General features: G+C 44.8%; 4 protein-coding genes and 1 non-coding gene across 7 annotated transcripts in view; 2 read left to right on the top strand and 3 right to left on the bottom strand.

The window, feature by feature from the left end:
- Positions 1-12,302: 12,302 nt before the first annotated feature.
- On the bottom strand, positions 12,303-30,438 carry LOC139559114 (syntaxin-12-like). The gene is made up of 10 exons (XM_071374837.1): positions 30,312-30,438; positions 26,700-26,876; positions 26,301-26,370; positions 24,880-24,979; positions 23,052-23,189; positions 22,897-22,940; positions 22,650-22,755; positions 20,672-20,744; positions 19,079-19,161; positions 12,303-13,612 (listed from the first exon to the last, which is right to left on the bottom strand). The coding sequence occupies exons 2-10, from the start codon at positions 26,797-26,799 to the stop codon at positions 13,520-13,522; spliced, it is 807 nt and encodes a 268-aa protein (XP_071230938.1). The 5' UTR covers positions 26,800-26,876; positions 30,312-30,438; the 3' UTR covers positions 12,303-13,519.
- A 795-nt stretch (positions 30,439-31,233) lies between these two features.
- On the bottom strand, positions 31,234-39,735 carry LOC139559113 (tRNA selenocysteine 1-associated protein 1-like). Of its 2 annotated transcripts, none has more exons than XM_071374835.1 (9): positions 39,533-39,735; positions 39,124-39,221; positions 35,004-35,106; positions 34,672-34,724; positions 34,442-34,573; positions 34,072-34,188; positions 33,560-33,746; positions 31,882-31,915; positions 31,234-31,599 (listed from the first exon to the last, which is right to left on the bottom strand). In XM_071374835.1, exons 1-9 carry the CDS (start codon positions 39,554-39,556, stop codon positions 31,439-31,441), a joined length of 909 nt encoding a protein of 302 aa, XP_071230936.1. In that variant the 5' UTR covers positions 39,557-39,735; the 3' UTR covers positions 31,234-31,438. The 2 variants fall into 2 exon arrangements, with proteins under 2 accessions (XP_071230936.1, XP_071230937.1); XM_071374836.1 differs by having other exon boundaries at positions 35,004-35,103; positions 39,533-39,710.
- Positions 39,736-39,782: 47 nt separating this feature from the next.
- LOC139559112 (phosphatidylinositol-3-phosphatase SAC1-A-like) lies at positions 39,783-59,499 on the bottom strand. Its single transcript, XM_071374834.1, has 20 exons — positions 59,382-59,499; positions 57,397-57,494; positions 56,509-56,583; positions 55,998-56,125; positions 52,707-52,856; positions 50,204-50,263; positions 49,910-49,943; positions 49,345-49,446; positions 49,060-49,145; positions 48,790-48,876; positions 48,606-48,674; positions 46,930-47,009; positions 46,685-46,783; positions 46,004-46,142; positions 44,853-44,922; positions 44,194-44,266; positions 43,724-43,817; positions 43,432-43,524; positions 43,154-43,211; positions 39,783-42,949 (listed from the first exon to the last, which is right to left on the bottom strand). Exons 1-20 carry the CDS (start codon positions 59,408-59,410, stop codon positions 42,813-42,815), a joined length of 1,761 nt encoding a protein of 586 aa, XP_071230935.1. The 5' UTR covers positions 59,411-59,499; the 3' UTR covers positions 39,783-42,812.
- Positions 59,500-64,165: 4,666 nt separating this feature from the next.
- LOC139559470 (small nucleolar RNA Z195/SNORD33/SNORD32 family) lies at positions 64,166-64,248 on the top strand. Its single transcript, XR_011671774.1, has one exon. It is a non-coding gene; the product is annotated as a small nucleolar RNA Z195/SNORD33/SNORD32 family (small nucleolar RNA).
- Positions 64,249-65,733: 1,485 nt separating this feature from the next.
- LOC139559110 (uncharacterized) overlaps positions 65,734-70,964 on the top strand; it is a 5,741-nt gene continuing 510 nt past the window's right edge. Inside the window, exons 1-3 of one of the 2 annotated variants that reach the window (XM_071374831.1) lie at positions 65,734-66,351; positions 66,814-68,462; positions 69,423-70,964. The exon at positions 69,423-70,964 is cut by the window's right edge and continues 510 nt beyond it. In XM_071374831.1, the coding sequence (XP_071230932.1) occupies positions 67,503-68,420 (918 nt within the window). In that variant the 5' untranslated portion in view covers positions 65,734-66,351; positions 66,814-67,502 and the 3' untranslated portion in view covers positions 68,421-68,462; positions 69,423-70,964. Of the gene's footprint in view, positions 66,612-66,813; positions 68,463-69,422 lie in introns of both variants that reach the window. The other variant, XM_071374830.1, reaches the window with a different exon arrangement.

Here is a 70,964-nt window from a genome sequence, read left to right as displayed (position 1 = left end):
AGTGTCGTGTTTTGGTGATTGTGTGTGTGGTTGCGGAAAGGGGAATACCTAGTCAGTTGTACAACTGAATGCATTCAACTGAAATGTGTCTTCTGCATTTAACCCAACCCCTCTGAATCAGAGAGGTGGGGGGGGGGGGGGGCTGCCATAATCGACATCCACATCTTCGGCGTCCGGGGAACGGTGGGTTAACTGCCTTGCTCAGGGGCAGAACGACATATTTTTATCTTGTCAGCTCGGGGATTCGATCCAGCAACCTTTCGGTTACTGCCCCAACGCTCTAACCACTAGGCTACCTTCCGCCACGGTTGCCCTTGTGATGCTTGTACCGGCTGGCAATGGCTTGTCATGCAAAAGACACATAAGAAGCATTTTCCACTCTGACTTGTGGCTGATTGTTCATGGTACATTGACTACGAAAGAATAAGGCAAACACAACATTAGACCAAGGCTGCAGTACTGGGTTGTGTCCCAAACGGCACCCTATTCCCTATCCCCTTGTCAAATAGCACCCTATTCCCTACGGCCTTGTCTGAAGTAGTGCACTATTAAAGGGGAATAGGGTGCCATTTGGAAGCATGCCTGGTTATGTTGGCTACGTGCCTTCCCATCGCAAAAAAAGCTACTGATTTCCAAATCACTGCCAGAATCTTCCCAGCATCCAAAACAAGCAATTCTAGAGGAATGTGCACGGCACAACAATTCCAAATGCTGAAACAATTATGGTGAGTCAACAGGGATGTTGAAGCCGTCATCAGAGCCTGCCTGTATACCCAGGCCTGTGATAAAACCTGCTCATGCATTCAGACAGACAGGGAGGAGAGTGTACAGTACAGTGGTGGGCCTCTGTTACACATGCCAGGCACACCAAACACAACATGTGCACAGAGACTGGTTAAAGACTGGAGTACAGAAGGTGAACAACTCCTAGTAAGGGCTTCCCACGATCATGGTGTAGGTCTGATGTGTGTTAGAGCAGTAGCCCAACCAGGTAGAGGCCTGATTAGAGCAGTAGCCCAACCAGGTAGAGGCCTGTGTAAGAGCAGAAACCCAACCAGGTAGGGGCCTGTGTAAGAGCAGAAGCCCAACCAGGTAGAGGCCTGATTAGAGCAGTAGCCCAACCAGGTAGAGGCCTGATTAGAGCAGTAGCCCAACCAGGTAGAGGCCTGTGTAAGAGCAGAAACCCAACCAGGTAGGGGCCTGTGTAAGAGCAGAAACCCAACCAGGTAGGGGCCTGTGTAAGAGCAGAAGCCCAACCAGGTAGGGGCCTGTGTAAGAGCAGAAACCCAACCAGGTAGAGGCCTGTGTAAGAGCAGAAACCCAACCAGGTAGAGGCCTGTGTTAGAGCAGAAACCCAACCAGGTAGAGGCCTGTGTAAGAGCAGAAACCCAACCAGGTAGAGGCCTGTGTAAGAGCAGTAGCCCAACCAGGTAGAGGCCTGTGTAAGAGCAGAAACCCAACCAGGTAGAGGCCTGTGTAAGAGCAGTAGCCCAACCAGGTAGGGGCCTGATTAGAGCAGTAGCCCAACCAGGTAGAGGCCTGTGTAAGAGCAGAAACCCAACCAGGTAGAGGCCTGTGTAAGAGCAGAAACCCAACCAGGTAGAGGCCTGTGTAAGAGCAGAAACCCAACCAGGTAGAGGCCTGATTAGAGCAGTAGCCCAACCAGGTAGAGGCCTGTGTAAGAGCAGAAACCCAACCAGGTAGAGGCCTGTGTTAGAGCAGAAACCCAACCAGGTAGAGGCCTGATTAGAGCAGTAGCCCAACCAGGTAGAGGCCTGTGTAAGAGCAGTAGCCCAACCAGGTAGAGGCCTGTGTAAGAGCTGTAGCCCAACCAGGTAGAGCCCTGTGTAAGAGCAGAAACCCAACCAGGTAGAGGCCTGTGTTAGAGCAGTAGCCCAACCAGGTAGAGGCCTGTGTAAGAGCAGAAACCCAACCAGGTAGAGCCCTGTGTAAGAGCAGTAGCCCAACCAGGTAGAGGCCTGTGTAAGAGCAGTAGCCCAACCAGGTAGAGGCCTGTGTAAGAGCAGTAGCCCAACCAGGTAGAGGCCTGATTAGAGCAGTAGCCCAACCAGGTAGAGGCCTGATTAGAGCAGTAGCCCAACCAGGTAAAGGCCTGTGTAAGAGAGGAAGCCCAACCAGGTAGAGGCCTGTGTAAGAGAGGAAACCCAACCAGGTAGAGGCCTGTGTAAGAGCAGTAGCCCAACCAGGTAGAGGCCTGATTAGAGCAGTAGCCCAACCAGGTAGAGGCCTGTGTAAGAGCAGTAGCCCAACCAGGTAGAGGCCTGTGTAAGAGCAGTAGCCCAACCAGGTAGAGGCCTGTGTAAGAGCAGTAGCCCAACCAGGTAGAGGCCTGTGTAAGAGCAGTAGCCCAACCAGGTAGAGGCCTGTGTAAGAGCAGTAGCCCAACCAGGTAGAGGCCTGTCTAAGAGCAGAAGCCCAACCAGGTAGGGGCCTGTGTAAGAGCAGTAGCCCAACCAGGTAGAGGCCTGTGTAAGAGCAGTAGCCCAACCAGGTAGAGGCCTGTGTAAGAGCAGTAGCCCAACCAGGTAGGGGCCTGTGTAAGAGCAGTAGCCCAACCAGGTAGAGGCCTGTGTAAGAGCAGTAGCCCAACCAGGTAGAGGCCTGTCTAAGAGCAGAAGCCCAACCAGGTAGAGGCCTGTGTAAGAGCAGTAGCCCAACCAGGTAGCAACTTGTACATTTATTTACAAAAAGGCTTGCTTGGTAGTGCGAGACAAATGTTGCTTTGTCTTGATGCAATCTTCTGGGAACCGGTTTTAATTGAATTGAGGCCTGTGTTTCCACTTATCTTGGTTTGCATTAAACTGAATAAGGATAATTTACATTACCATTTTGGGCCAGTTTTAATTACTCAAACTAAGTTAATGGAATCCCTGGCGTCTGATTGCAAAGCTAAACTAAAACACAGAAATAACCCCTGGCTCCTGACTGCAGGGCAAAATGAAAACACAGAAATAACCCCTGGCTCCTGACTGCAGGGCAAAATGAAAACACAGAAATAACCCCTGGCTCCTGACTGCAGGGCAAAATGAAAACACAGAAATAACCCCTGACTGCAGGGCAAAATGAAAACACAGAAATAACCCCTGGCTCCTGACTGCAGGGCAAAATGAAAACACAGAAATAACCCCTGACTGCAGGGCAAAATGAAAACACAGAAATAACCCCTGACTGCAGGGCAAAATGAAAACACAGAAATAACCCCTGACTGCAGGGCAAAATGAAAACACAGAAATAACCCCTGACTGCAGGGCAAAATGAAAACACAGAAATAACCCCTGGCTCCTGACTGCAGGATGACAGCTTTGTGCCTTATGTTTTACATTTCTGTGTATATAATCTTTTAGTTCCAGATTTTTGACGGGTGAGGAGGGAGTGGTGCTGCAGCTGGATCTAATTCAAGCCTGGATGTTTGAAGAGAGAGAGGGGGGAGGGAGGGCTTTTAGACAGCATCCCAAATGGCACCATATTCCCTATTTAGTGCACTACTTTAAACCAGAGCCAATAGCGAGCTAATTGGGACATAACCTATTGTGTTCCTCCACATTGGGGGAAACCTGCTTGGTCCTAGCTGTCTTTAGCCAGTTTCCACTCTGTTCTGAATCCACTAGCTAGCCTGGTAAATTAACAAGACATCTACTGACAATGTAGGCAGCGAAATATAACATGTGCAGGACACTGAGTCACAGCCAAGACATGTGAGCTCCCTCCCAAGACATGAAGGACTGGAGTGTTTCTTGATTTCCACTCTGCCTCTCACCTTCTTTCTCATGCATCCTGTTGGTGCAGGAAAAATACATGGATGATTAAAGCTGGCAGCAATAAGAGGCTGCCATTGGCTGTCCTGTGAGTTAGCCAAGAAGAGGGAAGATGGAAGTCAGACTTGAAAATAAAGAAATTAAACATCAGATAAATCCATTGGCTCAGCTCTTATATAACTGGTGGTGAGCTTGTAGGAAAACAGAGCACGTGTGTACGGTCTACTGTTGACTGTGAAAACAGAGCACGTGAGTACGGTCTACTGTTGACTGTAAAAACAGAGCACGTGAGTACGGTCTACTGTTGACTGTGAAAACAGAGCACGTGAGTACGGTCTACTGTTGACTGTGAAAACAGAGCATGTGTGTATGGTCTACTGTTGACATTGTTGTTCTGTTGTTGAGACTGGGAATGAATCCAGTTTGTTCTGTTGTTGAGACTGGGAATGAATCCAGCTTGTTCTGTTGTTGAGACTGGGAATGAAGCCATCTTGTTCTGTTGTTGAGACTGGGAATGAATCCAGCTTGTTCTGTTGTTGAGACTGGGAATGAATCCAGCTTGTTCTGTTGTTGAGACTGGGAATGAAGCCAGCTTGTTCTGTTGTTGAGACTGGGAATGAATCCAGTTTGTTCTGTTGTTGAGACTGGGAATGAATCCAGCTTGTTCTGTTGTTGAGACTGGGAATGAAGCCATCTTGTTCTGTTGTTGAGACTGGGAATGAATCCAGTTTGTTCTGTTGTTGAGGCTGGGAATGAAACCAGCTTGTTCTGTTGTTGAGACTGGGAATGAAGCCATCTTGTTCTGTTGTTGAGACTGGGAATGAATCCAGTTTGTTCTGTTGTTGAGGCTGGGAATGAAACCAGCTTGTTCTGTTGTTGAGACTGGGAATGAAGCCATCTTGTTCTGTTGTTGAGACTGGGAATGAAGCCATCTTGTTCTGTTGTTGAGACTGGGAATGAAGCCATCTTGTTCTGTTGTTGAGACTGGGAATGAATCCAGTTTGTTCTGTTGTTGAGACTGGGAATGAAACCATCTTGTTCTGTTGTTGAGACTGGGAATGAAGCCAGCTTGTTCTGTTGTTGAGACTGGGAATGAAGCCATCTTGTTCTGTTGTTGAGACTGGGAATGAAACCAGCTTGTTCTGTTGTTGAGACTGGGAATGAAACCATCTTGTTCTGTTGTTGAGACTGGGAATGAAGCCAGCTTGTTCTGTTGTTGAGACTGGGAATGAAGCCAGCTTGTTCTGTTGTTGAGACTGGGAATGAAGCCATCTTGTTCTGTTGTTGAGACTGGGAATGAAACCAGCTTGTTCTGTTGTTGAGACTGGGAATGAAGCCAGCTTGTTCTGTTGTTGAGACTGGGAATGAAACCATCTTGTTCTGTTGTTGAGACTGGGAATGAAGCCATCTTGTTCTGTTGTTGAGACTGGGAATGAATCCAGTTTGTTCTGTTGTTGAGACTGGGAATGAATCCAGCTTGTTCTGTTGTTGAGACTGGGAATGAAGCCAGCTTGTTCTGTTGTTGAGACTGGGAATGAATCCAGTTTGTTCTGTTGTTGAGACTGGGAATGAAGCCATCTTGTTCTGTTGTTGAGACTGGGAATGAAGCCAGCTTGTTCTGTTGTTGAGACTGGGAATGAAGCCAGCTTGTTCTGTTGTTGAGACTGGGAATGAAGCCAGCTTGTTCTGTTGTTGAGACTGGGAATGAAGCCAGTTTGTTCTGTTGTTGAGACTGGGAATGAATCCAGCTTGTTCTGTTGTTGAGACTGGGCATCTGTGGGTGATCAGGGGCCCGTCACATAGGAAGAAAACATGACAGATTTACAAGACGGTGATCTTATGGTATCCATAGTTACCGCAGTAAAAAACATCTAAATCTAGACATTTTCACATTTCTTCAATGTTTTGTTTTCATACATTTATGGAGAATTAAGAAAAGTAAAGTTAAAGATATATGGTTCTTTATTATCAGCACTCAATGTAAGCACAGAAAGTTCTGTGTCGTAACGCAACCTGTCACACAAATCAGCAAGGACGAGTCAGAGTGACACCTCTGAAGAGAAGGGGTTGGCTGAGAGTAAAGAAACATGACGTGTCAGAGTGACACCTCTGAAGAAAAGGGGTTGGCTGGGTGTAAAGAAACATGACGTGTCAAAGTGACACCTCTGAAGAGAAGGGGTTGGCTGGGTGTAAAGAAACATGACGTGTCAGAGTGACACCTCTGAAGAAAAGGGGTTGGCTGGGTGTAAAGAAACATGACGTGTCAAAGTGACACCTCTGAAGAGAAGGGGTTGGCTGAGAGTAAAGAAACATGACGTGTCAGAGTGACACCTCTGAAGAGAAGGGCTAGGCTGAGAGTAAAGAAACATGACGTGTCAAAGTGACACCTCTGAAGAAAAGGGGTTGGCTGAGAGTAAAGAAACATGACGTGTCAAAGTGACACCTCTGAAGAAAAGGGGTTGGCTGAGAGTAAAGAAACATGACGTGTCAGAGTGACACCTCTGAAGAAAAGGGGTTGGCTGAGAGTAAAGAAACATGACGTGTCAGAGTGACACCTCTGAAGAAAAGGGGTTGGCTGAGAGTAAAGAAACATGACGTGTCAAAGTGACACCTCTGAAGAAAAGGGGTTGGCTGAGAGTAAAGAAACATGACGTGTCAGAGTGACACCTCTGAAGAGAAGGGCTAGGCTGAGAGTAAAGAAACATGACGTGTCAAAGTGACACCTCTGAAGAGAAGGGCTAGGCTGAGAGTAAAGAAACATGACGTGAGACACCTCCACAGACAGGCTGAATGGTTACCAGACCATGGTAGCATCCCAAATAGCCCCTTATTCCCTTTATAGTGCACTACTTTTGACATTGGCCTGCCATTTGGGACGCAGCCCAGGATGTGACATAATGCCTTAGTACCATTGAGCGCCGTGGCAACGCCCCGGCTGTTTCCCCTTGGCCAAAAGTGTCTCAAATGGCACCCTATTCCCTATGTAGTTCACTACTTTGGTGGTCAAAAGAAGGGCTCCATAGGGAACAAGGTACCATTTGGGAAGCAGGCTTACACTCCCCCCCCCAGCCCCAGAAATAAAGGGGTGTAATGTGATATCCGTCCTAATTAGGGGAAACCAAGCGGCATTCGTTCACGTTGCTGGGCACGGGACGGTTGCGGTAGTGGGTCTCGCGTTCGCACCACAACTGAGGAAAGGTCCCCGTGAACCAGAAATGCCACTTTGCCACTTTCTTTAATAAAAGGTAGGCATACCCCCTATGGCATACCCTCTCATAACCCCTCAATTTGAGTCTTGGTTTTAACTTGACAGACTTTCACTGTCAAAGAGGTAAACTATTTAAAGAGTGCATGGTGGTGGAGTAATTGACCAACAAATCTATGGCTGTAGCAGCCTATAGTAGGCCTACCTGTTATTTCTTCAATAGGAAGAAACAGGCTCCAACACAAAGCCCTCGTTGTTAGTAAAGTCTAATTAAAATGAAGACGGTTGAAAGGAATTATTCTTACTCAAATTTGCCTCCTTTCAGCACCTTGAGCTGTCCCCTTCTGATTGATTGTGCCGAGGATGCTGCGTCAAGTTTCAGCACCACAACGTAAGTTATTCAAATCTGGCTTATAGTGAGGTCAATAAGTCTGATAAATACATCATGGGCAAGAAACATACGTTTTTTTATAAAAATCGATTACAGTAGTAGCAAGATGACCTCCGGCCCTCTTCCTCATCTTCGCGCTCTCTTCAAACTGAACAGAACATAGGCTCTAGGCTAGTCCGTGAATTTTTCTGGACTAGGCCTAAACAAAACAAAAAAGAAAGCTTTGACTCTCCGCCTGCCACCGTAGCCCTACACAGCACAGCCACTGGTAAAGCAGGACACAAGAACGTTTTTGATCAGCAAGAGCAGAGCAAGCCGGGGCTTAGGGTTGGAATATCCACTGCAGTGTGTAATGCAGCCTAGTTTTAATTACACCATCCCAGCAGCTATCTTAGGAATACAACTTTTTTCTCCAAGCAGACATTTAGTAGCCTATAATATTGAGACCACAGTAAATAACCTATAGGATTGAGACCACACTAAATAGCCTATAGGTGCAATTGATTTTGCTCGCCCAGCGGAGAATCGGGGATGAGGGGCGACATCGGGCACACATCAATATATATAGCCTAATAAGCAACTAATTCAACAACAACAACAAAAATAAATATTGAAATTTCATCAACTACAAATGACATGACCCTCCCCTGGACTAGATTTCAAAAACACTAAACCTTCCCCTTGACTCACATTGAAAAAGCATGACCCTCCCCATTGTCTTTCAGGTAACCATTCTGTACATTTTTATCCATCCCTAATCTAAATGACAGTGGGAAAAGAATTACGCCTGTACAGAACAAAAATATATTTTTTAAATGCATCCTGTTTGCAATAAGGCACCAAAGAAAAACAAATTGTGGCATAGGAATGTACTTTTTGTCCTGAATACAAAGCGTTATGTTTGGGGTCAAATCCAACACAACACATCACTGAGTACCACTCCTCATATTTTCAAGCATGGTAATGGCTGCATCCTGTTATGGGTATGCTTGTCATCGGCATGGACTGGGGAGTTTTTTAAGATAAAAATAAACAAAATAGAGCTAAACACAGACAAAATCCCAGAGGAAAACCTAGTTCAGTCAGCTTTCCAGCAGACACTGGGAGATAAATTCACCTTTTAAAAGCACAAAGACTGAAAACACAAGGCCAAAATATACACTGGAGTTGCTTACCAAGATGACCTTGAATGTTCCTGAGTGGCCTAGTTACAGTTTTGACTCAAATCGTCTTGAAAATCTATGGCAAGACCTGAAAATGGCTGTCTAGTAATGGTTAACAAAAAACTTGACAGCGCTTGAATAATGTGCAAATATTGTACAATCCAGGTGTGCAAAGCTCTTAGAGAGGTATCTAGGAAGAGTCATCGCTGCCAAATGTGATTCTAACATGTATTGTGAACACTACATGAACAAAAGTATGTGGACACCTGCTAGTCGAACATCTCGTTCCAAAATCATGGGCATTAATATGGAGTTGGTCCCCTCTTCGCTGCTATAACAGGCTCCACTCTTCTGGGAAGGCTTTCCACTAGATGTTTGAACGTTGCTGTGGGGACTTGCTTCCATTCAGCCACAAGAGCATTAGTGAGATCGGGCACTGATGTTAGCAAATTAGGCCTGGCTCGCAGTCGGCGTTCCAATTCCTCCCAAAGTTGTTCGATGGGGTTGAGGTCAGAGCTCTATGCAGGCCAGTCAAGGTCTTCCACACCGATATCGACAAACCTTCTGTATAGACCTTGCTTTGTGCACGGGGGCATTGTCATGCTGAAACAGGAAAGGGCCACAAAGTTGGAAGCTCAGAATCGTCTAGAATGTCATTTTATGCTGTAGTGTTAAGATTTACCTTCACTGGATCTAAGGGGCACGAACTATGAAAAACAGGCCCCAGACCATTATTCCTCCTCCACTAAACCTCATAGTTGTCACTATGCATTGGGGCAGGTAGTGTTCTCCTGGCATCTGCCAAACCCAGATTTGTCAGTCGGACTGCCAGATGGTGAAGCGTGATTCATCACTCCAGTGAGCGCATTTCCACTGCTCCAGAGTCCAATGCTTTACACCACTCCAGCTGGCGCTTTACGCATTATAAACCCATTTCATGAAGCTCTTGAAGAACAGTTATTGTGCTGACGTTGCTTCCAGAAGCAGTTTGGAACTCGGTAGTGAGTGTTGCAACAGAGGATAGAAGATTTTTTACACGTTGTGTGAGCTTTGTGTGGCCTACCACTTCGCAGCTGAGCTGTTGTTGCTCCAAGACATTTCCGCTTCACAATAACAGCACTTACAGTTGACCGGGGTCAGCTCTAGCAGGGCAGGAATTTGACGAACTGACTTGTTGGAAAGGTGGCATCCTATGACGGTGCCACGTTGAAAGTCACTGAGCACTTCAGAAAGGCTTTTCTACAGCCAATGTTTGTCTATGGAGATGGGCTCGATTTTACACACCTGTGGCTGAAATTGCCGAATCCACTAATTTGAAGGAGTGTCCACATACTTTTGCATATATTGTTTATCTCTGTATTTCCAATACAATTGCAAAAAAAATGTAAAACATGCTTTCACTTTGTCATTATAGGGTATTGTGTGTAGATGGGTGAGAAGAAAATATATTTCATCCCTTTTCAATTCAGGCTGTAACAACAAAATGTGGAATAAGTCAAGGGGTATGAATACTTTCAGAAGGCAGAGCACGTCTAAACAGATGGTTAGTAGTTTGCAGCTCCTCCTTTAGAACTAAAGTTGTGTAGACACTTACCTGTTCTCCCCAGCCTGTAGTCAGAGCTGCCCTGACCCCTGCTGGCTGAGGTCATATCTGTTCTCCCCAGCCTGTAGTCAGAGCTGCCCTGACCCCTGCTGGCTGAGGTCATATCTGTTCTCCCCAGCCTGTAGTCAGAGCTGCACTGACCCCTGCTGGCTGAGGTCATATCTGTTCTCCCCAGCCTGTAGTCAGAGCTGCACTGCCCCCTGCTGGCTGAGGTCATATCTGTTCTCCCCAGCCTGTAGTCAGAGCTGCCCTGACCCCTGCTGGCTGAGGTCATATCTGTTCTCCCCAGCCTGTAGTCAGAGCTGCACTGACCCCTGCTGGCTGAGGTCATATCTGTTCTCCCCAGCCTGTAGTCAGAGCTGCACTGACCCCTGCTGGCTGAGGTCATATCTGTTCTCCCCAGCCTGTAGTCAGAGCTGCACTGCCCCCTGCTGGCTGAGGTCATATCTGTTCTCCCCAGCCTGTAGTCAGAGCTGCCCTGACCCCTGCTGGCTGAGGTCATATCTGTTCTCCCCAGCCTGTAGTCAGAGCTGCACTGACCCCTGCTGGCTGAGGTCATAACTGTTCTCCCCAGCCTGTAGTCAGAGCTGCACTGACCCCTGCTGGCTGAGGTCATATCTGTTCTCCCCAGCCTGTAGTCAGAGCTGCACTGACCCCTGCTGGCTGAGGTCATATCTGTTCTCCCCAGCCTGTAGTCAGAGCTGCACTGACCCCTGCTGGCTGAGGTCATATCTGCTCTCCCCAGCCTGTAGTCAGAGCTGCACTGACCCCTGCTGGCTGAGGTCATATCTGTTCTCCCCAGCCTGTAGTCAGAGCTGCACTGACCCCTGCTGGCTGAGGTCATATCTGTTCTCCCCAGCCTGTAGTCAGAGCTGCACTGACCCCTGCTGGCTGAGGTCATAACTTCTACTTCACATACAAGATTATATGTTTTGCATTTCACCTTATATAACATAGGCTTTAACTTTAATTTCAGTTGAAAGTAGATAGATAAGAACTGTATACCAAACCTTTTTTTATGTACTCAGAGGACCGTTATTAGCATGTTTTAACCACTCCATTATAAAGATCCAGTACATTTAAAAAATTGGAGGCCCCTTACACTTCAAAATTGTGAGGCAAAATATCTAGCAAAATGCAATTCACATAAAATTAAAAAGGTATTGTCGGATATTATTCTTCCTAATCAGACAAATTTTTTTTTTACATGGACAATACATTGGAGATAATATAAGACAAGTACTGGAAACAATAGAACATTATGAAACATCTGGGAAACCAGGCCTGGTATTCATAGCTGACTTTGAAAAAACTTTTGATAAAGTACGACTGGAAATTATATATAAATGCCTGGAATATTAAACATTTTTGGAGAATCTTTTATACAATGTTATGTATAGTAACCCTAGGTGTAAAACAGTAAATAATGGCTACATCTCAGAAAGTTTTAAAATGTCAAGAGGAGTAAAACAAGGTTGTCCACTATCGGCATATCTATTTATTATGGCCATCAAAATGTTACCTATTAAAATCAGATCCAACAATAATATAAAATCCACAATGTTGACCCCTCCACGACCTCATAGATGATATAGATACTTGTTCTAACCTCTCTGGATTACAACCAAATTATGATAAGTGTACTATATTACGTATTGGATCACTAAAAAATACACACAAGTCCGGGCTCAGGCTGGGCCACTCAAGGACATTAGGGGACTTGTCTAGTCTAGTGGTTAGAGCATTGGAGTAGTAACCGAAAGGTTGCAAGATCGAATACCCGAGCTGACAAGGTAAAAATCTGTCGTTATGCCCCTGAACAAGGCAGTTAACCCACTGTTCCTAGACCATCATTGAAAATAACAATTTGTTCTTAACGGACTTGCCGAGTTAAATAAAAAAAGGTAAAATATTTTTTTAAATATATTTCTGAAAAAAATATATGGGGGATTAGAAATGATGCAGATAATTACGTTGATGGAATCTACAATATTCAAGCTGATCCACCCCCTAAAATATGAAAATAATTAATAAAAATAAGTTGGATAAGAAAAAGATATACAATAAATATAAAACATCTTTACAAGGTAAAACAGTGATCATATTTACAATATTGTCTATTTGGAAGGAAAAGTCCTGACAAAAAAGTCTCAGAAAAAGGATCTTGTGTTTAAGACATAGTTTTTATTTAAGCATATTGATAGAAGTCATAGATATCAATAAAACAGGTTGACAATTACTTTTTGTTTTTAAAAACTACGGTTGCAATTAACAGATATAATATTGTCATTATAAATGGGTTTTGTAGTCCAAGATTGTAATATATTACAAAGATTTGCATCATAATGAGAACATCAGTCATAAATGAAGTTTTACAGCACATCAACAACTATGATCATCCTATTCAGTCAACACCATCTACGACAGGGATTATCAACTAGATTTGAGCCGCGGGACTATTTTTTTATTGAGCGGATGGTCAAGGTGCCGGGAACATAATTAAATAATTTGAAGCTTAATCTGTGTTTTGGAAACTACCAAGAGGTTTGCTCTTCAACAGTGTTAATAAATGTGTTTATTACGACCAGAGTTTGTTATTATCATGTAGACAGTTGGATAAAAAAAAAAAAAGTTCACTATCAGAACCTGATCTCACCTGAGCAATATAAGGAGTATGGGGTGGTTTCCTGGACACAGATTAAGACTAGTCCTGGACTAAAATGCAAGGTCAATGCAGAATCGCCATCGAGGCTTAATCTATGTTCAGGAAACCTCTCCTATAACTTGAATGGAGTGTGTCACTCTAAACTGTTTACATACCAAAAAGGTACCGGAAATGTACAGGTTACCAAAATCATTCATCACCCTACAAAACCCAGAGATGAATTTACAAAAACAACAGTTTTATTTTTTTCATATCGGTGTCCGTCCCCATTTGCTATATAATAGTTCATCAACAATAATATTAATAACAACAATTATGTGTGTTTGGAAATACAATGAATGTTAGTGTAGTAAATATCACAAGTAGAATTAAACAGAATATCTTTATATTAATCCACTCTCCAGCCCCATTTTACACCAATACTCGACATTTGAATAGGAATACTACTGCCTTGTCTCAGGGTAAATGAGACAGGAGGTTAGCTGGAGGCCTTGAGCGCAGGTAGGGAATGTCAGGTTACATATCCCAGACCCATCCCTTTGCCCTGATGCCACTCCACTGACCCTGGCAACAGTGAGCTAGCTGGGCATCGCTCCGGGAATCCATCCCGGGTTGGTGTTTCAGGTTGGAGGGGATCCATCCCGGGCTGGTGTTTCAGGTTGGAGGGGGGAATTAAATAAATAAAGATGTGAAAAAGAGGAGGGTTGTCACTCTTCTCATTTGGTGGCTTGCCAGATGATGATGCCTAGTATGGTCAGTACTATGGACATGACCATAGCCAGAATGCACATCTTCTTACGGGACTTTCGCTAAGGGGAGAGACAGAGCAGAGGGATGGCAGGTTGGTGACAGTCGAGGTGCAGAACACAGCATGGCATCATTTAATGTTACCTGTTCCTGGGGATGAAACGCTCGAGTCGACGGTTCAACGCTATGCGGGCCGTTTTTATTCAAGCAGCAAACCCACAGCATGCTAGGTCGTTCTCAGTGATGTAGTGGAGGGTGTTACGTCGTATACCCACATTTTCTTTTCAGTGGGCTTTGTGTAAACTCACTTCTCAATCCCCACTGACGTGTATCAAAGTAGTGTAGTGGAGGGTATTACGCCGTATCAATCATGGCGTGTATCAAAGTAGTGTCGTGGAGGGTATTACGCCGTATCAATCATGGCGTGTATCAAAGTAGTGTCGTGGAGGGTATACGCCGTATCAATCATGACGTGTATCAAAGTAGTGTCGTGGAGGGTATACGCCGTATCAATCATGACGTGTATCAAAGTAGTGTAGTGGAGGATACACGCCGTATCAATCATGACGTGTATCAAAGTAGTGTAGTGGAGGGTATACGCCGTATCAATCATGACGTGTATCAAAGTAGTGTGGTGGAGGATATACGCCGTATCAATCATGACGTGTATCAAAGTAGTGTAGTGGAGGATATACGCCGTATCAATCATGACGTGTATCAAAGTAGTGTAGTGGAGGATATACGCCGTATCAATCATGACGTGTATCAAAGTAGTGTGGTGGAGGATATACGCCGTATCAATCATGACGTGTATCAAAGTAGTGTAGTGGAGGATATACGCCGTATCAATCATGACGTGTATCAAAGTAGTGTAGTGGAGGATATACGCCGTATCAATCATGACGTGTATCAAAGTAGTGTAGTGGAGGATACACGCCGTATCAATCATGCACAACGTAGCCTACACAAATGCAAATCAGTAAAATATTTGGCAATATATGGATGTGAAAAGTGCGAAAACATAGAAGAAACCTATATTATTCAGCACCCAGGGTAGGTAATGTGGCCCGGCGCTGGTTGAACCCGGCGAAAGACGGATCAAAGGTTTCAGCACCGGACCGCTCCGAACTATTCCCACGTCTCATGAGTTGTACAGTTTAGCCTCTACATTTTGCGTCTCGATAGAAGAGTTTAAGGGACAGGCTATGAGGTTTAGACCAGGGCCCTGACTTGGATCAGGAAGAGTTTAAGGGACAGGCTATGAGGTTTAAGCCTGGGCCCTGACTTGGAACAGGAAGAGTTTAAGGGACAGGCTATGAGGTTTAGGCCTGGGCCCTGACTTGGAACAGGAAGAGTTTAAGGGACAGGCTATGAGGTTTAGGCCTGGGCCCTGACTTGGAACAGGAAGAGTTTAAGGGACAGGCTATGAGGTTTAGGCCTGGGCCCTGACTTGGAACAGGAAGAGTTTAAGGGACAGGCTATGAGGTTTAGGCCTGGGCCCTGACTTGGAACAGGAAGAGTTTAAGGGACAGGCTATGAGGTTTAGGCCTGGGCCCTGACTTGGAACAGGAAGAGTTTAAGGGACAGGCTATGAGGTTTAGGCCTGGGCCCTGACTTGGAACAGGAAGAGTTTAAGGGACAGGCTGAGATTTAGACCAGGGCCCTGACTTGAACAGGTAGAGTTTAAGGGACAGGCTATGAGGTTTAGAACAGGGCCCTGACTTGAACAGGTAGAGTTTAAGGGACAGGTTTAGACCAGGGCCCTGACTTGGAACAGGAAGAGTTTAAGGGACAGGCTGAGATTTAGACCAGGGCCCTGACTTGAACAGGTAGAGTTTAAGGGACAGGCTATGAGGTTTAGACCAGGTCCCTGACTTGAACAGGTAGCCACCATTCCCACCGTAGATTAAATAGCCTACAGAAATAATGTGCCAAAGACTACAGCCTAGATTAGAAAAGTTATACAAGAATAGTAATATTAGGGTAGAAATGTATGGAAACCATGGTGTATGAAAGTGAATGTAGCCTAGGCCTTGCTTTGTAACCCATAACTCTCCTCCAGCAAAGGGAACAATACAGAGATGACTGACTGCTCCCTTCAAGCACTTGTTGTAGAATACTGATCTCAGCAGCGAGTAGCATCCAAGCCTTTAGCTGAGGTGAAGTGTAGCAACTCCTCGAGTATCCCGTTCTCATGTAACGCACCACCATAGAAAGCTGGTCCTTTTCTGAACTCTGTGCTTATCTGGTCCCTTAGCCTAACGTATCAGCCATAAGGGCCGAGCCCAACGTATCAGCCATAAGGGCCGAGCCCAACGTATCAGCCATAAGGGCCGAGCCCAACGTATCCGCCATAAGGGCCGAGCCCAACGTATCCGCCATAAGGGCCGAGCCCAACGTATCCGCCATAAGGGCCGAGCCCAACGTATCCGCCATAAGGGCCGAGCCCAACGTATCCGCCATAAGGGCCGAGCCCTGCGTATCCGCCATAAGGGCCGAGCCTTGCGTATCCGCCATAAGGGCCGAGCCTTGCGTATCCGCCATAAGGGCCGAGCCTTGCGTATCCGCCATAAGGGCCGAGCCTTGCGTATCCGCCATAAGGGCCGAGCCTAGCGTATCCGCCATAAGGGCCGAGCCTAGCGTATCCGCCATAAGGGCCGAGCCTAGCGTATCAGCCATAAGGGCCGAGCCTAGCGTATCCGCCATAAGGGCCGAGCCTAGCGTATCCGCCATAAGGGCCGAGCCTAGCGTATCCGCCATAAGGGCCGAGCCTAGCGTATCCGCCATAAGGGCCGAGCCTAGCGTATCCGCCATAAGGGCCGAGCCTAGCGTATCCGCCATAAGGGCCGAGCCTAGCGTATCCGCCATTAGGGCCGAGCCTAGCGTATCCGCCATAAGGGCCGAGCCTAGCGTATCCGCCATAAGGGCCGAGCCTAACGTATCCGCCATAAGGGCCGAGCCTAACGTATCCGCCATAAGGGCCGAGCCTAACGTATCCGCCATAAGGGCCGAGCCTAACGTATCCGCCATAAGGGCCGAGCCTAACGTATCCGCCATAAGGGCCGAGCCTAACGTATCCGCCATAAGGGCCGAGCCTAACGTATCCGCCATAAGGGCCGAGCCTAACGTATCCGCCATAAGGGCCGAGCCTAACGTATCCGCCATAAGGGCCGAGCCTAACGTATCCGCCATAAGGGCCGAGCCTAACGTATCCGCCATAAGGGCCGAGCCTAACGTATCCGCCATAAGGGCCGAGCCTAACGTATCCGCCATAAGGGCCGAGCCTAACGTATCCGCCATAAGGGCCGAGCCTAACGTATCCGCCATAAGGGCCGAGCCTAACGTATCCGCCATAAGGGCCGAGCCTAACGTATCCGCCATAAGGGCCGAGCCTAACGTATCCGCCATAAGGGCCGAGCCTAGCGTATCCGCCATAAGGGCCGAGCCTAGCGTATCCGCCATAAGGGCCGAGCCTAGCGTATCCGCCATAAGGGCCGAGCCTAGCGTATCCGCCATAAGGGCCGAGCCTAGCGTATCCGCCATAAGGGCCGAGCCTAGCGTATCCGCCATAAGGGCCGAGCCTAGCGTATCCGCCATAAGGGCCGAGCCTAGCGTATCCGCCATAAGGGCCGAGCCTAGCGTATCCGCCATAAGGGCCGAGCCTAGCGTATCCGCCATAAGGGCCGAGCCTAGCGTATCCGCCATAAGGGCCGAGCCTAACGTATCCGCCATAAGGGCTGAGCCTAACGTATCAGCCATAAGGGCAGAGCCTAGCGTATCAGCCATAAGGGCCGAGCCTAGCGTATCAGCCATAAGGGCCGAGCCTAGCGTATCAGCCATAAGGGCCGAGCCTAGCGTATCAGCCATAAGGGCCGAGCCTAACGTATCAGCCATAAGGGCCGAACCTAACGTATCAGCCATAAGGGCCGAACCTAACGTATCAGCCATAAGGGCCGAGCCTAACGTATCAGCCATAAGGGCCGAGCCTAACGTATCAGCCATAAGGGCCGAGCCTAACGTATCAGCCATAAGGGCCGAGCCTAACGTATCCGCCATAAGGGCCGAGCCTAACGTATCCGCCATAAGGGCCGAGCCTAGCGTATCCGCCATAAGGGCCGAGCCTAGCGTATCCGCCATAAGGGCCGAGCCTAGCGTATCCGCCATAAGGGCTGAGCCTAACGTATCCGCCATAAGGGCTGAGCCTAACGTATCAGCCATAAGGGCAGAGCCTAGCGTATCAGCCATAAGGGCAGAGCCTAGCGTATCAGCCATAAGGGCAGAGCCTAGCGTATCAGCCATAAGGGCCGAGCCTAACGTATCAGCCATAAGGGCCGAGCCTAACGTATCAGCCATAAGGGCCGAACCTAACGTATCAGCCATAAGGGCCGAACCTAACGTATCAGCCATAAGGGCCGAGCCTAACGTATCAGCCATAAGGGCCGAGCCTAACGTATCAGCCATAAGGGCCGAGCCTAACGTATCAGCCATAAGGGCCGAGCCTAACGTATCAGCCATAAGGGCCGAGCCTAACGTATCAGCCATAAGGGCCGAACCTAACGTATCAGCCATAAGGGCCGAACCTAACGTATCAGCCATAAGGGCCGAGCCTAACGTATCCGCCATAAGGGCCGAGCCTAACGTATCCGCCATAAGGGCCGAGCCTATCGTATCCGCCATAAGGGCTGAGCCTAACGTATCAGCCATAAGGGCCGAACCTAACGTATCAGCCATAAGGGCCGAACCTAACGTATCAGCCATAAGGGCCGAGCCTAACGTATCCGCCATAAGGGCCGAGCCTAACGTATCCGCCATAAGGGCCGAGCCTATCGTATCCGCCATAAGGGCTGAGCCTAGCGTATCCGCCATAAGGGCTGAGCCTAGCGTATCCGCCATAAGGGCTGAGCCTAGCGTATCCACCATAAGGGCTGAGCCTAACGTATCAGCCATAAGGGCCGAGCCTAGCGTATCAGCCATAAGGGCCGAGCCTAACGTATCAGCCATAAGGGCCGAGCCTAACGTATCAGCCATAAGGGCCGAGCCTAGCGTATCAGCCATAAGGGCCGAGCCTAACGTATCAGCCATAAGGGCTGAGCCTATTGTTTCATTCTGGATATCATGGTGGATTGTATTTTTCATTGACATGATTTAGGTCATTCAGAGTACATGTCTCCGTTTCTCTGAATTTTTCACACAGGGCGCCCCTTTCCACCACCGGACAGGCCATTTTGGAAATTAGAGTATACCCACTTCTCCATGGCATCAACAGCCAATCAAGCACGAGCTGGAAGCTATAACGATCCTCGATTGATCAGTTGCACCATTATATATCTTGCTATGATGTCACCTAGAATTTGCATAATGTTCAGCTTTTGTCAACTTATTGTTCTGTTCACACTTTGTTCAAACAGTTCGGCGCGAGGTGCTTTCCTTCTATTGAATAGGAATGGGTTCCCTCATTTTGTTGGCAGTCATCGCTAGCTAACAGTAGACACAGGGTCTTACTCTGCCGCAGTGATATTCTGTCTTACCTGGTAGTAGGAGGCTCTCTGGAGCTGTTCTGTCCCTCGGTCTACGTGGACCTCAGCACTCTCTACGTTGGCCTCTATGCTGTCTGTGGTGTAAACACAGAGGGTCAGACAGACTGGCTCAGCTTGTTACTGCCTTAAGGTACGGCAGATTCTTTATTTTTTACACATATGTACCGTGCCTTCAGAACGTAGTTACACCCCTTGACTTTTTCCACATTTTGTTGTGTTAGAGCCTGAATTTAAAATGGATTAAATTGAGATTGTGTCACTGACCTACACACAATACCCCATAATGTGAAAGTGGTATTATGTTTTTTGACATTTTTACAAATGTCTTCAGTCAATAAGTATTCAACCCCTTTGTTATGGCAAGCCTAAATAAGTTCAGGAGTAAAAATGTGCTTAACAAGTCACATAAGTTGCATGGACTCACTATGTGTGCAATAATAGTGCTTAACATGATTTATGAATGACTACCTCATCTCTCTAAGGTCCCTCAGTCGAGCAGTGAATTTCAAACACAGATTCAACCACAAACACCAGGGAGGTTTACCAATGCCACGCCAAGAAGGGCACCTATTGGTAGATGGGTAAAAATAAATTAAAAAGTAGACATTGAATATCCCTTTGAGCATGGTGAAGTTATTAATTACAGTTTGGATGGTGTTTCAATAACTCAGTCACTACAAATATATAGGCGTCCTTCCTAACTCAGTTGCTGGAGAGGAAGGAAACCACTCAGCGATTTCACCATGAGGCCAATGGTGACTTTAAAATAGTTTAATGGATGTGATAGGAGAAAACTGAGGATGGATCAACAACATTGTAGTTACTCCACAATACTAACCTAATTGAGAGTGACAAGAAGGAAGCCTGTATAGAATACAAATATTCCAAGGCACTAAAGTAATATAAAAAAAAATGTGGCAAACCAATTAACTTTTTGTCCTGAATACAAAGTGTTATGTTTGGGACAAATCCAACACAACACATTACTGAGTATCACTCTTCATATATTCAAGCATAGTGGTGGCTGCATCATGTTATGGGAATGCTTGTAATCGTTAAGGACTGAGGAGTTCTTCAGGATAAAAAATAAACAGAGTGGAGCTAAGCACAGACAAAATCCTAGAGGAAAACCTGGTTCAGTCTGCTTTCCACCAGACACTGGGAGATGAATTAACCTTTCAGCAGCAGAGCTTGAAGAATTTTTTAAAGAATAATGGGCAAATGTTTTACCCAGAAAGACAAAGTATTGACTCAGGGGTGTGAATACTTATGTAAATTAGATATTTCTATATTTCATTTTTATTACATTTTCTAAAATTTCTAAAAACATGTTTTCACTTTGCCATTATGGGGTATTGTATGTAGATGGGTGAGAAAATATATCAATTTAATACATTTTGAATTCAGGCTGCAACAACAAAATGTGGAATAAGTCACGGGGTATGAATACTATAATACAGATGTTTTGGGGTCAGATTATATTTTTTTAGAGAGTTCAAATCATGTTTCAGAGGCGTTGTTTTTATGAAGGAAGAAACTGATTGGGCACTGTACTCCAGTACAACAACAAGTGACGGAACTCACCAATCATCTCTCCCTGATCATGGATCATCACTGCTAGATCCTTGAAGATCTGGTTCACATCCAAGATGTCCGACTGAAATGACAACATAACTCAATAAAAAGGCAATGCTGAAATAACACATAACTCAATGAGAAAGGTAATGCGTTCCTGTTTATGCCATGTGCTCCGGAGTGGCGCAGCGGTCTAAGGCACTGCATCTCAGTGCTAGTCACTAGAGGCGTCCCTACAGACACCCTGGTTAGAATCCAGGCTGTATCACAACCGGCCGTGTTTGGGAGTCCCATAGGGCTGCGCACAATTGGTCCAGCGCCGTCCGGGTTAGGGTTTGGCCGGGGTAGGCCGTCATTGTAAATAAGAATTTGTTCTTAACTGACTTGCCTAATTAAATAAAGGGTAAATAAAATAAAATAACGTTTTTAAATGTGATGAGCATAGGCATTGGTCTGGTCCCCAGGTTCTGGGTGCATCCTGAAAGGCACCCTATTCCCCAGGGCATTAGTTTGGACCAGCACCCTATTCCCCAGGGGGTTAATTTGGACCAGCACCCTATTCCCCAGGGCGTTAGTTTGGACCAGCACCCTATTCCCCAGGGCATTAGTTTGGACCAGCACCCTATTCCCCAAGGCATTAGTTTGGACCAGCACCCTATTCCCCAAGGCATTAGTTTGGACCAGCACCCTATTCCCCAGGGCATCAGTTTGGACCAGCACCCTATTCCCCAAGGCATTAGTTTGGACCAGCACCCTATTCCCCAAGGCATTAGTTTGGACCAGCACCCTATTCCCCAAGGCATTAGTTTGGACCAGCACCCTATTCCCCAGGGCATTAGTTTGGACCAGCACCCTATTCCCCAGGGCATTCGTTTGGACCAGCACCCTATTCCCCTGGGCATTAGTTTGGACCAGCACCCTATTCCCCAGGGCATTAGTTTAGACCAGCACCCTATTCCCCAGGGCATTAGTTTGGACCAGCACCCTATTCCCCAGGGCATTAGTTTGGACCAGCACCCTATTCCCCAGAGCATTAGTTTGGACCAGCACCCTATTCCCCAGGGCATTAGTTTGGACCAGCACCCTATTCCCCAAGGCATTAGTTTGGACCAGCACCCTATTCCCCAGAGCATTAGTTTGGACCAGCACTTTATTCCCCTGGGCATTAGTTTGGACCAGCACCCTATTCCCCAGGGCATTAGTTTGGACCAGCACCCTATTCCCCAGGGCATTAGTTTGGACCAGCACCCTATTCCCCAGGGCATTAGTTTAGACCAGCACCCTATTCCCCAGGGCATTAGTTTGGACCAGCACCCTATTCCCCAGGGCATTAGTTTGGACCAGCACCCTATTCCCCAGGGCATTAGTTTGGACCAGCACCCTATTCCCCAGGGCATTAGTTTGGACCAGCACCCTATTCCCCAGGGCATTAGTTTGGACCAGCACCCTATTCCCCAGGGCGATAGTTTGGACCAGCACCCTATTCCCCAGGGAATTAGTTTGGACCAGCACCCTATTCCCCAGGGCATTAGTTTGGACCAGCACCCTATTCCCCAGAGCATTAGTTTGGACCAGCACCCTATTCCCCAGAGCATTAGTTTGGACCAGCACCCTATTCCCCAGGGCATTAGTTTGGACCAGCACCCTATTCCCCAGGGCATTAGTTTGGACCAGCACCCTATTCCCCAGAGCATTAGTTTGGACCAGCACCCTATTCCCCAGAGCATTAGTTTGGACCAGCACCCTATTCCCCAGAGCATTAGTTTGGACCAGCACCCTATTCCCCAGAGCATTAGTTTGGACCAGCACCCTATTCCCCAGGGCATTAGTTTGGACCAGCACCCTATTCCCCAGGGCATTAGTTTGGACCAGCACCCTATTCCCCAGGGCATTAGTTTTGACCAGCACCCTAAGCACAATGTAGCGAACAGGGTGTAATAAGGGACACGACCACTGTCGTGGGGGGGGGGGGGGGGGGAGAACAGACCTCCAGCTGTCTGATGTTGGTCTCTCTCTCCTTGATAAGCTCCAAGTCCTCTTCTGTTATGGCCTCCTCTGTCGTCTGTGTGGTTGTCTGACCCCAATCTTCTTGGCTACAGAAAAGAAAGAGCAAAGAAACACTTGTATGGAGAGAAGGAGATACAAGCAATATTTAAGAAACCAGGCACCATATCCTGGAGTAGAGAAGTATCATAACATCCTCCTCTGAGGGAGAGAGAGAAGCTTGAACCTACTTATCAAAAGACACGAGCTGTTCTTCAGAGGCACCATCTTCAGCCTGACAGAGAGGAACCAGACATCACTTGAAGTTTGATCATAGAAAACCTGCCAATGGTATGACATACTCAGCATTCCAGCCATTGTTCTATCTGTATTTTCAAAGCCTTACAGAGAGACGGGAACCAGCTCTGGCTCTGGCCACAGACTCCTTCTCCTTCTGTGCTGCCTGGCGCTGGATGGCCTGGAAGTTGTTGAGGGCAGCGGAGAAATCATTCATCAGCCGGTCCTTCTGGATCTTCTGTTGCCTCTGTGGGTTGAGAAGAAGAAGAAATGGGTCATTCAAACACATTGTTCCTGTCAAGGAGTTGTCACTGTCACCGAGTTCCCCCCCTAGACACCGAGTTCCCCCCCCCTAGACACCGAGTTCCCCCCCTAGAAACCGAGCCCCCCTCCCCCCTCCCCCTAGACACCGAGCCCCCCCTCCCCCTAGACGCCGAGTTCCTCCCCCTAGACACCGAGTTCCTCCCCCTAGACACCGAGTCCCCCCCCCAGACACCGAGTTCCCCCCTAGACACCGAGTCCCCCCCCCAGACACCGAGTTCCCCCCCCCCAGACACCGAGTTCCCCCCCCCCAGACACAGAGTCCCTCCCCCCTAGACACAGAGTTCCTCCCCCTAGACACCGAGTTCCCCCCCCTAGACACCGAGTTCCCCTAGACACCGAGTTCCCCTAGACACAGAGTTCCTCCCCCCTAGACACAGAGTTCCTCCCCCTAGACACCGAGTCCCTCCCTCTAGACACCGAGTTTCTCCCTCTAGACACCGAGTCCCCCCCCTCTAGACACCGAGTTCCCCCCCCCTAGACACCGAGTTCCCCCCCCCCTAGACACCGAGATCCCCAAACCCCCTAGACACCGAGTTCCCCCCCCCCCCCTAGACCCCCAAACCCCCTAGACACCGAGTTCCTCCCCCTAGACACCGAGTTCCCCCCCCCCCCAGACACCGAGTCTCCCCCCCCCCCCCAGACACCGAGTTCCCCCCCCCCCAGACACCGAGTTCCCCCCTAGACACAGAGTCCCCCCCCCCTAGACACAGAGTTCCCCCCCCCTAGACACAGAGTCCCCCCCCCCAGACACCGAGTTCCCCCCCCCTAGACACCGAGTTCCCCCCCCTAGACACCGAGTTCCTCCCCCCTAGACACAGAGTTCCTCCCCCCTAGACACAGAGTTCCTCCCCGCTAGACACCGAGATCCCCAAACCCCCTAGACACCGAGATCCCCAAACCCCCTAGACACCGAGTTCCCCCCCCCCTAGACACCGAGTTCCCCCCCCCCTAGACACCGAGATCCCCAAACCCCCTAAACACCGAGTTCCCCCCCCCCCTAGACACCGAGACCCCCCCCCCCCCCTAGACACCGAGTCCCCCCCCCCCCCTAGACACCGAGTCCCCCCCCCCCCCCTAGACACCGAGTTTCCCCCCCCCCCCTAGACACCGAGTTTCCCCCACCCCCTAGACACCGAGTTCCCCCCCCCCTAGACACCGAGTTCCCCCCCCCTAGACACCGAGTTTCCCCCCACCCCCTAGACACCGAGTTTCTCCCCCCCCCCCTAGACACCGAGTTTCCCCCCCCCCCCTAGACACCGAGTTCCCCCCCCCCCTAGACACCGAGTTCCCCCCCCCCCCTAGACACCGAGTTCCCCCCCCCCTAGACACCGAGTTTCTCCTCCCCCCTAGACACCGAGTTTCTCCCCCCCCCTAGACACCGAGATCCCCCCCCCCCCCTAGACACCGAGTTCCTCCCCTAGATCTTGGGTCAGTTTTGCATTTCCCCCACTAACGGTTAAGGTTAGGATCGGGGAAGAGGGCATGCTAGATCTGTACCTATGGGAAACTTCAACCTGGAGCCATTCAAACACACAAAAGGTTACTCAAGGTACTCCCGTTGTCATTGTTGGGATGTCCGTCCCACACACAAACTCATTGGAACAGACACTGACCTGCTCTGAAGGTGCTGAAGATAGTGAGACGGAGCCCAGGTCTTTCAGGTGCTTGTTGGTCTCCTTGGCCAGCTGGTTGGTAAAGTGCTGTATGTGTTGCCTGAAAGAACGTGAACAGTAAGGGAGATACTAAACTCTCAGGGAGTAACATAGAAGACACACACATTCTGTTCTGTATACAGCACATTAACAAGTTTGTCAGTGTATGTACTGTAAGTACATTACCAGTCAAAAGTTTGCACTCACCTACTCATTCAAGGGTTTTTCTTTATATATATTTTTTTTACTATATTGTAGAATAATAGTGAAGACAAAAACTATGAAATAACACATATGGAATTATGTAGTAACCAAAAAAAGAAACAAATCAAAATATATTTAGATTCTTCAAAGTAGCCACCCTTTGCCTTGATGACAGCTTTGCACACTCTTGGCATTCTCTCAACCAGCTTCACCTGGAATGCTTTTCCAACAGTCTTGAAGGAGTTCCCACATATGCTGAGCACTTGTTGGCTGCTTTTCCTTCACTCTGCAGTCCAACTCATCCCAAACCATCTCAATTGGTTTGAGGTCAGGTGATTGTGGATGCCAGGTCAACTGATGCAGCACTCAATCACTCTCCTTCTTGGTCAAATAGCCATTACACAGCCTGGAGGTGTGTTTTGGGTTATTGTCCTGCAGATTGTCTTTGCATTTCTTTGCATTTATTTGGGTTGCGAGTTCTGAGGCTGGTAACTCTAATGAGCTTATTCTCTGCAGCAGAGGTAACTCTGGGTCTTCCTTTCCTGTGGCGGTCCTCATGAGAGCCAGTTCCATCATAGCCCTTGATGATTTTTGCGACTGCACTTGAAGAAACTTTCAAAGTTCTTGAAATTTTCCGGATTGACTGACCTTCATGTCTTAAAGTAATAATGGACTGTCGTTTCTCTTTGAATATTTGAGCTGTTCTTGCCATAATATGGACTTTGTCTTTTACCAAATAGGACTATATTCTATATACTACTCCTACCGTGTCACAACACAACTGATTGGCTCAAATGCATTAAGGAAAGAAATTCCACAAATTAACTTTTAACAAGGCACACCTGTTAATTTAAATGCATTCCAGGTGACTACCTCATGAAGCTGGTTGAGAGAATGCCAAGCGTGTGCAAAGCTGTCATCAAGGCAAAGGGTGGCTACTTTTAATCATCTCAATTATAACATATTTTGATTTGTTTTACACTTTTTTGGTTACTACATGATTCCATTTGTGATATTTCATAGCTTTGATGTCTTCACTATTATTCTACAATGTAGAAAATAGTACAAATAATGAAAAACCCTGGAATGAGTAGGTGTGTCCAAACTTGACTGGTACTATATGTACATTAATACATTTATCAGCGTATGTACAAGCAAAACATTTTGAGAATACTTACAGACGGTCCTGCAGTTCGCTTGTGTCTTGCCTCGTCCCCAGCTGACTCACCATGCTCTTTATCTGAGCAGCTGGGAGGAGAGAAGATATACATTCTCTATACTGTAGGCCAGGGCTGCCCAACCCTCTTCCTGGTGATCTACCGTCCGGTGGGTTTTCAGTCCAACCCTAATTTAACACACCTGATTCTACTAAATAGCTGCTCAACAAGACCTTAACTAGCTGAATCAGATATGCTAAATTAGGGTTGGACTGAAAACCTACAGGACAGTAGATCTCCAGGAAGAGGGTTGGGCAGCCCTGATGTAGGCTATAGGATACATCAAGTATAGATCATTACAAAGTACTGACTGAATTATCTTCATCACATCAACTCTTCTCTTTCTGCAGCAATACTTACTGTTCTGTGTGATCTTCTGGATGTTGGAGCTGCATGTCTGGATGAGGGTATTGGAGTCCCGTGGCTGGGTGCGATAGCCGTCTGCTTTACTGTAAGACATTGCTGCCAGTATGGCGTGCTCTTAGGTCTCACGGTGAAGACTGTTGGGGGTTGCGTGGCAGGTGTATTGGGAAAACTCTGGGAGAGGAGAAAGTCGTTATAAGTTTTGTTATCAAGACAGAGATATACAGAGGGTGCAATTTGGGACACAGCCTAAAAATCATATCCAGCTGTTAATAATGGAGAATAGAGCATGATGTCCACTATATAGTGCATTCGGAAAGTATTCAGACCCCTTCCCCAACTTTGTTACTTTACAGCCTTATTCTAAAAAGGATTAAATTACTTATTTTCCTCATCAATTTACACACAATACCCCATAATGACAAAGCAAAAACCTTTATTTTTATGTTTGCACATTTATATATTAAAAAAAGAAAAAACTCCTTCTTTACATAAGTATTCAGACCCTTTGCTATGAGACTCAAAATTGAGCTCAGGTGCATCCTGTTTACATTGATCATCCTTGAAATGTTTCTACAACTTGATCGGAGTCCACCTGTGGTAAATTCAATTGATTGGACATGATTTGGAAAGGCACACACCTGTCTATATAAGGTCCCACAGTTGACAGTGTATGTCAGAGCAAAAACCAAGACATGAGGTCTTAGGAATTGTGCGTAAAGCAATCCAAGAGCCCGATATTCACTCTGACAGAGTTCCACTGTGGAGATGGGAGAACCTTCTAGAAGAACAACCATCTCTGCAGCACTCCACCAATCAGGCCTTTATGGTAGTGTGGTCAGATGGAAGCCACTCCTCAGTAAAAGGCACATGACAGTCCACTTGGAATTTGCCAAAAGGCACCTAAAGGACTCTCAAACCATGAGAAACAACAGTCTCTGGTCTGATGAAACCAAGATTGAACTCTTTGGCCTGAATGCCATGCGTCACGTCTGGAGGAAACCTGGTACCATCCCTACGGCGAAACATTGTGGTGTCAGGAATCGACGGAAAGATGAATGGAGCAATGTACAGAAAGATCCTTGATGAAAACCTGCTCCAGAGCCCTCAGGGCCTCAGACTGGGGCGAAGGTTCACCTTCCAACAGGACAATGACCCTAAGCACACAGCCAAGACAACGCAGGAGTGGCTTTGGGACAAGTCTCTGAATGTACTCGAGTGGCCCAGCCAGAACCCGGACTTGAACCTGATCTAACATATTTGATGAGACCTGAAAAAAGCCATGCAGTGACGCTCACCATCCAACCAGACAGAGCTTGAGAGGATCTTCAGAGAAAAATGGGAAAAAACTCACAAATACAGGTGCCAAGCTGGTAGCGTCATACCCAAGATGACTCGAGGCTGTAATCACTGCCAAAGGTGACTTATGTCAATGTGATAGTTAATTTAAAAAAAACAAAATTAGCACATTTTTTAAAACTATTTTTGCTTTGTCATTATCAAAATGTGGAAAAACGTCAAAGGAATACTTTCCGAATGCACTGTATATACAAAAGTATGTGGACACCCCTTCAAATTAGTGGATTTGGCTATTTTAGCCACACCCTTTGCTGGCAGATGTATAAAATCGAGCACACAGCCAAGCAATCTCCATAAACAGACATTGGCTGTAGAATGGCCTTACTGAAGAGCTCAGTGACTTTCAACGTGGCACTGTCCAACGAGTCAGTTCGTCAAATTTCTGCCCTGCTATAGCGGCACTAGTCAACTTTATGTTGGAGCAACAATAGCTTAGCTGCGAAGTGGTAGGCCACACAAGCTCACAAACAGGACCGCTGAATGCTGAAGCACGTAAAAATTGTCTGTCTTCGGTTGCAACACTTACTATGGAGTTCCAAACTGTCTCTGGAACAAACGTCAGCACACATAGGAAGTTTCATGAAATTAGTTTCAATAGCCGAGCAGCTGCACACAGGCCAAAGTTCACCATGCGCATTGTCAAGCATCGGCTGGAGTGGTGTAAAGCTCGCCGCCATTGGACTCTGGAGCAGTGGAAAGGAGTTCTCTGGAGTGATGAATCACGCTTCACCATCTGGCAGTCCGACGGACAAATCTGGGTTTGGAGGATGCCAGGAGAACGCTACCTGCACCAATGCATAGTACCAACTGTAAAGTTTGGTGGAGGATGGATAATGGTCTGGAGCTGTTTTTCATGGTTCGGGCTAGGCTAGTTCATGCGAAGGGAAATCTACAGCATACAATGACATTCTAGATGATTCTGGGCTTCCAACTTTGTGGCAACAGTTTGGGGAAGGCCTTTTCATGTTTTAGCATGACCGTGCCCCCTTGCACAAAGCTAGGTAAATATAGAAATGGTTACAGATCGGTATGGAAGAATTCTACTGGACTGCACAGAGCCCTGACCTCAACACCATCAGGATAAATTGGAACGCCAACTGCGAGCCAGACCTAATCGCCCATCAGTGCCCGACCTCACTAATGCTCATGGCTGAATGGAAGCAAGTCCCTGCAGCAATGTTCCAACATCCAGTTGGAAAGCCTTCCCTGAAGAGTGGAGGCTGTTAAAGCAGCAAAGAGGAGACCAACTCCATCTTAATGCCCATGATTTTGAAATTAGATGTTCGACAAGCAGGTGTCCACACACTTTTGGCCAAGTACTGAAAATACACTTACCAAACTTATCAGTCAAGTTTGTCCTAAGATAGGCCTATTAAACTGTGTCACAAGTTACATATTAACAGCTAAATGCCCAGTCATAACTGGAGAGAAGTGCTGTCATATATTTATAATGATGTAAAAGGGGCTTTATAAATATATTTTATTTTAGTGCTAAGTATGATTTGAAATCACAATAGTACCTGTTAAAGGTAATGACTCCACACACTTATTTCACGATCCATCCGGACGAGCTCAAATACCCATAGTAGCAAACACTATCTAGCCATTTAGTACAATCGTTGGTTTAATCGATTTTCTGTTCATCACGCCTTTAGACAGGGGAGTTCCAGGGAACAAACAAAGTGCCAGGTCAGACAGTGCCAAGTCCCACAAATGGTGCCAGGTCCCACAGTAGCATCAGACAGTGTATTGAGTGACACTATACATAACTACCTAACCAGAGATTGAGTAGGTAAGATATTAAATCGACCACAAGCGAGATTTAGCCCTTGTTGCCGCCGGGTATTTCTTCAGAATTTAAATAGCTATGTTATGGTGGCCAGCTAACGTTAGTTGGCTTGCTAGATGATTTACAGCTAAAGTTAGCGTACTAACAAAACGTACTTAAGCGTATATAGCATGCTTGCAAGCTATTTGGCTTTCCACAAAACTAGACAGTTGTTGTTTAATACAAGGTTAATGAGACGTTTCCAAATTGTATAATTTAATTGGAGTTGAATTGCCTACACAGGCCTGCTCTGATGACGCTGAAAATAGCCACGCTAGCTAGCTTGATTGTTAGCACAAAGACATCAGATGCCTGACTTGGATCCCAGCAAATTGTTGAAGCATGTCAACAAAATGTGACTTTCTATTTTACAGCGAGTTATACATTAACGTAGGTTTAAACTGAAAATAACCAAATCTTACTTGTTTAGTAGGCTGTTGCACATAAAACATCCGCTGTGCTTCACTTTGTTCCTCCGTCAAGAAGCTAGCCTCCCAAAACTGTCAAATGACGTCATTGCATACATTAAAAACAACTTTGGGTGGCGCCAAAAGTAATAAAAAAAATCAAGAGTAATTATTTTTTTAAACATTAACATACATATAGTAAAAAATGTTGACGCGTTTTACAACTTTCGCTCGGGAGCAGAAGACGATTCCCTACAAAATGGTATTCAGAAACTAAACAAACTCAGAGTAGGCTTGGTCATGCAAAATAATATCTCAAATCCTGTCCAGGGTTGGATTCATTCAATGGGCAGCCCGTCCCTCCCTTTCAGTCACTGGGAAACCTTGTGACTCGCGGTTTTCTGCTGATGAAACCAGCTCTCACTTTGCTCAACAGAGACTGGGGCACATTTAGCAGTACACAACGGTTGAGAATACGCAGAAAAATAAAACAACCATGCCTCTGACATGTAGAATAAGGAATCATGTCCACTCTATTCATGCCATTGCTATCCGCAGCGTTCCACAACGTTGTACCGGGCTGAACTCTCCACAGTCTATGAGACTTGAAAGAATTCCTGTAATTTTGGTTGGGTCATTTTATAAGAAATCTCTACCTGGCAACATGATACATACACGTTTACTCCATCTTTACAAACACATATGGAAACAGACAGAAGGCAGTGTAACATTGCAGATTACACAATCACTTATTCAATTGAGAAATGTGTGTCCCAAATGGCACTCTATTCCTTATATAGAGCAATACTTTTGACCTAAGCTCTTTTAGGCCCTAGCTAAAAGTAGTGCTGCACTAAATAGAGAATATGGTCCCATTTGGGATACATCCATCTCTGCAGTTTGGCAAAGCATAACAAATGAAAACAGGAAGCTATTCTTAGGCACAGCAGGACTTTTATAAAGATGCACAAAATAAAACATTTGTCAATTAACCAAAAAAATGATGTCTTGTAAGCAAATGGCAGTTCTGGCCAAGGACTGGGGATATGTCTTTAGCCTTTCCATGATCAAACATTTACAGAATATAATATGAAAGGCCAAAGAACATGGCAAAAGAGGATATTGCCATTCCATTGTATGCCTCAACAGTAGACAGGTTCTGGAAGGCTACTCGTGGTTCCAAATGCTTGTTCCGAGGATTCCAAGGGTTGCCAGTGGCACTGGATAAGGGCATCATACAGTTCCTCACTGTGTTCCATAAACTTCCTGTTGGCTTCCAACACATCCAGCTCTGGGTTAGGATCTACAATGGAGGAAAAGGCTGGCAGTGATTATTTGTTGACTTATGTCAACAACCCCAGTCTCCTGCTCGGGAAACTAACGCCTTAAACATTAGACCAAGAAGAGGACAAGTCCGACTCCGCTAAGTTCCATACACTGGTTAATCCTCGGAACATGCAGGATATCAATCTAAATTCATTATGAAACACCTCAATTCCATCAAGTCAATGTCATCAAGAGCCTTTTAGATAATAGGCCACAAAAGTCTGGAGAAAAACAAGCAGGAAAAATAAAGAGCACGTACCTTCCAGACCATCCTCTTCAACAGCTTCATTTTCCTGAAAATGTTAAATGAGTTGGTTTTAATAAAAATGATTGTGTATATTGAAAAGTCTTAACTATACGAAGGAAAAGACAATGCGTTAAGGTGTTAATATTGCATGTCTAAGAAGTAGTAGTGACGTTGACCTACTTAACCACGTCACCAGTAACGGTGACGTTGACCTACGTAACACGTCACCAGTAACGGTGACGTTGACCTACGTAACACGTCACCAGTAACGGTGACGTTGACCTACGTAACCAGTAACGGTGACTTTGACCTACGTAACCAGTAACGGTGACCTACGTAACCAGTAACGGTGACCTACGTAACCAGTAACGGTGACGTTGACCTACGTAACCAGTAACGGTGACCTACGTAACCAGTAACGGTGACGTTGACCTACGTAACCAGTAACGGTGACGTTGACCTACGTAACCAGTAACGGTGACGTTGACCTACGTAACCAGTAACGGTGACGTTGACCTACGTAAACACGTCACCAGTAACGGTGACTTTGACCTACGTAACCAGTAACGGTGACGTTGACCTACGTAACCAGTAACGGTGACGTTGACCTACGTAACCAGTAACGGTGACGTTGACCTACGTAACATACCAAATCAAATTGTATTGGCCACGTACACATATTTTGCGGGTGTAGCAAAATGCTTGTGTTCCTAGCTCCAACAATACAGTAATATCTAAAAATTCACAACAATACACAAATCTAAAGTAAAATAATGGATAAGAAATATATCTATATATTAGAACGAGCAATGTCGGAGTGACATTGACTAAAATGCAGTAGAATACAGTATATACATATGAAATGAGTATAGCAGTATGTAAACATTAAAGTGACCAGTGATTCCATGTGTATGTACAGTTTAAGTCGGAGGTTTACATATACCTCAGCCAAATACATTTAAAATCAGTTTCACAATTTCTGACATTTAATCCTATTAAAGATTCCCTGTCTTAGGTCAGTTAGGATCACCACTTTATTTAAAAAAAATTGAAATGTCAGAATAATAGAAGAGAATGATTTATTTAAGCTTTTATTTATTTTATCACATTCCCAGTGGGTCAGAAGTTTGCATACACTCAATTAGTATTTGGTAGCATTGCCTTTAAATTGTTTAACTTGGGTCAAACATTTTGGGTAGCCTTCCACAAGCTTCCCACAATAAGTTGGGGGAATTTTGGCCCATTGTTCCTGACAGAGTTGGTGTAACTGAATCAGGTTTGTAGGCCTCCTTGCCCGCACACGCTTTTTCAGTTCTGCCCACAAATTTTCTATGGGATTGAGGTCAGGGCTTTGTGATGGCCACTCCAATACCTTGACACTTAAGCCATTTTACCACAACTTTGGAAGTATGCTTGGGGTCATTGTCCATTTGGAAGGCCCATTTGCGACCCAGCTTTAACTTCCTGACTGATGTCTTGAAATGTTGCTTCAATGTCCACATCTCACGTAACATATCACCAGTAAAGGTGACGTTGAGCAACGTAACATATCACCAGTAAAGGTGACGTTGAGCAACGTAACATATCACCAGTAAAGGTGACGTTGAGCAACGTAACATATCACCAGTAAAGGTGACGTTGAGCAACATAACATATCACCGGTGAAGGGGGAGCAGGGCAGCAATCTTACCTGTGCAGGATTCTGTGTGTAATCATACTGGTTGTAGTTGTAGCCGCCATAGTTGCCTCCATTCTGGTCGTAGCCCCAAGAGCCCCATCCACCACCGTACGGCTGTTGATTGTATTGTTGCTGGTTGTGTCTGTAGCCTCCTCCATGTGACCCCCACGCCCTGTTGTCTGATTGATTATGCCTAGTTCTGTGAGTGAGAGAGAAGTATTGGTAACCGAGGCATCTGACAGTGATTATTAAAACCCATCTCTTTATGGAGTTGAAAAACTATTATTTTGGGGAAAGATACTCTCTGCTCAGGTCTTCATGAGCGCTTTGCAAAATCTGACTAACAAGGGGGATAGTCAAATATTATGTTGGAAATATAGCTACAGTATTAAAGGCTATAAAAGGTGGTTTTTGAAACTGAATGGGTTCATGCTACAACCCTGGTTTTTCAAATGGTAAATACACACCATGTCTGGAGACGGCTTATAACATAGTAATACAGTAAGAACTGACGTAAAACTCACTTGTTAGCAGCTAGGCTCAGTCGTAGGGGCTTGCTCCCGAGCCCCACCGCTCCCTGACACTCCTCCAGCGCCAACTTTTGAAGCCTCTGGTCTGGGAACTGGACAAACCCACAACCCCTGGAAACAAGAGAAACGTCCAGACAAGTAAATAACTAGCTTCGGCTGTGAATATTTTTTGGGTCGTTGAAGAAGTTTAGACAAGTTAATATTATTAGTGTAGAAGTAGTGACTATTATAAATAGTCGTGGAATAGTAACAGTTGATGTTTTGGAAACGGGCCGTATCAATTGTATTCACATCCTATTAGATCACATCAACCTTGATATATGGAAACCCTTCTATAGGGATTATAATATCCTACTGGACTCACTTGGAGTTCCCCGTGCCATCCAGCACCACCTTCCCCCCACGACAGGAAGGGTAGCGGTTGTAGAAGAACTCGTAGAGCATCCCGTCATCCACTTCAGGTGTGAGATCCCCAACAAACAGAGAATGGAGTGGACTGTAGCAGAGAGAAAGGAGTTGTGTGTTCATTTCCAATGTTTCTATATGGCATCTCATGACATTTAGTTTGACTTGCAATCAAGCGGGTTGATATACCTGCTTTCTCCTTGCTTCCCAAAAGTGGCCCTGTTTAACTTAAATCTTCTGGGCTGTGAAGTACAAAAAGGCTTCCTTAAAAATGCACATTTACAATATGACGACAATATGCATTCATTTATACAAGCGCTAATGAGGAAAATTGCATAAACATCTTGTTTTGTCTCAGGCTACCAAAAAGCATTATGTATAAACTGATACAATCTGGGTCTGCATCCCACTGGGCCCGGGTCAAAAGTAGTGAACTACATTAGGGGATGAATAGTGTGCAAATTGGGGATGCAAAATTGAATCCATAACATTCAAGTAGCCTTGTTAAACGGTATATTTACCGGTGTGGCTCCTGGCAGTGCTTTTCCATTGACTTTACGAAGACACCTCTCAGCGGTGGCTTCATCTGTCAGCTCCACGAAGCAGTAGCCTGCTGCACCCCTACTGAAGAGCAACACAGAGAAGGGATATCAGTCCAATGTTGCATCCAAAGGATGGATTTTAACTGTGTGTGGTGTGTAGCTATAATACACTGGTGCTAGCCTGGGTACCAGCCTGTTTGTGCCCTCATGCCACTCCATGTCATGTCAAAGGCACAAAAGCTCACTAAGCTCAGGACTCTCTCTGCAACTGGATCCTGAACTTCCTGACGGGCTGCCCCCAGGTGGCGAGGGTAGGCAACAACACATACACCACACAGACCTTCAACACGGGGCCCCACAGGGGTGTGTGCTAACACAGGGGTGTGTGTTTATTATCTATGCTGTTGGCTAGTCACTTTACCCCTACCTACAGTATACTGCTGTTACTGTCTATTATCTATCCTGTTGTCTAGTCACTTTACCCCTACCTACAGTATACTGCTGTTACTGTCTATTATCTATCCTGTTGGCTAGTCACTTTACCCCTACCTACAGTATACTGCTGTTACTGTCTATTATCTATCCTGTTGGCTAGTCACTTTACCCCTACCTACAGTATACTGCTGTTACTGTCTATTATCTATCCTGTTGTCTAGTCACTTTACCCCTACCTACAGTATACTGCTGTTACTGTCTATTATCTATCCTGTTGTCTAGTCACTTTACCCCTACCTACAGTATACTGCTGTTACTGTCTATTATCTATCCTGTTGGCTAGTCACTTTACCCCTACCTACAGTATACTGCTGTTACTGTCTATTATCTATCCTGTTGACTAGTCACTTTACCCCTACCTATATGTACATACAATCCCTTCAGAAGGTATTCACACCCCTTTGACTACAGCCTGATTCAATTGAATTTGCCACTGCCCTAAATGCAATACCCCATAATGTCAACAGGGAATATATTTTAGTTTTTTTTTTGTACAAATATATTAAATAAGTATTCAACCCATTTGTTATAGCAAGCATGAGAAGGTTCAGGTGTAATAATGTGCTTAACAAGTCACAAGTAGCATGAGGTCACTGTGTGCAATAATAGTGCATTACATGATTTTTGAATGACTACCTCATCTCTGTACCCCACACATACAATCTGTAAAGGTCCCTCAGTCAAGCACTGAATTTCAAAACACAGATTCAATCACAAAGATCAGGTGAGGTTTTCCAATGCCTCGCAAAGAAGGGCACGTATTGGTAGATGGGTAAAAAACAAAACAAATGGTGAAGCATGGTGAAGTTATGGTATATCACAGGGTTGGGCGGTATCCAGACCCCGTCCTCTCATCCTGGGATTTACGGAATTACCAACTTAGTGCACAAGAGGACACCCCCAAAAAATACGCTAAACAACCCATTGGCTGTCTATTACCAGAATGCAAACTAAATTAGCACATGTAATAGCGAATTTCCATGAAGGTTGCTAGCTAAATGTGCTAAAGAGCGCAAATTAAAAAATTAAATTTCAATGACAGGCAATCCAGCTCATAGTTTTGTGTGCAGCTGGCCAATTTGATTATTTCCCCCATGTGGTTCATCAGGTTCTACTGTCATTTTCTGTCGACTAAAACCTGGTGTATCACAAAGCATTACCAAATTAATTTTACGACGCTCCTGACAAACAGTTTTTGTGCCAACGTTGCTTCCAGAGGCAGTTTAGAACTCTGTAATGAGTGTTGCAACAGAGGACAGACGATTTTTACACGCTACAGCATTCGGCGGTCTTGTTCTGTGAGCTTGTGTGGCCTACCACTTCACAGCTGAGCCGTTGTTGCTTCTAGACATTTCCACTTCACAATAACAGCACGTACAGTTGACCAGGGCAGCTCTAGCAGGGCAGACATTTGACGAACTGACTTGTTGGAAAGGTGGCATCCTATGACGGTACACAATTGGCCCAACATTGTCCGGGTTAGGCCGTCATTGTAAATAAGAATTTGTTCTTAACTGACTTGTCTAGTTCAATAAAAAATACACTTCGGATTGTTTTGCCAGCTATTTAGTATGAGGGGGAAATTCCCCTATGAAATCGCAGGATTCCATAGCAGAAATTACAACAGCACAAAGTAAACTAACCGTCCTGGGGGCGCTTAAATGTGTGTTCAGTCAGAACTTCTGGGTCTGCTCTAGTCTCCCAATAACTGTCGCGCCAGACGGTTTACTTCTGCACGCAATATCTGCTCTATCAGGTACAGATGGTGCTAAAGGAAATTGTAAGTCACTTGTAAATAAATGTTCATAACAGTCATGGGAGCCTGGGACTTGATAAACCGGACAACTACATCCAACAAGAGTCCAAGGACAGAGGGATACACTAGCTAGAACCTTCTCATCAAGGATCTGGTAGGACAAAAAAGTATGAAGTTGGCTGGCTAATTTGATTGTTTCCCCATGTGGTTCACCAGGTTCTACTGTCATGTTCTGTGGACTAAAACAGCATAAAACCTGGTGTATCACAAAGCATTATCAAATGAATTAGCCAGAGAAACAGTTTGGTAGATTTTTGGTCAAACTTTTCTACCTTTGATAACCAGAAAGCTAGCTGTTAGCTCAAGGAAGGGGGGGGGGGCCAAAGTACAGCACGACGGGCACTTCAATCCGGCCCACAAGACACACACATATATACACACACCCACACCCACACTCTTTTTCTCCCCAATTTCGTGGTATCCAATTGGTAGTTACAGTCTTGTCCCATCGCTGCAACTCCCGTACGGACTCGGGAGAGGTGAAGATGTAGAGCCATGCGTCCTCCAAAACACGACCCAGCCAAGCCGCACTGCTTCTTGACACAATGTCCGCTTAACCCGGAAGCCAGCTGCACCACAGTGTCGGAGGAAACACTGTACACCTGGCGACCGTGTTAGCGTGCATGCGCCCGGCCCGCCACACGAGTCGCTAGAGCGCGATGGGACAAGGAAATCTCGCCCTGCCGAACCCGGACGACTCTGGGCCAATTGTGCGCCGCCTCATGGGTCTCCCAGTCACGGCCAGCTGTGACACAGCCTGGAATCGAATCTGGGTCTGTAGTGACGCCTCAAGCACTGCGATACAGTGCTTTAGACCGATGCGCCACTCGGGAGGCCCTCGCAAAATCCCGATGTGGCCCTCGAGCCAAAAAGTTTGCCAACCCCTGTGTTAGCTAGTTAGTTCCCATGCCAATTTCAAGTCTAAAATAATACCTGCCTAACTCGGAAATATTATGTTATTTCATAACATCATGCTAGCACATCATGCTTTGTGACATTATGTTAGCTAGCTATCCCCAGTTAGATAATGCTTTGTGACATTATGTTAGCTAGCTATCCCCAGTTAGATAATGCTTTGTGACATTATGTTAGCTAGCTATCCCCAGTTAGATAATGCTTTGTGACATTATGTTAGCTAGCTATCCCCAGTTAGATAATGCTTTGTGACATTATGTTAGCTAGCTATCCCCAGTTAGATAATGCTTTGTGACATTATGTTAGCTAGCTATCCCCAGTTAGATAATGCTTTGTGACATTATGTTAGCTAGCTATCCCCAGTTAGATAATGCTTTGTGACATTATGTTAGCTAGCTATCCCCAGTTAGATAATGCTTTGTGACATTATGTTTGCTAGCTATCCCCAGTTAGATAATGTGTTTCACTCATTCATCGTGAGCTGGCTGTTCGTTCTAAATACACTGAACAAAAATATAAACGCAAAATGTAAAGTGTTGGTCCCATGTTTCATGAGCTGAAATAAAACAAAATCCCAGTTTTTCTTTCTGTATATGTGCAAAACTGCTACAGTAAGTATCTTTATTTGAAAGATTAGTTATTTCTGATATGAAAGATTCGGGTTATATCAGAATAATTTTCGAAAACCGGTTTGAAAGCTATGATTAACTTTCCCAAATGTTAAAATAACGTTGGACTTGTAGTTCATATGGAGCCAAATGTGGGCGAATGTAATCGCTGAAAACCCTAACGTTACATGCGGAGAAGGGGGTTAGAGAGCCAGCGTAGTTATAGCTTTTAACTCAGGTCAAACGTCCTAGATAAAATACTCACCCGGTCATCTTGTTGCGTATAATCCTTACACTCACCACCAACTCCCCCATAGTGCCGAAGGCTCGGGTTATGAAGTTTTCGTCCATGTAGGGCTCCAACTACCAAACAAACAGACTTCATTATCATAACATGGTAACGTTAACTTAGCTAAGAGTTAGCTACCACATGTCCATTGCAAATATTATAAAGGCTGCGTTTAGCTAGTAATGTGTCAAAATGTTCCATCTGCAGCAAGTTAACCGATTTAGCACTAATAAACTAAGTTAGTCGGGTGGCTAGTTATGTTACTACTAGCTAGCATGCTAGCAAACATAACTTAAGTTGAAGCTAGCTACTTAGCTTCAACTAGCTAATTTACCTACAACCTGAAGTGTTAAAAATATCGACTGAACTGGTTTGAGATACTCACGTTTCCCATCCATAGCGTGCTCATGTTTTAAGACCTGAAGTAAACCTTAATATTTTTTACATTTACAGTTGTTAATCTCCGAAATAACACATGCAGCCCCTTGTGTCGTGTCGGAAGAGGCAACAGGGGAGCTTCTGCGCACGCGCCTTGAATAAGTCCAACTGACTGCTCTCTACCCTGGTCCCAGATCTGTTTGTGCCATCATACCGCACGCACAAAAATGTAAATAAATAAATACACACAAAACATATATTTTAAATAGTTGTTTATTGATAAATCATCCATAAACCTCACATGGAATTACAAAGTAGGGAATAATGTGTCAATTGACAGTTTACATAATTGCATTCACAGCAAGGTCATCGCCTAGCTCTCGGACAAGAGGATAGGATAGCCTATTCAGGAAAATGACCATTATGAAATAGGACATCTGCAACTACCCTCTAAATTACATTGCGAGTTAAATATCAAACTTTGTTTAGGTTATAGCCAATCAGATTGAAAAAGTATAACCATGTGATGTCAAGTTTTTAAACTGTAGCAAGCTACTGATCCTGTCAATTCCCTGAACCACTCAGTAACAATTTTTGAAGGATGTCATTTTCTAAAGTTACACTGCACCAACTGGGAATATGGTCTTTCTAGCAAACCAATGTCACGATAAATAACTAGTTTCATAGTAACAGCCTGCCACTTACATTTGCAAATTGAAAAAAAAAGTCATGAGGATTGACCATATTTAGGTATGTGTACAACTGACCTCAGTTGATTTACTAGCCAGAATCTTCAAAGCTAGCCTGGGTTCCAGTCTGTGCTATCATGCAAACTCCATGACAAGGATTGGCATTATAGCACAAACAGATCTGGGACCAGGCTACATCAGTCCAGTTAAAATGTATTATGGTCATAGGAAATGAATGTTCAGGGTTTTGAATAACAACCAAGGAATGGTGATGAGGGAAAAAAATATTATCCACTACTAAATCATGAATACAACAACCATATTCCAAAATAAAGACATTCAAACATAAGCCCAAGATAGTACCCAATCCCCATATAAAAGAGAAATATTCACCAGGCAAATTATATGCCTTCAAAATGCTCTTGTTGACACACAAGAGACCAGGAAACATTTCTTCTAATGTCTCATCCCAAAAAAACACAAAAAATGAATCACTGCTTGATCTTTACATTTAGTATAGTATCTGCAACTAAGTGCTCAGCATACAATCTTAATGTAAAATATACAGTATATATAATTACAAGGATATGTTCATGGAAACACAGATAGCGGTAGCACAGTAGACAAGCTCAAGTTAGTCCTCCCCTCTGTGGTTACCACTGCCCAGCTTGAATAAAACAGTTCTAGCATATCAACATGATTCTAATTTAGCTAAAGCTCTAAAACTGCTTGTAGTAAATCACTGGCAGATTCCTATAACACATTCTAAAGGAGCAATGGAATTGCAATTATGTTCTAGAATATTACCACCATGACAACTACTTCTGTATTATGAATGCAAGATCAAAATCCGAGCTGGAAAGCAGGCACAGAAAGGCATAGCAACATAAACAGTCTACAATACAATCTCTAATGAATACAGTACATCTGGAAACACCCCAAAAACCATTAATCATACGCAAACATATTCATAAGAACAAGGAATGATTCTCTTAAGTCCACCCCCTCATCCATTGAGGGACAAGCTTGTAAAGGCAGTATCTAAAAATCAGTGTTTTCCAACCCTGGTCATCCAACAGTACAGTTTCATTGTCGAGGGCTACAAACACACCTCGTTCAACTCATTGATGGGCTTGATGATTAGTTGAATCAGGTGTGCTTGTAAAGGGTTACAATAATAGTGTTTACTGTTGGGGGTCCTGGAGGACCAGGTTTGGAAAACACTGATCTAGACCAGGAGGGTTAAACTCAATCCACTGAGGGTTTAGTAGAGCCAGGGGAAACCCTCAGCAAGACCATAACACTTCCAAAATAGTGTGAGACGTCTTGTCAGTGTGTTCTAGTTGACAAGGTTATTATAAAACAGCTGGAAAATGGCCACCACATGACAACTACGGTGTAGCGCAGGGCTCTCCAACCCTGTTCCTGGAGAGCTACCCTTCTGCAGGTTTTCGCTCCAACCCTAGTTGTAAATAACCCGATTCAGCTGACCAACCAGCTACTTATTAGAATCAGGTGCGCTGGGTAACGGTTGGAATGAACCTACAGGACGGTAGCTCTCCAGGAACAGGGTTGGAGAACACTGGTATAGTGACCGCTATAACCAACAATGAATGAACATTGAAAGATTTCACACCTCTCAGATCAAATACTAATGTGCAACTTCTTAGATGTTCACCCAATGTGCAAAAATAAGATGGTAAGACAAGCACAAAACCCTTACTTAAAAATAGAATCATAAATACTATACATGATTATGTTCATAGTAGGAAGACATTCTCCCCCCCACCACGTCATTCTTCTCTAGGATAACTAGCTAGTTTAGTTGTATAGCTCTTCTTTAAATTAGTTTAGTAAGGCTTATTACGTTCAATAGGACAACCAAAACATGGTTATCTTTCTGAACAATGTACCCCAGTCATTCTAGTGCCTGTGAAATTGCCAACTGTGGATTCCTAGTTTAAAATACATAATTGCATTTTAAAATTACAGAAAAGTTAAACTAAAGAAACCATTCATTAATGTATAACATGAATATTCTCTTGTTTTTAAGTTAGCTACATGGAAAATGAAGAATTCTACTGCAATTCACTGAAGAATGACAGGTTCTGAGACCTCTGTAATAACCCTGTGTGCCTTAAGTTGGTTAAACCGTCACCACGGTTTGGCCGACTACGCCAACCACCAACCCTCTCCAACACCAGACAACAAAATAAATGAAACACAAGGTAAATATACACCATGATCTAAGGAATGTGGAATAGGATGATGGCCTGGAAAGCGAAGGAGGTGTGAGAGTCTGATAGGAGACTACAGTTCAGCCCAGCTTCAGTGGGTTTGCTGCCTGATAAACAAGAGTTCAGGGTTCGGGTAGAAACCCCAATAGAAACTATAAGGCTACCTCCCAAATGGCACCCCATTAAAGTGCACTATATAGGGAATAGGGTGCCATTTGGGACGCCCCCCCCCCCCCTAGGACGACAGCGTGGAGAGCAGTTATGTACAGAGTCCGAGCCTCGAGCAGCCGGGAGGAAGAAGAGTTGAATGAAGAGGTATAGGAGTATGCTGGGCCGGGCTGCTTTCCACATACACACAGGTTCAGTCCATCTTCTCTTTCTGCACCAGTTTGGGGGCGTCCACAAAGTCACGGCCGTTGAAGACTATGACGGCAGCGGTGACGGCAGCAGCAGTGCCCCAGAACAACAAATAGGCCAGGGTCTCAGTCCATGTGTCACCTGGGAAAGAGGGGGACATGAGAACAACCAATAAAGTACAAAGATATACAGAGAGAAACAGCGATTTTTGTGACCAGATGATTGTGATCAACACATTTTATGGACATAACCAGAACAAGCTAGCATGCCCTTGTGTCCTGAGGTTAGTAGGCCTAGAGTTAAAAGGCAAAAATTGACTTGTCAGATTAACAGTGGTTTTCTTACCAGCCATGAGGAGACAGATGATACACATGGAGAATGCGACCACCATGATGATGGGCAGCTGCAAGACAAAGATAACAAAATACATTACTCATAGTTTGGGGGGGGGGGGGGAGCAGAACTCCATATTAAAATGGGAGGAGAGGACCAGAGATGTAGTCGTGTAAAGTGAATGACAAAACATGACTGATCAGTCTGGACATCCCAAAAAGGCATCTCCCCACTCCTGACTCCTATGATACCGGTCTCCATCTCTCAGCAGTAATGGGGATACAACTGACCGTGAGGAACTTCCAGTCCTTCTGGATGCGAAGTGGAGTGGGGCTGTCCGTTTCATCAACAGCATAGTTTCCAAGGAACAAATCAATGGAATCCTGGAGACAAGAAACACACATACCCTTGAGCAACAAAGGGCTGACAACTAACAAAGCAAAATAATGAAAGCAATATTGGTCTATAGAATAACTTCTCAACTATACAGTAGTTGATATAATAATTTATTACTGACTACCTTATGTAGTTCACTAAATGAATTCATGTCATTTTTTTCTAGACCTTTAAAACCAGACGTACTTGTCTGAAGCCGTCAGAGAAGTTATTCTTGTAGTAACGGATGGCAGAGTTCACTCCGTCCATCACCAGACCCATCTGGGTCCTCTTCCCTGTCCTGATGATGGAAATAACAACCATCAATAACAGACACCGTCAACACATATCAAACTCTTCACAACAAGGACGAGTGACACACGTCACAAAATAACCAGAAAGACAGAGACAGCCATTATGTCCACATAGCAATTATAATTGAATGGCATCAATCTGGTGTAGGAGAAATAACCATCAACACACTACATCTCATGGCCAAAAGGCACACGATCTACTTGTACACACCAACCAGCTAGTACCTAGAAAGTCCACATATAAATTAAGCACAAGAGACCTCAAATTGAAGGTCAACTGTTGGTTGACTGTTGGTTGACCTTCAACATCACAAGCATAATGCCTTTAGATATGTAGGTCAGCAGCACACGGACGTTCAATACCTTGTAAAGTCAGTCTTCAGGGCTCCCGTACCGGCATACTGCTTGGCGCATGCGTTGGCATTGTCAGCCCAAGCTAGCGCAGAGAAACAAAAATATAAATAACATACATTATTAGCGAGCAGAGAAATACCCAAAATGCGGGACAAGAGAAAAAAATAAATAAATAATTAGGTGTAATGTTGTCCCTAAATTATGGACATTATTGGTTGGTTGCAGGACAAAGGGACAAAATGTGGGACTGTCCCACACAATTCAGGACATGTGGTCACCCAAGAACAGTGTGAGGCACCACACAGATCAACTTCATATTTTATTTATTTAACTCGGCAAGACAGTTAAGAACAAATTCTTATTTACAATGACGGCCTAGGAACAGTGGGTTAACTGCCTTGTTCAGGGGAAGAACGACAGATTTTAACCTTGTCAGCTCAGGGATTCGATCTTGCAACCTTTCGGTTACAAGTCCAACGCTCTAACCACTAGACTACCTGCCGCCTCATATGACACTCAAAAGCTGCGTTCACAAACACACACACGACACTTAGCCCAGGGCTAATTTTAACTAAGGGTTAGGAGAAGTCCTGGGCTAAGAGAATGCAGTGTGAAAAGGCCTAAAGCAGCTGCCATTCATAGGTTGTAGAGGGGCGTGCCCAACTTACCGTTCTTATAGATCTTCTCAAAATCGGCCTGTTCCTCAATCCGCTGGGCCACATGCAGGACACCCATCCTCTGTGGACAACCACCAAACAAGCATACATAAGTCCATTTAGAAGGTGATAGGTTAGGGAACTGGGGACAGGCCTCAGTTATTCAGTTTGTTCTCTAAAATAAACTGGCAATAATAGTGTGGGAAACAGCAGTAGCCACTGGTTGTGTTTGTTCAACCCTCTGCCTCATCTCTAACCCTCTCATCTAACGGTCAGAAGGATAACACCCCAGTGTGTGAAACAAGGGGATTTCAAGTAATAACGACTGCAACCCTCCTAGCTCCCACCTGTAGCTGGAACTATATGAAATGGCGGGCCAGCTCGGGAGGACTTCCTACCTGTAGCTGGAACTATATGAAATGGCGGGCCAGCTCGGGAGGACTTCCTACCTGTAGCTGGAACTATATGAAATGGCGGGCCAGCTCGGGAGGACTTCCTACCTGTAGCTGGAACTATATGAAATGGCGGGCCAGCTCGGGAGGACTTCCTACCTGTAGCTGGAACTATATGAAATGGCGGGCCAGCTCGGGAGGACTTCCTACCTGTAGCTGGAACTATATGAAATGGCGGGCCAGCTCGGGAGGACTTCCTACCTGTAGCTGGAACTATATGAAATGGCGGGCCAGCTCGGGAGGACTTCCTACCTGTAGCTGGGACTATATGAAATGGCGGGCCAGCTCGGGAGGACTTCCTACCTGTAGCTGGAACTATATGAAATGGCGGGCCAGCTCGGGAGGACTTCCTACCTGTAGCTGGAACTATATGAAATGGCGGGCCAGCTCGGGAGGACTTCCTACCTGTAGCTGGAACTATATGAAATGGCGGGCCAGCTCGGGAGGACTTCCTACCTGTAGCTGGGACTATATGAAATGGCGGGCCAGCTCGGGAGGACTTCCTACCTGTACCTGGGACTATATGAAATGGCAGGCCAGCTCGGGAGGACTTCCTACCTGTAGCTGGGACTATATGAAATGGCAGGCCAGCTCGGGAGGACTTCCTACCTGTAGCTGGGACTGTATGAAATGGCGGGCCAGCTCAGGAGGACTTCCTACCTGTAGCTGGGACTGTATGGAACGGCGGGTCCGCTCGGGAGGACTTCCTACCTGTAGCTGGGACTGTATGGAACGGCGGGCCAGCATGCTCTGAATGACGTTGGTGCGGTCCAGACAGTCCATGCAGTTACTGCGGAACATCCCCTTCTGTTGGGACAACACCTTCCCCTCCGTGTCTACCATGAAGTAGCTGCAGAGAGACAACAGAGGAGTCAGGAGAACACATATCCACAGAGCCAGTAACAGCACTAATGTTGGAACACCACCTTCCCCTCCGTGTCTACCATGAAGTAGCTGCAGAGAGACAACAGAGGAGTCAGGAGAACACATATCCACAGAGCCAGTAACAGCACTAATGTTGGAACACCACCTACCGCTCCCTCTGCAGGGAGACAACAGAGGGGTCATCATCAGGAGACAAGGCTAGATGAGTCCCAAATGGCACCCTATTCCCTATATAGTGCACCATCTACTTGAACCCCAATGGAAGGGAAAAGGCTGCCACTTGGGATGCAGCCTGGGGAAACTCATATGCCCAGAGGAATATCACTGACTGTAATGTAATCACAGGCATTGTACCCTGAAGACAGACCAGAGATAAAGGGTAAAGGAGAAGACAATTAGCCTCTCTTCTGTGTTCATATGCCTATCGTCTTGCTAAAGCACATTAACCCGAGTCTTGTATGGTTGTGGGTGTAGACTAGCAGCTATAGTCAATATGGAGAGTAATACCTGTATTCATCTTGTGTCTCAGCCACATTGTCCACCAGGATATTCAGCCGATCCCATCTCATCCCACTGCACTCCTTGTGGAAGTCAAATGCTACGTACCTGCAGTCATAAGAAACAACGAGTGGATGTGTTAGACCCACCCATCAATGAATCCACTCATCTAAAAAGAAAAAATGTATAAAAATCATAGAAATGATAAGACGATGGGTGAGAGGGTGTTCAGGAGAGCGGTGTTTGGTTCTTACTTGATCATGCCGCTCTCCATGCCAGTCACCATCTTGGCAAAGGCTTGCTCCAGTGGCTTCTCTGAACCCTTCTGGTTGATCTGGAGGAAGAAGGGGAAAAAACACCATCTTATACCGAACAAAAAAACACCTTTAAAATATGCAACATGTTAATTGTTTGTCCCATGTTTCATGAGCTGAAATAAAAGATCCCAGAAATGTTCCATATGCTAAAAAAAGCTTATTTCCCTCAAAATGTTTACAAATTGGTTTACATCCCTGTTAGTGAGCATTTCTCCTTTGCCAAGATAATCCATCCACCTGACAGATGTGGCATATCAAGAAGCTGATTAAACAGCATGATCATTACACAGGTGCACCTTGTGCTGGGGGACAATACAAGGCTACTAAAACGTGCCGTTGTGTCACAACACAACAGATGTCTCAAGTTGAGTGCGCAATCGGCATGCTGACTGCAGGGATGTCCACCAGAGCTGTTTCCAAATAATTGAATGTTCATTTCTCTACCATAAGCCGTCTCAATGTTGTTGTAGACAATTTGGCATTATGTCCAACCAGCCTCACAACCGCCTGCCAGCTCAGGACCTCCACATCCAGATTCTTCACCTAAGAATCGTCTGAGACGAGCCACCCGGACAACTGATGAAACTGTGGATTTGCACAACCGAAGTATTTCTGCTCAAACTGTCAGAAACCATCTCAGGGAAGCTGATCTGCTCGTCAACCTCACCGGGGTCTTGATCTGACTGGAGTTCGGTGTTGTAACCGATTTCAGCAGGCAAATGCTCATCTTTGATTTCCACTGGCACGCTGGAGAAGTGTGCTCTTCAAGGATGAATCCTGGTTTCAACTGTACCGGGCAGATGGCAGACAGCATGTATGGCGTCGTGTGGACGAACGGTTTGCTGATGTCAACGTTGTGAACAGAGTGCCCCATGCTGACAGTGGGGTTATGGTATGGGCAGGCACAAGTTACAGACAACGAACACAATTGCATTTTATCGATGGCAATTTGAATGCACAGAGATACCGTGACGAGATCCTGAGGCCCATTGTCGTGATATTCATCTGCCGTCATCACATCATGTTTCCGCATGATAGTGCACAGCCCCATGTCGCAAGGATCTATACACAATTCCTTTAAGCTAAAAATGTCCCAGTTCTTCCATGGCCTGCGTACTCACCAGACATCTCACCCATTGAGCATGTTTGGGATGCTATGGATCGACAGCGTGTTCCAGTTCCCGCCAATATCCAGCAACTTCGCACCGCCATTGAAGAGTGGGACCACATTCCACAGGCCATAATCAACAGCCTGATCAACTCTATGCGAAGGAAGGAGATGTCGCGCTGCATGAGGCAAATGGTGCTTACACCAGATACTGACTGGTTTCTGAACCACGACCCTACTTTTAATTTTAAAAATATAAGGTATCTGCGCATATCTGTGAAATCCATAGATTAAGGACTAATGAATTTATTTCAATTGACCAATTTCCTTATATGAACTGTAATTCAGTAAAATCTTTGAAACTGCTGCATGTTGGGTTTATATTTTTGTTCAGTATATATATATATATATATATATATATATCTTTCTAATGCTTCTCTCTCACAATGCTGTGACAGGGATATGTTTTAGCCATCGTGAGGCTTCAAAAAAACGTGGGTCCTACCAGGTTCAGAATGGTCTGCTTTCCATAGATGAGGACCTGGGAGTCAAAATGCCTCTGGAAGCCGTCCATCTAGGAAGACAGTTGGTGGAGAATTAGTTATTTCAGGATTTGGTCGACAAGAGATCCACAGAGTGGGTTGTGCAAAAGATAGAGGGAAACTACCAGAAGATATGAAAGCCCTTACGTGATTGGTGTTCTTGCTGATCAGTGGTTTGGGCTTATATTTCAGGTTGGGCCTCTGAGACCAGAAGAAGGGCATGGAGCCTCGTGTCTGTGGACGGAAAACATATTTAATAAAAATGTAAAAATATATATTATTTTTAATTTTTTGAAAAGCTCTTATCACTCTGTATTGGTTCAGAGTAGGGTTGTGGCGGTCTTTCAATTTTGCCAGCCGGTTGCCGGCGCTGCTACTGCCCACGCTGCCATCGCTGCGAGCACCACAACTACTCACCTGTACGAATGAAGCCCTCCCTCCATTGTACAGGACTATTTGCTCAGTCTCCACAAAGTTAGCAGCGTGGCCCTCAGAATCGATACCTGAGAAAAAAACAAATAATGAATGATTATTACCTATTCAACATGCCAGTAGTGCTGCTCAATACCATGGCTCCATCCCAATTGGCACGCTATTCCCTATATAGTGCACTACTTTTGACCAGAGCCCTATGGACCCTGGTCAAAAGTAGTGCACTACATAGGGAACAGGGTGCCAATCGGGACGTGACCTGTGTCTTACCTCTGACGTAGTACCTGACCCCAGCCCTGAAGCAGCTCCTCCTGGATATGAGGATCCATTCAAAGATCTTCCCGTTGACACGGCACGGCTTCATCACAATGACTGGATCAGGGTCAAGGACCTCGCAGAATACACTGCTACATCAGGCCAAATTGGCACCCTATTCCCTATTATAGTGCACCACTACTGACCAGGCCAAAAGAAGTGCCCTATATAGGGAATAGGGTGCCATTTGGGACTTAAGCCAAATGGACGATGCCTTTGTACGCTAAGTGGAGGACGCCATTGTACTTGGTACGCTAAGTGGAGGATGCCATTGTACTTTGTAACGCTAAGTGGAGGACGCCATTGTACTTTGTAACGCTAAGTGGAGGATGCTATTATTTGTGACCTTGCAATGGCTTTCTAAAGTGCCCCTGAGGGAATGATTTAAGTTCCACTGAGTTGAAATTGGTTCTTAGGAACACTCAGAGACCCATTCAAACTCTTATGTTCTGATGTGGTTCCACTGATTATTACCACAAGAAAGATCAGTGGGAGCGAAACAAGACCGTGAAAAGGATACATCCATGGACTACAGGGATCGCAAACTTGTGGAGCTGAAAAGGGAAACAAAGATAATATTTATTTTATTTTATACTTTGTCACTGGATACATTAGAACGAAGAATAAAGACTGGTCATCTATAGTGAGTTATTGTTAAAACAGATCATTTCAGAGGGGTAAGGTTGATGTGATCATATTCTAATACTATTATCTCTGGTACATCAGAATAAGAAAACAACGAATGAAGACATGTGTAATGTATTATAATGCAACACAGGTGGAGGTGCTGTGATGTCCTCTTCAGATCACTCACCTCCGGCTGGGTGAGGAACTCTCTCAGGAGGCTTCCATTCCACACGAACCTCTGATCTGCCTAGAAAACAGGAGACCCAACCAGTCAGTGTCAATCAATTCCTTGAATCTGTCCAACCTGCTGTAAATTATTTCCACTCAATCAGTTTGAGCAGACAATGGCCAGGTTTCCATTGACCGAGCGTGTGTAATGGAAATGGCAGATAGTAAACATTTTATAAAGATCGTACAACATTTGTTTGACGGGTGGATATTTTTTATTTTGTCTAACTTTCCTTATGATGACAAATGGAAACTTATCCCCCACACTATTGGCACAGACCGCGGCGATACGTTGGCACAGACCGCGGCGATACGTTGGCACAGACCGCGGCGATACGTTGGCACAGACCGCGGCGATACGTTGGCACAGACCGCGGCGATACGTTGGCACAAGAGAATCGTTAGAATATGGCAAATATTAGTTAATTATTGCATTCTATACATGCTGGCTTTCGCAGGCTAAACCCCGAGACATGTGGGAGGGCATACATGCTTTCCCCAATGTATTAGTGCACAATTCTCCTAAAAGCTTCCACCACTACTTTGATTAGACGAGGGCAAGGTGAAGCTACCACCCTATGGCTTATAACTAACCGATTCTTTCAAATCTAGATGAAGTGCTTATTTTAGGAGCATAAGAGTCGTTTTTTGGGCACGGCCAGAGTTCTCCTACTGCGTACCAAGCTAGTCAACCACGAAGGCTGAGGTCAGAGAGTATTATCAAAAGATATTTAGTCTATAATAGATATTCCACAGGAAGTGGTCTCTCATCTATCTGTGGTATTATCCCATTAGACGATGTCCATGGCTCATCCATATTGGAGGAGTGTGACTGCCAGATTAACTGTGGTGTTTGGGCTCCTGCCATGCATGTAAACCACACTAGTCACCTTGTCAATCTGAGTGGACACACAGATTGCCCTTTTCAACCCCCCCCCCCCTCAGTCTCAGCTGAGGCATTACTCTCGTGTGCAGAATGTGTACATTGTGTACAGGATTTTCACTTTCTTCTCCAATGAAATCTTGTTCAACTGGTTTGATGGTGAGAAGAACGTGTTCCCCTAGTTTAGACATGGAACAGGAGTCACTATCTGTACCACTCCACCCCCATACCGTTCCTCGTCTGCCCCCATACCGTTCCCCGTCCGCCCCCATACCGTTCCCCGTCTGCCCCCATACCGTTCCCCGTCCGCCCCCATACCGTTCCTCGTCCGCCCCCATACCGTTCCCCGTCCGCCCCCATACCGTTCCCCGTCCGCCCCCATACCGTTCCCCGTCCGCCCCCACCGTTCCCCGTCCGCCCCCATACCGTTCCCCGTCCGCCCCCATACCGTTCCCCGTCCGCCCCCATACCGTTCCCCGTCCGCCCCCATACCGTTCCCCGTCCGCCCCCATACCGTTCCCCGTCCGCCCCCATACCGTTCCCCGTCCGCCCCCATACCGTTCCCCGTCCGCCCCCATACCGTTCCCCGTCCGCCCCCATACCGTTCCCCGTCCGCCCCCATACCGTTCCCCGTCCGCCCCCATACCGTTCCCCGTCCGCCCCCATACCGTTCCCCGTCCGCCCCCATACCGTTCCCCGTCTGCCCCCATACCGTTCCCCGTCCGCCCCCATACCGTTCCCCGTCCGCCCCCATACCGTTCCCCGTCCGCCCCCATACCGTTCCCCGTCCGCCCCCATACCGTTCCCCGTCCGCCCCCATACTGTCACCCTATGGACCATGTTTCAAAGTAAGGCACTATATATATAGTGAAGAGTGCAGCCTCTAGCTGTGTTCTGTATATATATATATATATAGTGAAGAGTGCAGCCTCTAGCTGTGTTCTGTATATATATATATATATATATAGTGAAGAGTGCAGCCTCTAGCTGTGTTCTGTATATATATATATATATATATATATATATATATATAGTGAAGAGTGCAGCCTCTAGCTGTGTTCTGTATATATATATATATATATATATATATATATAGTGAAGAGTGCAGCCTCTAGCTGTGTTCTGTATATATATATATATAGTGAAGAGTGCAGCCTCTAGCTGTGTTCTGTATATATATATATATATAGTGAAGAGTGCAGCCTCTAGCTGTGTTCTGTATATATATATATATATATATATATATATATAGTGAAGAGTGCAGCCTCTAGCTGTGTTCTGTTAACATGTCCTGTGATTTATAAAACATTTTTTGCATATAAAATAGGATGCGACAATTTCCTGCTAGGATGCATTTCCATTTAACCATCTTGTGTCGAGTAAAAACAGCTGGACGCAATGTCACACACAAAAAAACTAGTGTCTGCCCTCTGATAGAGGTAGATAGTTTGCCATACTGCTCATATCCAACCTTTCCAGGTCTACAAAAGAGCCTAGAGGTCTAGGGTTGTTTCTGGACAGGGTCTTTGTTCCAGAGAAACAATAGTCCTCCCCCTCCCTCCCTCTCTCTCTCTCTTACCCTCTCCAGCAGGCTCATCTCCTGGAAGTCGTGGCTGACGTTGGCCAGTCTCTGGAGGGTGTGGGTCAGGTCATAGTCAGTGCAGAAGTAGAATCCATCTGTAGTCAGCACGTTGTTAATCATGGACAGGAATGTCTTGTTGTCTTGCGTCTGGAGAGAGGGAGAGAGGGGAGAAAATAGATTAGCTGGCTGGGCACAACCCCTGACAGTGCAGTTTGTAGGAGTTGTATGTGTGAAATGTGAGAAGAGAGGCTGTTAAGCCAGGGATGTTTTCATATGAAATTAAACAGCATGCTTTAGAAACATGGAAATAGATCTTACCAGGTGACCAATAAACAAATTAAATACATCTGAATCAGATTGACAGTATTAGCAGTATCACAGCCTCAATTGACTCGTGGTTTCAAAAAATAAATAAAAATAAATATAATAATATATTTTTTTTTTTTAATGGGGCCTTGTTATTTCATGGCTGACATCATTTACGTATTACAATTACCCTCCGTCGATAGTTTTCCATCTAAACCTTGTCCACTTCACCTCCCTCACAGGGCTTTACTGCACGTGGAGGTTAGGATGCATAACCTCTAATGATCTCTGCATCCTAAATGGCAGCACCCTATTCCCTATATGGTGCAGGTGTCTTACTTCAGCGACCGAGCAACCCCAGGCATTAAGGCCCCTCCCTCCTCATGTCTAATAGGATCTGTATTCTGGATGCTAAGCCAGTTAGCCCAGGGAGAGAGGGGGAGAGCGAGAGAGGACGGACATGAATGACTCTACGGCTACGCCCACAAGGATTTCTCCCGAAGTGTCTTTTCGCGATCCCTCACATCCTATCTGCTTGTGTCCTTCTCAACAGTATTGGAGAAGGTCCAAGGTTCCTCCTCAGGTCTTCTCCAATGCGTTCCGAAGAGGCAAGGAGAGAGGATGCAAGGAGAGAGGATGCAAGGAGTTACAAATGAGATTCGTCCTATACCTCCTCACCCACTACAAGGCTGCAGCTGCTTCCCTGAATTATGTCAGCACTTAATATCCTGTTTTTGCCAGTGAGTGCAGTCTGTCTTCTCTCCCCACGCCCCGGGTGCTCTGGTCAAAAGTAGTGCACTGCATAGGGAATAGGGTGGCATTTGGAATCATACATGTTTCTTAACACCTCTAATCTCCAGCCCCAGTTTCCACTACGGCACTCATGGAAATAAGAAAAGTATTAAACGCTTGAACCATTTAGGTCTAAACTTAACTTTCACTGACCATTCTAATAAGATAAGTCTTTCTTTGCACATCAAGTAAACCGTGTGACACCCATGTACAGTAGTATGTGGACACACCCGTTGCTGACAGGTGTATAAAAATAGAACAAAACAAGCATTGGCAGTAGGCTGGGCCCGTATTGAAGAGCTCAGTGAATTTCAACGTGGCACCATCATAGGATGCCACCTTTCCAACAAGTCAGTTCGTCAAATTCCTGCCCTGCTAGAGCTGCCCCGGTGAACTGTAAGTGCTGTTATTGTAAAGTGGAAACGTCTAGGAGCAACAACGTCTCAGCCACGAAGTGGTAGGCCACACAAGCTCTCAGATCGGCCCCGCCGAGTGCTGAAGCGCGTAAAAATTGTCTATCCTCTGTTGCAACACTCAGTACCGAGTTCCAAACTCAACGTCAGCACAAGAACTGTTCTTCTGGAGCTTCACGAAATGGGTTTCCATGGACGAGCAGCCGGATACAAGTCTAAGATCACCATGTGCAATGCATAGTGCCAACGGTAAAGTTTGGTGGATGAGGAATAATGATCTGGGGCTGTTTTTCATGGTTCGGGCCAGGCCCCTTCAATCCATTGAAGGGAAATCTACAGCAACATTCTAGATGATTCTGTCCTTCCAACTTTGTGTCAACAGTTTGGGGAAGGCTCATTCCTGTTTCAGCATGACAATGCCCCTGTGCACAAAGCGAGGTCATTACAGAAATGGCTACAGAGCGGTATGGAAGAACTTGACTGGCATGCACAGAGCCCTGACCTCAACTCCATCGAACACCTTTGGGATGAATTGGAACGCCGACTGCTAGCCAGGCCTAATCGCCCAACATCAGTGCCCGACCTCACTAATGCTCGTGGCTGAATGGAAGCAAGTCCCTGCATCAATGTTCCAACATCTAGTCACTAGATTCTAGTGGAAAGCCTTCCCAGAAGAGTGGAGGCTGTTATAGCAGCAAAGGGGGAGGGGGGGGGGGGGAACCAATTCCATATTAATGTCCATGATTTTGGAATGAGATGTTCGACGAGCAGGTGTCCACATACATGTAGTGCATGTCAAATCTGTCTAGTTTACGTGTAACAAAAGAAAAAAGTTTATTTCTGTCCTCTGAAGAGTGGTGGTGTATGGGCCAAAAATAATAATATATTTTTTTTTTTAACAGTGACGACTTTCATTTTCCATAATAAAGTCAATTCAGTGTAAACTTAGTCTGCCGTGCCGTTAGCCAGCGTTGTTCTGACTGTGCTGTGGTGCGTCTCTAAACTCCTCGGTGGCAGTTACAATGACTTAAGTCCCAAATGGCACCCTATTCCCGTTGTAGTGCACTAGAGTCCCATCAAAAGTAGCATAGGGAAAAGGACACCATTTGGGACGTAACCTTACAGTCTCAAGCCAAGACTGCTCTTTCAATTAGCACTACAGGAATAGCCAGCCTTGATGAATAATGTACACGGCCTGCGTCACTGAAATTACATACTAACTTTGTCATTGTGTGATTCCAACAGTAGGGAATAAAGGCAAAGGGGCTGGTTGTTGAAACAGGAGGTCCGATCTAGTTCAAAAGCTACCGTCTGTTAGCCGTCCTAACGCTACTGTAGCTAGGTCCCCTCTAGTTCAAAGACACTGTATATAGGCTATTTCCTCAGAGCTGTGGACTGTTTCCATGGGAGTGTGCTTTCCCTACTGCTTGGCAAACACTAAATTCTAACCAAATTCTCCCTGTGTACTGATGGAGTGATGACATGCAACAACTATCAATGAATACACATACAGTCTCTAGAAAGAGGCTGAACCAGAATCAGCTGACAGTGCTGCATATTGGAATAGGAAGTGGTAACAACCCTGGCTAGTCACACATACGCTATTTACCACCAGAGACTGGGGTTTAATAAACACAACCACCCTTCCTACTGTTCTCTCACGTGCCTGTCTCTCCCTCTGTTTCTAATTATAATCTAAAATGAAACCAATTTGAATGACATGGTAAAAAAAAAAAAAAAAAAATCCCCCAAAAAAGTGCCAGAGCGTGTTTGTCACCTGGTTCTCAGTGAGGTGAAGCACAGTCTTTTTGTAGGAAATGACGTCAAAATCCACTGCCTTCCACACAGCGTGACCCAAGAGGCTGCCCACGTTCCTCTTCTTGGTGATGACAATCAGGTACATCCCTGTGAGAGGTGAAATCCATGGGTTAACATGGCAGACTGGTCAGCCCCATATCTAAACAGTGACGCGTTACAGAGGTACATCTTGTGGGACAAGACGGAAGTTACGTCAAAATGATCTCTCCGTTCTTCCAAAGTGTGCACTTGTTCACTTGTTCACTTCCAACTCATTTGAAAGTAAATTACTGCTCTAAGGAATATGGTGGAAACTCCTGCTATCCGGCTAGGCCACGCCACCACCAATCCAATGTTTTTAGATTTGTGGGAAGTAGTGAACGAGTACACACTTCAGAATGAAGGAGATATTGTTGGGGCGCACCAAGTGGTAGGCCTACATCTTGTGTGACAACATATACAGGACCAGCCCAGTCAGGCTGTGGAACTACCTGCCACCAGGCGGACGGTCCCCATGATGCCACAAATGGGCCTGGTGTTGGCTGACGGCGGAACATCCTTCTTCCCTAAAGAAACAAGACTAAAATCAGTGTTTCACCTTAATCGTTTAGTTTGAGATGGTAAAACATTTTCAGTATAAAAACATAAAACAACTCAAACCAGATATAGTGTAACGTACGTAGAAAAGATAATGGAGCAATACATCTTGAAATATAATCGTTGAGATCTAACAATCACCAAAATAAAAACCAGACAGGGAGAATCCACATTTCTGAAAAGGTAATGGAATTGATTTCGTAATAAATGTTTGAGTCACTCAGATAGCATAAGAACACAGTGTAAGCCACGGCAACATGCGTAGTAGAACTGCAGGAAACTAGCTATAAAAAACAGCTAAATGTCTCTGTGGCCCAGAGGAGGGTCTATAAAACGTCGGTCAGAAACAGCGCCATTGGCCACGGCCACTATTCATAATATCCTCACTTCAAGATCTCCATTAGATACCGAGAAAAACCCTCTCTGCAGCAAGGCACTCGTAGAGTATGAGAAGGAGCCATTAAAAGGGTCATGGCATGGTTAGAACCATGAGCAGGGGTCCACTATTTGCATAGCAACTCAGAGCATCTTAATGTCCATATCAACTGACAGGAATTCTAATGGTTTTGACCCTGAACTCTGTTGACTCACGCCAATCAATGGCAGCGTATTTCTGTTTTGTGTTGACAATCTTCCCATTGAAGCCCCCAGTGTCGTATTCACTAGAATCCAAAACGGAAGCCAAAACAGGGAGGAACCTACCTGAATTCAACCAATAAGAAATACTTGTTTTTTGTTTTCTGTTGCAAAGCGTTTTTGCTATGGTGTGCACTAAGTCTTACCAGTCAGGGTCATCTCATTGGACACCCTGTCGATGGCCAGGACTGCATCCACCCCATCATCACAGGCCTCAATGTAGAACTTCTCTGGGCTAGTGTGCCTGTGGGAAGGGAAATAATGAGGTTCAAGTATGTAGCGGACTAGGGTGAAGTATTTAGGGAATACTTCACCCCGGAGCATGTTACAGAGAACGTCCAGTGACATGAAGAGCAATAAAGATTGCAATGTACAGAAAGGTTATCTGCCACCTGAGATGCAGCACATTACAGAGATGTAATAAACCTCAGGATTGTAGACAGGCAGACAAACGTAGATAATGCCAACTGATTAACACTACAGTCTGAAGAAGCACTGTCCAGCACCAAACTCTAACCCGGAAGAACAATAGCTACACAGCGACTGTTTATGTTTAGCTTGCCAGTGGTGACGTCAGACAAAGGAAATACCAGAATAAGCAACTTGGTGGTTTCTGTCTCCATAGTTACATGTTGCACTGCTTGTCCCATTTCTTGCTGAGCTTAGAGAGCATGGCATGTAATGATGGAAGCTTAATATCACAACAGATCTGCACCGTCAGATGTTTAAACAGGTTTGCTCAAGAGGACTGAGCATTGCAACTGTCTGTCTGCATTAAGGCAACTCTCTTCTACACCACTGCCTGTCAGTGAGTATTGTACTGCATGAATCTCTTCAATGATTAGGCCTAAAATGGTGCATTCAGCAAGAGACTGAAAGAAAGATTGCAACACTTGTCTTAGCCTAGGCCTTGTATGACACAAAGCCTAGCCTACAAAAGCTCATCCACGCCTGTGCAAACAAAGAACATTGAGGCCTAAAAGGAACAGCAAAGAACAATGTACTGTGTAACAAAGGTGTTTCTCTGTCTCTGGCTATGATTGATTTCCTATAACAGCATAAACGGGCTGAACAACTTAACCTGCAAGCAGGCTTTCTCAGAGCTTGAAAATCCAGCACCAGAAAAACATCATTTCTGGGTGACAATAAAGTCTGTAGAATGGAGTGCCATCATGCACTACCCTGAGCTATAAGTGAGGACTGAGGAGAAGTGGCTGCCAGACAAAAGCCTTATTGTTAGGGGCATTTCAACACATTCTCATGCCACAGGAAAGCCTGAGACAACCAGATATACTGCTGGCATTACAACCACTCCATACTGGCTGCTTGCATGACTTGACATGAAGTTGTAACTGAATTTAACAACCTAAAGTAGGTTAGAACCTGTTTCACGGCCATTGTATTGGCAGATAGCTCGTTGAGAATAGGTATCGGTGCCAACTCGGATACAGCATCAATACTTCATGAGCACTATTGTTGTGTTAATACATCTACTATTGGCTTGGCCCATTTACTTGTCGTTTTGAGCCACTCAGTCAGCTATTCAGATCCCCACCCCAATGTTGCCCAATATGTCCTGCAAAGTGTCACACCCACTACAAAGACAGCACACTTTTTTTTTTTTTTCAAAACTTGGACTGATATACCATTGGTCTGATTGCCCACCCTGTAGGCTACTCCAAGTATTGTATATAGAAAGGCCAGGTCTCTATGGTCAGTGTTATCCCCTGCTGCTTATCCATATGACTGTCTACTAGCAAACAATAAGACAATTATGTTCTTTTTTTTTGCAACTACACAAGCTAAATAGCTGACTACTAAACTGACAGGCAACTGCTTACACAACATTAATGACACTTCGTCGTTGCCATTAATCTAGACAAATAGATAGTTCGCTTGTTAACTAGGTAGTTAAGCGAGTTCTAGACTGGATTGCCATTGATTGTTAGCTTAGCTAGCATTCAGCAGGCAATCAAGCTAACTAGCTGATGTCAACCCGAATTTTGAAATTCATGACAAGATTTTGACACATGTCCACTGTACGTCTCTTTGGGTGAAACCGTGAACCTGATATTGAGTATACTTGATCGGTGTCGTTTAATTACATTTAAAAGTGAAGCACAATACTTACAAATTGAACCTCTCGTAGGCAGTCGGCATCTTCACTTCTTGAATCAATCTGACCTTAATAATCTTCTTCGGTGGTGGTGTTTTACCGCGGACAACACCGGAAATGGTGTATTGCTGCCCACTACTGGTTGCGGGAAATGAATAAAAAACGAAAAAACTCAGTGCACTGAGGTATTAGAGAGGGGGAAAAAAATATTTAAAAAATAAAATACAAATAAAAAAAGGTATTAGAGAGGAAAAGGAAGAGAGAAGCACAACTCCGAGGAAAATCAGTCTCCCTCCAGCGGGTGGCGGTTTTTCGTTGTTAAGCCCTCCAAGCATGGAGTTGTTGTATGTCGGTCAATGAGTGTCGAATTTGGTAAACCAAAAAAATAATGGCTTATTTGCTACTTGAGGTTTATTTGATCGAATATAAATTTCGTAATGCGTAAGTTGTTACGAGTGTACTGATGTAAGTAGGACACGTGACATCCCAGCAAATTTGAGAAAAAACACTTAATATCAGAGTTGTCTCGAGATGGCTATGCATATTCATGACATGAGGCTAGTTGAATACAGGCGGTTGACGTCAATAACCCTCATCGAATATTCAGAAAGGATTACAATAATGTAGTGGCGACACGTCATTCGGGGCAGGGCATGTTTTGAGACCCACATTTTTTGCAAAAAATAAAATAACAAAAAATCTATATATTTTGGGGGGGAGGCTTTCCTGTTTTGCATGTTATTTTGGCATTAATAGGTGTCCCATATCAGTTTGCAAACAATATAAAATATATATATATCATTGAGTTAATAAAGCCACATACAAACATGGTTTCTTTTTTGTTTTCTTGAGTAAGGCAGCTCCAAAATGCAGGTGTTTCAGCCTAGCTCAATGAAACCTGTGCCGGTGTAAAAAAAATTTGATGTGGAGCGCCGTCCTCAAACAATCGCATGGCATGCTTTTGCTGTAATAGCTACTGTAAATCGGACAGTGCAGTTAGATTAACAAGAATTTAAGCTTTCAACCGATATAAGACCTAAATGTGTACCTAAATGTTTAATATCCATAATTTTTATGATTATTTATTTGAATTGCGCGACCTCCACTTTCACCGGAAGTTGTCTCACTAGCAGGACGCCTATCCCAGAGAGTTTTAAGACAATTCTTATTCACAATGACGGCCTAGGAACAGTGGGTTAACTGCCTTGTTCAGGGGCAGAACGACAGATTTATACCTTAGGAATTCGAGCTAGCAACCTTTCGGTTACTGGCCCAACACTCTAACCACTATGCTACCTGCCTCCTCTTTCTAGAGCTACTATATGAAGATCACTGATGACATCATGATTCCATTTTTTTTAGTTCCCAGTTGTCTTGAAAGCACCATCAATCCAGAGAATTACAGACTTTGATGACACGGTGAATCCAAAAATGTCTTGTATGCTGCTAAATAAATAATGTAATATTCCAGGGAGATATGTATACTGTAGCTAAGAAAGTAATACTAAGTGTATGTTGTGTGGTAAGCTGTTAGTAGCCCTTGTGCCTCACCTTAATAATTTGGTCTATTTTCACCTCTTAATTTTGCCTATTCTTCTGACTTGTGGTGCACATGTAGCCTATAACTATAATAATATTATAAGAGCTTTCATTGTCTGCTTATACGCCCTCTTTATTTATCCTATGGTTCTGACTTGGTGTACAGGGAGAACACTGTAAGAACGGCCCATGTTCTGAATTCTGTCGCTGTACATTTCAAAAGTGCTGAACAAATAGTTGTATTGACTACGTCCGTCCTAGCTCGCTCATTCATGTCGAAATTACGGATTATCTCTTATCCGCTTGTCGTCCCCTTATGCCATAATTTTTACATCTCAATTGTCAGTAGAAACCAACCACATTTGTTTAAGCAAGTCAGCTATATTTATACATGTTTTTGTTTTCCGTTATTTAACTAGGCAAGTCAGTTGAGAACAAATCCTTATTTTACAATGACTGCCTACCCCGGCCAAACCCTAACCCAGACGACGCTGGGCCAATTGTAAGCCGCCCTATGGGACTCCCAATCACGGCCAGTTATGATACAGCCTGGAATCGAACCAGGGTCTGTAGTGACGCCTCTAGCACTGAAATGCAGTGCCTTAGACCGCTGGTACTGTGGTTGGGACTCTGCTGTTGGGACAGCTTTATGTAGGCACTAACCGTTTGTGGGCACCGTTTGTCACCGTTATAGTGCAATGAATGACATCGCCACTGCAATAATGTATCCACCAATCCAAAGAATAGATGGAAGCTAGTGCCGCTTTGTGGACAACGACTTCCATTGACTTCCATTGGATGCAGTCTATCACAGTGCCATCTGTTTTGTCCCCAAAGCTCCATATACTACACACCACTGCAACCTGTATGCTCTCGTTGGATGGCCCTCGCTTCATACTCGTCGCCAAACCCACTGGCTCCAGGTCATGTACAAGTCTCTGCTAGGTAAAGCCCCGCCTTATCTCAGCTCACTGGTCACCATAGCAGCACCCACCCGTAGCATGCGCTCCAGCAGGTATATCTCACTGGTCACCAAAGCCAATTCTTCCTTTGGCCGCCTCTCCTTCCAGTTCCAATGACTGGAACGAACTGCAAAAATCACTAAAGCTGGAGACTCTTACCTCCCTCACTAGCTTTAAGCACCAGCTGTCAGAGCAGCTCACAGATCACTGCACCTGTACATAGCTCATCTGTAAATATCCCATCCAATCTACCTCATCCCCATACTGTATTTATTTATTTATCTTGCTCCTTTGCACCCCAGTATCTCTACTTGCACATTCATCTTCTGCAGATCTACCATTCCAGTGTTTAATTGCTATATTGTAATTACTTCGCCACCATGGCCTGTTTATTGCCGTACCTCTCTTATCCTACCTCATTTGCACATACTGTATATAGATTTTTCTTCTGTATTATTGATTGCATGTTTGTTTATTCCATGTGTAATTCTGTGTTGTTGTTTGTGTCGAACTGCTTTGCTTTTTCTTGGCCAGGTCGCAGTTGCAAATGAGAACTTGTTCTCAACTAGCCTACCTGGTTAAATAAAAGGTGAAATAAAAAAAATAAAATAATGTCATGGCGGAGAGAAGTGTATTTTGTCAGTATATCTATAAAAGTGGGCGCGCCAGAGGGTGTGGTTTGTAGACCTGTCATGGATATTTAGTGGGAAATACGCCACCTAGTGCGCATAATAAGTATTTGTCGGAGGTTTAAAAATCTCAGAAATGTTCTATATTTTCCATTTTATCACCTTGTAAATATTTACCTGAAAACAAACGTGGAAATATAGACATTACAATATTCTATCTAAACATCATTATGGGATATGTATGAATGAAAATATAAAAACAGGCAGTATATGTGCTAGCCGTAAAACTGTAAGGACCCAGCCGTATAAATAGAACGCACCCGGTTCATACGTCCTCTTTCCAGTCAAGACGCTTGAATGAGTGGTGTAGGCAAATGAGAAAAAGATGAAGACACGCATTACATTTATGTTAAGAAAAATACAACCCAAATGGGTTGGCTATGCTTGTTATAAGGACGGCGAGTGTGGCTGAGAGGTTGCCCAAGTCACCAGAAATTTGCAAGGTAACTTTAACTGGGTATCTACCTTCTTTAGCTAGCTAGCAGCAACACCATGTGCGCATGCACGAAAGACGTGCAAAGATGACCCTAATAATGACACGTGCCTGGAGTTGAGTGTTTATGATGATTTACTAGACTAGAGTCTCTGATTTACAGTGATGTTCTTTCACAGTGCACTGAGACACTTCACTCAATTATGTATCATTGACTAATGTTACCTATTGAGTTGAAAGATAATGTAACTAATGCAACATGTTTGGTTTTCTCAGGAAAGTGGACGGGCGTCTGAAGTAGTCTATCATTTGATGGTGAGTTTGTGGCACCTGGAGTTTGACAAATAATTCAGTAATTGAAGTAAGATCCACTGTTGTATGCGTACCGCCCGTAAAATGTATGTTTTACTCGGCAATTAATGTCGAACTCTACATTATGGCTCCCCTTCCTGGCGTCAAGCAAAATTACGGCAGTTATACAATTTTAAAAACTTAACACTAGATTCAGATTTCACAAGTGTGCCCTCAGGCCACTACCACGTATTTACAATACAAAATCCATGTGTATGCATAACGTATCTGTTCCTGTTGCTTCAGTCCCCTGTCGTATTTGTTTAATTGTACTGCTTGCATCAGTTACTTGATGTGGAATAGAGTTCCTTGTAGTACTGCGCGCCTCCCCTAGTCTGTTCTGGACTTGGGGACTGAAGTGTAAATGTGCAGCACGATGTTCCAAGCTTGCCCAGCAAACATTTAGTTAACCATGTCATTTTGTCGGTACAGTACTGATGACTTCCGAGTGGCGCAGCGGTTTAAGGCACTGCATCTGGGTCTGTATAATTTGGTGAATGTTCCAAAAACGTCGCAAATAACAAGGTTGACAACGAACGCAACGCATACGACGTATAGTGGTAGAATAAGATACCGGGTAGGGAGTGGGCAATTCTGTTACGTTTTTCACTCGCCACGTTTATTCCCAGAAATGTCTGTCCTATTAAGAATAAACTACGTGGTGAGTTGATACCTATTCGGCAGCTAGTTAGCTAGGTGAATTGCAAATGCTACTTCTGTATGCGTTTTTTGGAACGTAACACAAATTGTACCCACCCCTGCATCTCAGTCCTAGAGGAATCTCTAAACCGTAACTTAATGTATTTATCCAAGTATATATTTTTGCTTGTCAGTGATGTTTACCACAGTAATGTATTTGAGTTTAACGACCATGAGAATACTTTACATGCACTACCATCTGAGACATGAAAGCAACCTTGTTGAATCATTTGAACCTCAGGTTGTAGTAAAAAGCTTACGTCTTGCTGTGTTACTTCCCCAGGTTCTGCTGCTCAAAGGCATGGGCCATTGAATTTGTCTACTTGCTGCCATTGTGGCAAGGTGAGTTGTGAAGTCACTTATTTTGATCCATTAGTACCATCTAATGACTGATCATTATCCAGTCCAAGGATTTCACTTGACATGTGTACTTATACCATGATGTTGACCTAGCTATGTTAATATAGAACTTGCTACAGCTGTCGGTGATGCTGCTTAACATACATTGTTTGAGTAACTACTATGATAACTCACATTACCTTCTGAGACAGTGGATATTATACAGTGGTCCTGTGTACTTGTCCACGTTTCAATGTGTAATCATGATTTCTCTGCAGTCAGGCCACAAGGTGGTTGAGGGTGTCACCATCTTTGGAACAAATGTAAGTAATTGACACTTTGTATTTTGTGACATTCACATTTTTGTGTTATGGGATAATGCCTGTAGCGTCTATGATGATTGCGAATTCGGTTCCTGAATTAAACTGATGCTTTCTCGCAGCGCACTGAGACATACATGACAAATATCAAGTGAAGTATTGACTCTGTCATAATGACAACATTCACTACATGATCACTTGCACTGATAAGAGGATATTGGTTGGTTTCCCAGTCACTTGTTTTGCAAGTGATGTGACCCTTAATTTATTGTTTCAACTGAGTAGCTGATAAATCTGATTTATTAGATGTTTTCATATGTACATTGTAATGGAAAGAGTAATTGCGTCTTTCATTGTTTAGTGTTGCTGCTTTGCCCTGCCCAGACTGCGGACGCCAGGATTACTTGTATACGTTTACAGGTCAGTACAGAAGGTGGTTGTTTCCTTGCTGTGTTGGCGCCATGCTTTGTCTTTGAATATACTAGTTGACGGTCTCTGATTACCATTAAGCTCTTAAAATGCACTGACACAGCAATTTGTTTGTAAGTTTCTAATCATGCTATGTGGTTGTAACATATTTCTGTCTTTTTAGGACTTGGAGGATCTTGAAATAGATGGGAGATTCAAGGGCTTCAGTTGTGACATGAAATGCTTAACGTAAGCATTAAGTTGATTCGACGACTTTGCTGTATACTGTGCGTATGAACAATTTGTCTTGGCTTTGATTCCCCGAAACTGGCAAGACGACAACCAAGGAATTTCATTGGCGATATGTGTCCTTGGACACCCTCCTACCAAAGGAGAAGGCTTTTTGACAACAGCTGATGTAGAAAAGATATATAATTGAAAGTCAATTGCCACTTATCATGCAATTTGTGTTTTCATCGTTTGAATAAAAAAATGGAAGAGTCATCCTTGTACTGTTTTTGACTGTGGGGGGGTTGGGCTTAAATTGTTGAGTGATATCAAACACTACCCCATAGCTCTTATAAGGTTGGCCCTGTAAGAGGTTACTAGCCAACACAAAAGCATTCAATGCATAAGTTTCACATGAATAGTACATGCATTCTACATCGTTTTAAATCTAGTCCACAAGTTTCCTGGTTTATCAATTCTTACCAGCAGTAGGACTAAGCCAGTTTAAATAACAGCCAACGGCCATGTCATCCACTGAGGTATACGCAGAACAATGGCGCATAACCGGATGTTAATGTGAAGCCTCCGGTTAGCGTTTCCACTCACCACCAAATTTGGTGATGGAAGCCCAGCGCTACTTTTCTAATCGATGACACATTTGCTCTTCGTACAGGTTTTTTTCCCGAAACTAGAATCGGACAGGACTGGGATTTGTAGACCTTACCCTTTGCCAACGTTTCAAAAAATCAATTGCGTTAGGAGTGCGTGGCCTTAGTGAGTTATTGCGCGCACACATCACAAATTAGGCGTTCCTAAACGGTAATATGCAAATAAATGCTAGAACGCACCAATAGGATCTCACTAGCTTGTGCTTGACTGCCTGCTATGGTTAAATTCCTCCCAATGGAAAGACTGACCATAGCTTATCTAGGGTTAGTTATATAATCTTTGGTACAGAACTCGTTCCTCTCCTGGTTTCACTCGGCTCGGAAGTATGCCAGCTATTTCCGGTTCCAGGTGCGTTCTATTGTATGCTAACTAGTTAGCAGCTTCAATTACTGCAGATAATCGGCGAGTTTCGCAGTTTTCGGAATAAACGTCTAGCTGATATCGTATGGACGTCATTGTAAAATGTCAGTCGATTCAGTGGATGCATCCACGACGTTTAGATAACAGTTCAGTACGTTTGGCACTCAAATGAACATACTTTGCCAATAAGTTAGCTAGCTACGTGGACGTTGTCGGATGTTGATTAGCTAACTGTCATAGGGGACAAGGTGAGTTTTGCTTTAGCGAGTGACAACTGTAACTTAATTTAACAAGACTACCGTTAGATATAGATAGCTAGAACTTTTTTGCTAGGAATTGTATTGTAAGATTATCTAGCTCTTAGCTGGCTAATGTTAACAAAAATAGTAACTAGTAAGTTTGTTAGCTATGTTGTAACATTGAGTTGACTCCTATTTTAATCCCCCCCAGATCAAGAAGTGGAAGAGACTCCAGTTTGATTTGAAGATATAAGGATATTTCCTGTAGGCTGAAGAACTCAAGAGAAACACATTGTCAGAGATTTAAGATTGGCTTGCTACATTCCTCCACTAAACAAGAACGTCTTTACCCTGTAAAGTTAGTTTGACATGTTCTTCAGAAAGTACCTGAAAATATTGTGGCCAAGTATATTTATGTACAGACTAAGATAACCAGTTTTACGTCTACAGTGTAAAGATTAGGGATTCAATTTTAAGCTATTTGATTTACTCCAAAAGTTGTATTTTGGTATGGTTTGTTTGTATGGCACTCACTGTTATAAGAGCAAAATTGGCTAAAGCAAGGTGAAGGTCTATTTGGGGAAGACATGTAGCTAGTACCTCACATTGGAATTTTCCCTTGGGTGTTGGTGTTGCGCTGTGTAGGGACCGTATTGTTGGTTTCGATATAATATTGAACACACCTACAGGTCTTTCATGTCCTGAGGTGCACACCCTCTTATTGTTGTTTATATCTACTGGCAAGGAGAGAGTTAATTTGACTCATTCAGCTAATGTACTATACTCTAACAAAATCTTTGAGCAGATAGAAATAATATACAGTTTAACCCGTTAGTACATTCTTCATAAGTCCTTTAGTCTAAAATCCAGACAGAATTAAGGGCACTAAACTAAGTTGACATGGCAGCTGTAGTAGGAAGAGTCTGGGGGTGGGTGCGTCCAGCTGTCTCTTACCGGCCCTGGGGCAGCAAAGTAGCACCTGACAAAACCATGAAAGACGAGGGGCAGACAAGAGGCAACTGGGGCTTGGGAGGGTTAACAACATGGTTTTGGCGAACCGGACAGAAAAGGCAAGCAAGTGACCAAACAACATTGATTGACGAGTACTGGGAAGCAAGTGAGGAGAAAATCCAGTCCCTGGAAATTGAAGATCTGGGCGAGGGCAAGCAGGTGTCTGAGGGGAAAGCAGAACATGGTGGCTCCAGATGGTGGAATAAGGTTCTGCTGTCCTCCGACTTCCTCTGGCCAAGAGCAGCTGAACCTGGTGGGCTCAAGCAGAGGAAATGTATCGGTGGAGGATGGGACTCTGACAACGATGGGGAGTATTCTGACTATGGAACCCCTCCACCTTCTCCCACACCTAGCTCCTCATCAGCCTTCCGGTTCTTTGCACGTGCCTGGAATGGGGAGATAGTTCCGGAACACTATGAGATCTGCTTCAACCTCCTTCGCCACCTGTTTGACCTGCTCGTGGTGGGCTTCCTGTGGACTGTGTCCCCCCCTACCAAGTTGGTCCTGGAGGTTCTAGGGGTCCAAGGAGGACTGAAGTTGTGGCTCCATGGAATGGCAATGTTTTTTGTCTCCACTGTTGGAATGGCAGGACTGCTCTGGTTGGTCCAGGAGTATCTTCCACATTTTGCTCTGGTGTACGGCATCGTGCAAGCACTAGTCATCTCTGTCAGTGTCCGGCAGTGTGTGATCTTAGGAGAGGGGGATGAGGTGGAGGAAGAGAAAGGGGAAAAGGAGGTGGAAGATGAGAAGGAGGAGGAAGTGGGAGACGATGGGGAAGTTACAGAGATGTACCTGACTACAGAATAATACATCAAAGGAAAGATGATCCCTGAAAGAAAGTTTGTTTTGGTAAGTTCTTTCAGTCTCTTCTCTTTCTCTCTGTTTGATTTTCTGGTTTTTCAAACTGTACTACAGCCTTGGGATGTAAACTGTGAGTTTTCAAGTTAACGAAATGCAAAAAAACAAACAAATATTGTGCTTTTAGTGTAAACTCAAACTATGGAAACTATTCTTGTCTAGTTTGGCAATCTTTGCACCTTCTACAATTTTTTTTTGTTTGTTTGTTTTTTGGGGTCATTTAGCAGACACTCTTATCCAGAGCAATTAGGGTTATTTGCCTTGCTCAAGGGCACATATCACCTAGTCTGCTCGAGGATTCGAACCAGCGACCTTTCGGTTACAGGTCCAAAGCTTTTAACCGCTAGGTTACAGCCCGCCACAAGCTCCTCTGCTTTGAGCTATTTTAATCTACAGCCCGCCACAAACTGCTTTGCTTTGAGCTATTTTAATCTTGCAACCAGAGAAAAGGAACTGTGACATTCTCCAAGTTGTGTGAAACCAGCTTGAACTAATGATATATCTATGGCTTTGGGGAAAGACATGTCATTACAGTTTACATAGAGAGCAGTTGTGTATGAAGAAAGGATGGGATTTTATTTGCCTGAAGGGGGGCTGCTATAATAGCCACAAACAGCAGCCCCACGGGAATAAAGTGAGGGTTTTGTCCATGTAATAGGGTCTTATTCATAAGTGCACGTTTGCTACGGAAAATTACAAAAAGCATTTATTTTTGGGCAAGGTCAGGTTGTCCCTGCCTCTTTCAGTACATTTTCTTCCGTTTTCTGCCTAGTGAATACAACCCAGACTTTTAGAGCTGACAGTTTTTTAATTGTTTTCATCTCCTGTTTTTCTCTTGCTGTTATCATCCTAATGACCTTCCCATATGATTTTGTTATGGTTAGCTCGAGGCTATTTTAAACCATCTGAACCACTAACTGTTTACTGATCAGTAGCTTTTCCCCCCCACAGGAAATCCTTTGACATGGAGGAAAGTTGGAGGGAAGAGGGATGTTTGTGGGGGAGGGGGGGGGGTTGTTTCGAGACCCTGCCGTGGGGGGACTGAGAAGTTACGTTTCGACAGCCTATCAATGCAAAGACAGTCCCGTGAAGAGAGCTGAGCCCAGCTGACACTGTGCAATGAGGAGAGGGAGAGGCTGAAGGACTTTAAGCTACATTTCACCTCACTACTGTGATATTCATTGGAGCTGAGGCAAAGCACATCCACTACAATCTTGGTCAAATAGGCCCAGTGATAACACTGTTGTCATCGCTCAGTTCTATTCTTCTGCCTTTTCGTATGAGTTTCCCTCCCCCTAAAGTACTTTTCTTTGATACTCAAATTCATACAATTATGTTTTATTAGACATGGCAAGAGGGATTCTTTTGTTTTGTTCAGATTAACTTTTGAATATCTACTCGACAGATACCAGCACCTTTTTTTTCATCGTTTTCTTTCCAAGCTTGATGTTTGTTTTTTGGACGTAAGGTTTATTAGCCTTTTCTGTTTATTTCCTGTGCCATAATACTGCATGTGTAGGTAGTTTAACTTTACAAGTATGCATTAGTATATTATCCCTGTCTTTCTCCATGATAATCATATTGTTAATAGTACACTACAAATTGAACACATTTATATATTTATCTGTCTTATCACACATATGGTTCCTGATTTGAAAGGTAACTTACAGACCAGAAACATTCAATGGTAACCCTTTTTTGAAAGAAAATGTGTTTATATGAAACTTGGTTGTGCAGTTATCCAGCAGCAAGTTTTGCACAATCCCATAGAAACCAACAGTGAAGCTCAGGAACACTAAATTCTACCTGTAAGGTTTTCTTCCTCCTCAGCATGAGCCACAATCTACAGTATGCATGCAGAAGAGGGTTTTTACCCACAGTGCCCCTGTAATCATGAAAGCTTTGTAGAATGTTCTAGTTTCTACAATGGCCTTTTTCAAATAGCTTTTGTATCGTAGCAAAACAGATAGAGCTATCAAAACTTCACAGTGATGCAGAACGTTATACGATACTCTCATTGTGTACTGATAATGAGACCTTTAAACAGTGATACCATATCTGCAATTCCTCTCTGCCTTTTTATCTCTTGTGTGTTTTTGTTCCATTTTGACTTGTTACTCCATGTGTTGATTATAAAGAAAGATGTTGTTTTGTAACGAGAATGTGCAATGTCCCAGACAAGTGCTGGATCACTGTCAAAATGACTCGAGGATCTGATTCTCAAAAATAATAAGGTAGCAAAACAATCACATGAAAATCCACCATGGCCATGGCCAGTAGCCAAACATTGATCAGTGTTGCAGATAAAAATGCCATGAAAAGAGTGACAAATCTCATATGGTGTGTTTATCCTAGAAGGCACCCTATTTCCTATATAGCCCTATGGGCCCTGGTCAAACGTAGTGCACTATGTAGGGAATAGGGAGCCATTTGGAATGCATACAAGGCCATGTGTCAGGTATTGGGAGCTCTCCGTCAATAGGATTCATACTT

The sequence above is a fragment of the Salvelinus alpinus genome, chromosome 29 (assembly GCF_045679555.1).
Source record: "Salvelinus alpinus chromosome 29, SLU_Salpinus.1, whole genome shotgun sequence".
Taxonomy (NCBI): Eukaryota; Metazoa; Chordata; class Actinopteri; order Salmoniformes; family Salmonidae; genus Salvelinus; species Salvelinus alpinus.
This window is presented reverse-complemented; position numbering and strand designations above follow the sequence as displayed.

Coding starts and splice junctions, on each gene's coding strand:
- LOC139559114 (XM_071374837.1), bottom strand. CDS start 26,799: ATGTCTTACAGTAAAGCAGACGGCTATCGCACCCAGCCACGGGACTCC. Junction 22,941..23,051: donor GAGCTGGTTCCCGTCTCTCT/GTAAGGCTTTGA, acceptor CCTCTCTGTCAG/GCTGAAGATGGTGCCTCTGA. Junction 20,745..22,649: donor CCAACATCAGACAGCTGGAG/GTCTGTTCTCCC, acceptor TTGTCATTTCAG/TCGGACATCTTGGATGTGAA.
- LOC139559113 (XM_071374835.1), bottom strand. CDS start 39,556: ATGAGCACGCTATGGATGGGAAAC. Junction 35,107..39,123: donor ATACGCAACAAGATGACCGG/GTGAGTATTTTA, acceptor GTTGCTCTTCAG/TAGGGGTGCAGCAGGCTACT. Junction 34,189..34,441: donor GATGGCACGGGGAACTCCAA/GTGAGTCCAGTA, acceptor TCTTGTTTCCAG/GGGTTGTGGGTTTGTCCAGT.
- LOC139559112 (XM_071374834.1), bottom strand. CDS start 59,410: ATGCCGACTGCCTACGAGAGGTTCAATTT. Junction 50,264..52,706: donor AGATGAGCCTGCTGGAGAGG/GTAAGAGAGAGA, acceptor CCTGTTTTCTAG/GCAGATCAGAGGTTCGTGTG. Junction 49,146..49,344: donor GGTCAGGTACTACGTCAGAG/GTAAGACACAGG, acceptor TTTTTTTCTCAG/GTATCGATTCTGAGGGCCAC.